This window comes from Pongo pygmaeus, chromosome 14, assembly GCF_028885625.2.
Source record: "Pongo pygmaeus isolate AG05252 chromosome 14, NHGRI_mPonPyg2-v2.0_pri, whole genome shotgun sequence".
NCBI classification, from domain to species: domain Eukaryota; kingdom Metazoa; phylum Chordata; class Mammalia; order Primates; family Hominidae; genus Pongo; species Pongo pygmaeus.
Window position 1 is genome coordinate 114,444,264 of NC_072387.2, and position 72,089 is coordinate 114,516,352.

Below are 72,089 nucleotides of genomic sequence, written 5' to 3' on the forward strand. Positions count from 1 at the left end.
TCATTTTTATATTTGATTTAAAAATGTATATAGTGATCATCAGAACATACCTAAAATCCTGCTACTCATGGGGTTATTAAATAATTAGCATTGTTTAAATAGTTTTTGAAACACCAATTCCTAATGTTTGCTGCAACTCCATTTCCAATGAAAAAGTGAATTTGGTATTTGCTTCAAAAAGATAATCATTGTATCTTGAATTTCATTTTTGCCTATTTCATTTTTATTTCCACTGGCATTCCATACATACATACACACACACACACACACACACACACAAATGTAACCTTTAAAAATTCAACCATGACTTCAGAAGCAAATGGGGACAGAATAAGGTATTCATCCTGACAAATGCAAGATTTCTTAGCTTGCCGTGAGTTTTTTAGTTAAAAAAAGTACAGAATCTCAAGCCAGGTATACAGTCAAAATGATTTTCAGATGTTGACAGTTACATTCTTTTAAATGAATATAAATCTCTGCAAATAAATGTCAGCACTTTATACACAGAGACTGAAATTTGTATCTTCTAGTGAAGGGAGTGATATGAAATAATGATTTACACCTCTAGCTATGAAATTCTTTGATGGAGCAAGTCAGATGCATTCAGTGGAAAATTCAAGAGTCATTCAGATCACTGTTGCCAGGAAAGATTGAGAAAACATATATTTTTAACTTTAAAGAAAAAAACTGTACAACTTTATAATTGTTTACCTGTCCTCTGGAAGTCATGATATGATAGCTGATACAACACCATTCATTAATAAAAGCCACTATACAGGGTTTTCCAACTGCAAAGGGAACTTGTTTATAACATTTTCACCTGCTGCATATAAAGTTCTTATATCAGCAGTGCTATATTAAAATAGGAAAAATGGCAGGTTATTAATTTTGTGGACATGAATTTATTCTTCAGTTGTTTTAATTAGTATTCTGTTTTTCAAGTAATACTCATATGTCTCTAAGTGTCTCCTAGCAATAGTATAACTAATTAAATTGTTTTTTCTTCTCGATTTCAAATTAGTGGCAGGGGGAAATATTCCATTTCATTCTGAGAGAAATCACTCCAAAACTGTAATACTTGCCAGGCATACAGGCACACTGAATTTTCTATGTGACTTTATTAAGCATAACTATGCTATTTTCACAATCTCTGAACACACATACAATTATATATATTTATGAATATAAATTACAAGCACAGACATTGAATGTTAAACTGTAGAAAGTCTGCATTACCATTCCTTAAATTAAATGAGAACGTTTGGTTTTTACAATCTTAAAACAAATACTATTTTTGTCCAGATTTCACTGTATGGGATGTATTAGTTCCTGTGAGCCATACGCACATCTCCCATTGATTTATACAAGAATATTTAATATAAATGGAAAAGAATTTCTCATACAAGCTAGGAAGTATGGGAAATTATCTGTCTTTCCTTCACAGAGGACCTAATATAAAGATTTTTCTTAGCAGCAAAGTGTAAATATATAATCTCCAAAATATAGTGAAATAGAAATACCCCAGAAAGTGACTCAAGAGGTTAAACTGGTAAATTAAGTATTCCGGCACTCTCTACTACATATTTAACAAGACTTCTTGGATGTAAACATTGCCACAAAAGTTTTCTCAAGTCCAAGGTAGTCTAATGGGTCTTGATGAAAATGCATAACATTCTCAGAATGAAAGAGGCATCAGGATGCTTTGGTGGCCTCAGAATTGTGCTGAGTAACTGTGTGGTATAGAAAGATGCCAGAAGGATGGAAAGGAAGGAAAACATAGCAAGACAATACCGCTTCTTTCTTCATAGTGTCTGTTTTTCAGAGGATCAATTTCTCTTTCCAGAGGATGATCAGAAAGACGAGTATACCCTTTCTGGCATTTTCTACTCAAAGTAAGAAACGGGAGGACACTGACTGCATTGATTGCAAACCAGTCCTTATGTCCATAACCACTCTCATTGTCCAAGCATTAAAAGGAACCTTCATCTGCAAGTTCTAAGTAAGAAGTATAACAACTGGACACCAAAGCTATGTCTGCCCCAAGTTTTGCCTTCTCCAGGATGGCCAACACATTCTTCTAACATTGGTTCTGCAAGTGACACCAAGCCCTAAAGCAGTTCTTCTCAACCTGGGGGTGATTTTGGCCCCCCTTCCCCCACTAAGGGACATTTGACAATATCTGGATACATTTTTGGTTGTCTGTACTGAGAATGTGCGCTACTGGTATCAAGTAGGGCAAGGCCACAGATGCTGCTAAACATCCTATAATGCACAGAGCACCCCACGTACAATAAAGAATTACTTGGCCCAAGATGACAATTGTGACATGGCATCATTTGAAAGATATGAGTTAGAAAATATAAGGAGATTGTCAAGGAGGTAACTGGGGAGAGAGAAGGCAAGGGTAGAAAAGAGTGAGAGAGAAAGGGATGGATAGAAGAGCAATCACCTAACTTTCATCAAAGATATGAAATGGCTATATATATAAACTGTCATTCTGTGGAGTTAACAGGCAATATTTGTGAGGTGCCTCACAACTAATCAGAAGTTGAAACACAAAGCTGGGAAATTAATCACTGCTAAGCATAGAATCTGTGTTAAAGAGAACTATGTTCATTTGGAAAATGGATAAGATATGGCAAAATAAAGGACAGCATAGAATAAAAGAGAAAATGATTTAAAATAGCATCTTATACAATTACATTTCATATTGAATTATTAAAACGTTAACTTGTGAGCAAATCATGCCGTGTGTGTGTGTGTGTGTATAAACCTTCATCATATATATGCACACACATATAATCTTACATAAAAGACAGCTAAATCTTGCTGTGAATGGCTCATATTAATGAATGTGCTTATGCTATGAAAAATTGCAAATTGTTAGACACAAAGAAAATTACATTTTAAAAATAATAATTTGGGTCCTAATTTGAGCAGCTCATTTTTAATTATGAATTTTCTTCTTCTCTTCCATGCGACCTCTGCTACCTTCCTTATTAGCGAATCTTGATTTGCTCTCTACCTTTGCTTCCCAAGCTACTCAACTGCAGCCAGCTTCATTTACCACGGCTAACAGGAGATCTTGGGGCCTCAGTGAAAGCACAACTTCAGGGGTGGGCTCAGTGAAGCTCAACTTGGCTATTCTTTGATGTCTCCCTGCCTAGACAGGTCTCCTAACGATCAAGCCAAAGCCCTTCTTCCTCTCTCATATATGTGCTAAAAGATAGAAAAATGTTGAGAAGAAAGAAAAGGCCGAACAGTGGCTTCCAATGATCAACTAGATTCTTACAATGATGACAGAAGTTTGTCTTCATTTTTAACATATAATTTAAGTTATTTTTATGGTATACTACTATATGATATATTAGTAATCTCACTGAACTATTTCTTTTCCCATAAAAGCAGATTTTAATAAAATAAAAAGTCATTTATCATTTAAATTTAAGTGAGTCCAATGTCCTAGAAAATTGCATTACATCCTATTTAGTTGCTAGGGCAAGAATAAGTACTTATTATTTTGATACTTAAATTTAACCTGTGAAGAATTCAGTTTGTAGTGAAGCAGAATCCTCAGAGAGGAAGGATGATGGTATAGTCTATCTTGCCTTGTATATCAGGTTTTATTAAACTTAAGCACAATTTGTTTCTTAATTTAATTTACTTACTTTGGTTATCTAGAGATCAGTAAGATATGTTTTTGATATCTTTATAATAGCCTTCCTGTTGGGACAGTGTAGGTCTGAATAACCTTGGGGAAATAAATATACAAAATGTGTTTTAGGGGATGGAAAATCCAGCATGAGCACTTTTGTAAACTAACTTGTAACTTTCCTACTGTTTAAGCCTTGCCCATTAGGCTTTTATATTTTTAGAGCTTGAAATTGTGTAACATAATTCTTGAAATAAAGGATATCAATTTTAAGTGATAGCTTTGTGAAGAACTGGGTTTACGTAATAATACTATTATTAATCCTGAAATCCTAAACACAAGGTATTTAGTAAATTTTTGACATAAACAATAACTGTTTATGTCTATTTGAATTCCCTCCAAAAGAAACAGAGAACAGAATAAATTGCTGTTATATTGAGAAATCAATATTTAAGAGACTCTTTTTAATTAACCAAAAATTAGATGACTCAGTTTAGATTTCATAGGATTGTTTTCTGCTAACTCATGATATTATAATTGCTCGAGCAGTTGAAGACTTGAAAACTATTGTTCTTGTTTGTGGGTTTTTCAGTATTTTAGTTTTGTTTTTGCGATATCTTCACTGGTTAAAATATATTTTTTAATCTGTCATGCCTACATATGTAATAAACTTTAAATTAAAATAGTCCAAATTTGGTTTTGAGTTGAAAAAATTGGTTGAATAACAGATCCTGGAAATCAGGAATGCCATCCCAGAGTTTTAAAAGCACTGAGTCAGCTCATTGGAAAATTAGCATTACCAGCTTATTAATAATTGCTAATCCTTGCAAGCAACCAAGGTGTCCTTCGATAGGTGAATAAATAAACTGTGGCTGTGATACATCCAAACAATAGAATATTATTCAATGATAAGAAGAAATGAACTATTTAGCCATGAAATGACACAGAGAAACATTAAATGCATATTGCTATGTGAAAGAAACCAGCCCGTGAAGGCGACATCCCATATGATTCCAACTACACTACAGTACTAGTGGGCACATTTTGTTACACATTTATCAAATCTCACAGAATGTACAAAATGCAGAGTGAAATCTGATGGAAACTATGGACATTAGTGAACAATAATATGTGAATATTGGCTCATCAATTATAACAAATGTGCCACACTAAATGTAAGATGTTGACAACAGGAGGTTCTTTGGGGGATGGTGAGGGGATATATGGGCGCTCTCTGCCTTTTCTGCTATTTTTTTTTCTGTTAACCTAAAGCTTCTCAAAAATCATCATTCTCAGTAAACTATCGCAAGAACAAAAAACCAAACACCGCATATTCTCACTCATAGGTGGGAATTGAACAATGAGAACACATGGACACAGGAAGGGGAACATCACACTTCGGGGACTGTTGTGGGGTGGGGGGAGGGGGGAGGGATAGCATTGGGAGATATACCTAATGCTAGATGACGAGTTGGTGGGTGCAGTGCACCAGCATGGCACATGTATACATATGTAACTTACAGCACATTGGGCACATGTACCATAAAACCTAAAGTATAATAATAATAATAATAATAATTACAATAAAAGAAAAAAATATATATATATATATATTAGATGTACATATATATATATAGGTGTTTTTTTTTTCCTGCCTTAGGCCAGGTGTGGTGGCTCATGCCTGTAATCCCAGCACTTTGGGAGGCTGAGGCGGGTGGATCATCTGAGGTCAGGAGTTCAAGACCAGCCTGGACAAGATGGTGAAACCCCATCTCTACTAAAAATACAAAAATTAGCTGGGCATGGTGGCGGATACCTGTAATCCCAGCTACTCAGGAGGCTGAGGCACGAGAATCACTTGAACCCTGGAGGTGGAGGTTGCAGTGAGCCAAGATCGCACCACTGCACTCCAGCCTGAGTGACAGAGCCAGACTCCATCTCAGAAAAAAAAAGAAAAAAAAATCAACCTTAAAGGTTAAAAACATCAAAATATGCTAACATAAAGAGAAGATTTATTAGAAAGAATATTCAACTAACTACTATAGTAACATCTGGCCTGTGGGTAACATAAATTCTGAGACATATTTACTTTTTTGCTATGTGAATGGAATAATACTCTATAATTTTGTTTATAGCAAAATGTATTCTTTAGAAGTGAAATTAAAATGTATTGATGCATTTTCTTGATTCTTCTACCAGCGAAAAAAGCAAGTGTTAATATAAATTATATTTTACTTGTATTCATAGGCTTCTACATTTAAAGCAATGTTTCTAATTCCAGTGATACATTGTTTCTAAAAGTAGTAAATTATTTTTATTCAAGAAAATTAAATTGTCATTTTACTTAAGTGAATAGCATCTTATGGGTAAGAAAGACAAAATGGCAAATTTGGTTAAGATATAAAGTTTGATATAATATAAAACAACACAGTAAAATAATTTAACATAATGCATTAATATTTCTGAATCATTTATATTTGTATGCTTTAGGATTTTCCACTTATTATTTTTATTGATTTCATTTTATTTACCAATTTTTGTAAACAACCATGAGTATAATTTTTACCACAGTAGAATAACAGTTTCCTTCTTGATTTGGCTTTCTATTTGATATCCCTGAATGATTACAAATCAATGTAAACTGAGCAATAACACAGAAAACTATGATGATAATATTTAGTAATATTATAAATAGTATAATACTCTCATTCAAAAATTCATATCAACACATATCTTACTGGAGTGTTAATGCAAACTAATATTTATTACTTTAAATATGATTTCAGGAAGACTATCTGGTACATCTAATATCTTCTAGCCGTTATGTTTTCACAGTATATGTTCATTATAATTTCAAATACAATGTAAGTGATCTTCTATAATTATTTCCTGGATGTCCACAATCCAATTTTGGTGTATTCAGAAAGTAAGTAGAGAATGGATGTGAGGTCAGTGAATGGTTACTTTGACATGATTATCCCGTGTGTGTGTGTGTGTGTGTGTGTGTGTGTGTGTGTGTGTGTTTGTGTGTGTGTGTGTGTGTAGTAACCAATTTTAAATAGGGGAACCTGACTGATGTTAGAACCAAATTGAAATTCATTTTCTCTCTCCCTGTGTCTCTCTGTTTCTCCCCTCCCAGAGAAGTCCCTCTTCTATTTCTTAGTCATGTGATACCAGATATTTCCCTTTACCTTTCTGAGACTCAATTTACTTTTACATAAAATGACCTTAATAATGCTTTATCTATATTACAGATTCAAGTTTGACACTGGATGGATTGCTATAAAAATATTTAATAAATCTCATATATCACATAAAGACAAATAATTACTCCTAATCTTGAATGGTGAATACTTATTGTTACTACTGTCAGAGCCTATTCACCTGTGACTGCACTAGAATATTCAGACAGATAGTAGAGGTATGACAGAGATCTGCTCTAGATGACAAGCAGATGTCTCAGGAAGTCAGGAGTATATAGAGTCAAGAGAACCTTGGAGAAAATAATAGAAGTCTAAGAGGCCAAGAGTTGAGGTCAGGCATAGGGGCAACAGGTGATGGTGACTTTGTAATAAAACAGTGAAGTGGCAAAGCACATGAACCAAAGAAAACATGCAAGCAGCCAACAAGTCTATTAAAAATGCTCAACATCATTAATTATTAGAGAAATGTAAATCAAAACTACAATGAGATAACATCTCACGCTAGTCAGAATGGCTATTATAAAAAAGTCAAAAAATAACAAGCTGGTGAGGTTGCAGAGAAAAGGGAATGCTTAGACACGACTCGTGGGAATGTAAACTAATTCAGCCACTGTGGAACGCAGTTTAGAGATTTCTCAAAGAACTCAAAGCAGAATTACCATTCGACCCAGCAATCACATTATTAGATATATACCCAAAGGAATATAAATTGTTCTACCATAAAGACACATGCACACAGATGTTCATCACAGCAAAATTCACAATAGCAAAGACATGGAATTGGGCTAGATGCCCATTAGTGGTAGACCAATAAAGAGAATATGGTACATTTACACCATGGAATACTATGCAGGCATAAAAAAATCCTAGATAATGTCCTTTTCAGCAACATGGATAGAGATGGAGGCCACTATCCTAAGTGAACTAATATAGTAACAGAAAACCAAAGGCCGCATTTTCTCACTAAACATTGAATACACATGGACACAAAAAAGGAAACAAGAGACACTGGGGCCTACTTGAGGGCCTATTTGATGGAATAATTACCTATAGGGTACTACAAGTATTACCCGGGTGGTGAAGTAGTCTATATAGCAAACTCCTGTGACATGCAATTTACCTATATAACAAACCTGTACATGTACATCTGAACCTAAAATAAAAGTAAAAAAAAAAAAAAAATGGAGTGATGTTTAGGAGAAAGCCTGAGATCCACAGTATCCCTTGAGGAAGGACAGCATATTCTGGTATTCATTAAGAGTGTATACTGGACAGAATAATAAAGCAATGAAAAAAATGTTAATACAAGTATTAACACAGGAATTGCCAATTAAGAAAAATCAAGTGTCTTCTTACTTTAAAATTACTCATTATTTCATGCTTCTAAATGTTCCTGATATAAATTTAAAATGTATAGTACCTTATTAGAGATCTTAAATAAATAATAGCAGTGCTTAAATGTTAGATTGAATTTGTATATAGCAATGGCTGTTTTAAACACATTACAGAGATAACTGTAAAACACCCAGACACACACATACACAAGTGCTGGAGTATCTGTTGTCACAGTTTGTTGCTTTGACAAGGGGAAATCAGGTTTCATTGTTTTTTTAAAATATGGCTGAGTTTTAAAAATACACGCTACTTAAAAACAACCTCAGGAGGTGGCTAGAATCAATTGTGTAAAGGGATGTTTGTATACATGTAAAATTTCTTCATTTCAAGTATAATAACATTGATGGTAACCTCTGTTGTCTGTGTTTAATGGCGATCAGAGATATACCCAAAGGAATGGAATGAGTACTTTAGAAGAACAATTACATTTTATGTACCATCTTTTAAAAAGTGATATTGAATTTTTTAATAGTCATGAGGTCAGAAATCCAAATTATTTATTTAGCTAAAATGATTCAAAACAAAATGTTTGATGTTTCCAGGCATAAAACCTGGCTTCTGATTTCAGTAAAGTATCTGGGAAATAGTAGCCATTTCTTCAATAAAATAACTTCAATGTATGAATACATCTGTGGACAAATGAGAATAAAAAGGATATTTATTTCTTTTTTAAAATAGATTCATCGGGTGCACATGCAGGTTTGTTACATGGATGTATTGAGTATTGATGAAGTTTGGACTTCAAGTGTATCCATCACCTGAATAGGGAACATTGAACCCAATAGGTTATTTTTCACCCCTGTATTCCTTACTATCCTTCCTCCTTTTGGAGACCCAGTATCTCTGATTTCCCTCTGCAGGTCCGTGTGTACTCACTGTTTAGCTCTCACTTGTAAGTGGGAACACACAGTATTCGATTTTCCATTTCTGAGTTATTTCACTTAGGATAACGGACTCCAGCTCCATCCATGTTGCTGTGAGAGACATGATTTCATTCTTTTTTATGGCTATGTAGTATTCCATGTTGTATTCTATTTAGTATAGCACATGTTCTTCATTCAGTCTCTGTTGATGGACACTCTGTTGATGGACACTCTGTTGATGGACATGACTTTGCTATGTGAATAGTGCTGTGATAAACATACAAGTACAGATGTCTTTTTGTTACAAAAAAATTTCTCTCCCTTTGGGTAGATAGACACCCAGTAGTGGGGTTGCTGGGTCAAATGGTATTTCTATTTTTAGTTTCTTGAGAAATCTCCATGCTGTTTTATATAGAGGTTGTACTAATTTACATTCCTACCAACAGAGTATAAGTGTTTCCTTTTTCCACATTCTCACTGACATCTGTTGGATTTATTTATGTATTTATTTTTATTTTTTAGTAACAGCTATTCTGACTGGTATAAGATGGTATCTGGTTGTGGTTTTAATTTGCATTACTAATTTGCATAACTCTGATGATCAGCAGTGTTGAGCATTTTTTCATAAGTACAGTAGCTGCTTATGTGTCTTGTTTTGACAATGTCTGTTCATGTCTTTTCTCTCTTTTTAATGGGGTTATTTATTGTTTTCTTGCTGACTTTTTTTGACATTGTTGAAGATTCTGTTTATTAGACCTTTGTTAGAGGCATAGTTTGTAAATACATTCTCCCCATTTGTAGGTTTTCTGTTTACTCTGTTGAGTATTTATTTTGATGTACATAAGATTTTTAGTTTAATTTAGTCCCATTTGTCTATTTTTGTTTCTGTTGCATTTGGTTTTGGGTCTTAGTCATCAATTATTTGCCTAGCCCAATGTTCAAAACGGTGTTTTTCTAGGTATTCTAGGATTTTTAGTTTCAGGTCTTACATTTAAGTCTCTAATCCACCTTTGGTTAATTTTCATATATGGTGAGTAATAGAGGTTTAGTTACGTACCTAAGCCCTGGAGATTATGAACCTCACATAAATATCAGACTCAAATGCCTAATAAAAATAGTAAACACATTGACTCAGGAGAAACTAGAGGAAAAGAAAATGATTTATACTTCAAAAACCAGATTTCGCCATGTACCAAGAATATATTGTAAAAAACTTTTCATTTAATTAAAACTAAAAAATAAAATTATGTAGAGGAATAATTTTTACTGAATTTTTACCCAACTGTGGTGGAGAAAAGCCTAAATAATTTAAAAGATCATGGATATGTAGCAACACCATAAATTATATATTCCTGTTTCTGGATTGTACATCGGAGAAAATAATTTTGTTCTATGCCTTGTATGTAAGGCATACAAGGTCTGGCAACAAAGCAAAATATTCAGATAAGAAGGCACATAATATATTCTGCCTTTTATGGTAGGTTTTACTAAACTTTAGCAAAACTGGCTTCACTATTTAATCTACTTTCTTTGTTTTTTAATCTGATGCCGATGTCAATTTACAGTAAAAGGGAAAACCTTGGGCAAATTGCCTCTGTTGGGCAGCATATAGGTCTCATTCCATAACTGATTATCTTTGGTTATTTATCTCATCTGGTTAGAGGAAGTTTTTAATAATGTTTAAAGGGGCTACAGATAGATAAGCTGTAAAGACAGAAATTAATCTTATGTTTACACAAGGATATAGGATAATTTTATATTCCATATCATAAAACAGTTTGACAAATTCAAAGTAGTTCCAAGGCATAACTGAAATCATTCAACATAATGAGCAATGTGGAAATGGGACTGGTGCTTGGGCCTATAATAGTATTATTTTGTCTCAGCGTAGGAGGAGATTTAGGAAGACTGTGCTATTTTCAAAGATAGCTACAAGCGCTCACATAGATTTTTTCAATCGGATTTTGCTACTCCTCCTGGGAAAGATAGAGTATGGTTCTCATCTGGCCTGGGCAGATGGCTCCCTAACTGGTAGAACATGGCAGAAGTGATGCTATACATATTCTGGATGCGGGTCTCAAGGAGCCTTATGTGCTTGTGCTTTCTCTATCTTAGAACACTGCCCTGAGACCCACCATGGAAAAAAACTGGGCTAGTCTGCTGGCAGATGAGGGGTCCCATGGAAGAGAAGTGAGGAGTGTCAGGCAATTGCCTATGCACGTGGCCAGATACATGACAAAGGGATGCTGGATCTCAGCTCAGTCATCTTGCAACTACATTGCTATTTTTAAACTGCTACAAATTAGGGTACATTTTTATGCAGCAATGGCTAACTGAAGCACTGAATCCTAACAGATTTACTTAGGTTACATTGATCAAATTGAAAATAACTAATGTAGAATGTTATTGAAAATAATGTATTGATATTTTGGCTTTCTGTAATTTTGCACTTTCTAGAACATGTATAGAATATGCATTATTCCTTACATAGATGCCTCTCTTAAGGGAAAAATGTGTGAGTGTGTGCGTGTGTGTGTGTATGTGTGTGCGTAATTCTAGATTATTACTATATATATATATAATTGTATGCAGGAAATGTAGCTTTTTTGGTTAGTTTTTATATTTTTAAGGCTACAGAAAACAATTATACTTGAAATGCTTTAAGTCTTTGTATTCAGTAAATAATGACCTTTTCTGAAGACAAGGGTTTGTTTATGACCTGCCTGGAACTTTCTGACTAGTGAGCATTTGTGGTGGGTACCGTGAACCGAGGGCTGTCATCAGACACACTTGAGTAGTTCCCATGTCTTTATCTAAGTCCATAATTTAGCCAAAGGCATTTCTGTAGTTCATTAAATTGGCTTTTTGACCAGCTCAGAGTCAATGAGCCAAATGCTAGATAATTGACAGTGCAACCAGAGAAAAATCATTCTTCAGTAAAAAGCTGGTAGAGAGAGAAACCTTGAGTTAAATCCTCCAGTCACGCTTGCGCTCAGTTCATTAGGGTGACCCCAAAAGACGTTATTCACATGGGGCCATAAGTGCATTTTTGACATTTTTAACATTTGGAATCTGCTGTCGTATTGTGCAAAATACCCTATTCTAATTTAGAATACTTTCAAAAACCAGAGGAACAATACGATTGGTTTTCCTTGACTGGTGAACCTTCATGAGCACACACGACATTGTAGATGTCAAAAGCCCGAAGTCAAAAACGCCCAGCCATGCTGATACTCCTGGGTAGCCTGGTGAAAAATATCTTGTTATTTTCTTTTACCTTTTTGCTTGATAATGATTTAGAAATAAATTTACTTTAAAAATAATTAAACTGAACGATTAAGTTAGGTTTCTAAATAAGATATTATTTTAGACATTTTCAGCTTCTGGCCAGTATCTTCAGGAAATTTTGAAAGTGGCTATATTTTGGGGACTTGATTCAATGTAAATATCAAATTTTAATCTTCCATATATATGTTGGTGCAAATCAATTATCTTATGGCTAAGATCGTACCAAAACTTGTCTGTGGCGATCATCATTTAGGATTTGAATACTAGCTATGAAAAAGTTTTTGGCAAAATTGGCATTATTTTCTTTTTTCTTTCCACTTTTTAAAAGATTATACAATGAGTGTGGACCAAGATACTAATTACCAGTTCATATATTAATACTTGAAAGATCTTAGGTGGTTACAGATTTTACTGAGTTTTAAATGTAATTTCAGTTTTATTGTGTTTTTATCTTTTTTTTTTATTTTATTTTATTATTATACTTTAAGTTTTAGGATACACGCGCACAACATGCAGGTTTGTTACATATGTATACATGTGCCATGTTGGTGTGCTGCACCCATTAACTCATCATTTAGCATTAGGTATATCTCCTAATGCTATCCCTCCCCCCTCCCCCCACCTATTGTGTTTTTAAAACTTGTTTTCCACAAGCTTCTATTTTACTGTTGAAAGAAATTAAACTTTAAATCGATGTACTTTGTTTCATACAAGGATGAATTCTGAAAATTTGATGAGGTTTGTAATGTAATGGTCTATTTGAGTATTCTTCTAAGTAGAATATTTCCATCGAAGAAAGTGAGAATATTGACTATGAGTAAAACTAAGATGAGAAATTGTCTAGAGTATTTTCAGTTTTGCATATAACAATTGCAATGCTTTTTTTTTAATTGAGCAATACATCTTATTATTGGAAGAAAAAGAGAAAGGACTTTCTTTTTTTTCCCCCAGAAAAAGAGAACAGAATCATGTAGGAGAGAAAAATTCCTCTTTTAATTAGATGACACCAGTTTAGTTGTTGGGGCCTAGCGAGACTGTAAGCTTGAGGTTTTCTGGGCTATAGAATTATTTTATCTTCTAACTCCACAACTAAATTTCAATTAAAAAGTGAATTGAATTCAATTAAGTTGAATTCAATTTAGTCCAAAACATATGTACTGAATGTACTGACTTCCACAAGAAGCTACGAGAATACACCAAATAATGCACTATTTTTCACAACCCAGTACTCACAGGAAAATGAAAAAAAGTGCCACATAGTTTCAGTAATACATGTTCCTCAAATAACATTTATTTTGCAAATAAGTAGTTAGTACCTATTATTTTATTAAGGCTAAGTTTTAATAAATTTAATATTTAAGAAGAGGCAAAAAGCAAAAAACATGCTGTAGCTTCAAAAATTATCATTAATTTATATTATCATTAAATGCTGGAAAAGAGGTATTAATACTGCTTCACTTATTCCATCAAACATTACTGTAATGACACTTTCTTAACTTTCGTTAAGCCTATGAAGTCTATAAAGTATGGAAAATGATGATAGAATTACTGATATATAAAAGAATAATTTTATGTTCCAAATGATTAGCATCTTTTAAAAAATAATTAAAGTATATTCAATGCTAATTTTGTTTTTTTAAAATGTCACCCAAAATATTCTTTGACAACAGCTGCTTTAACTTTTTTTTTATTGTTGGGACTAACAACAGTCATGTAAAAATAAACAGGTATAGAAAACACATTTTTTTCCTACTTTCAGAAAATAACATATTTAACCATAGAAGCAATACTTTTTCAACTTATTATTGCAGAATGCTATAAAAATGCTATATGTTTTAGAAACTTATATCATTATGATGAAGATATATTCCAATATGGTCCAATCAGTTTTATAAATATACATAGATGTATAAATATATGTGTGCTTGTGCATCTGTGTATTTGTGTATTTAAATTACACTTGCATCTATATCTATATCTCTCTATATAAATCTACAGATTTTAAAATAACCTCACATAGCCAATGTCACTCTGCAGAATTTGGGGAACTTTGGGAAAGCAGAGAAAAAGTTCAAATTGTTCCCATATTCTGATACCCAATTCAAACATCATCCATTCCATCAATCATTTCCTAAAGTCTCAGCGTTATGCCTTCCAGCCTTTGGACATTGCTCTCCATCTTCACCCCTCATAGCATGTGAACAGAGGCAGTCAGCTATGGGGAAAGTATATCTCTCTACTGTGAACTACCCTGAGCATTTCATCTGTATTTTATTAAGGACATTTGTCCTTATTTTCCTTGCACTAAAGTTCAGTGCAGATTTATCTAGCTACCAGTAAATAAGTTTAAAAAACCTTGATATCCAATTATATATACCTCAATACATAGAATGGACTTTTAAACACAGTGTAGTCAATACAATTTTTGTGATATACCTTGTGTACACTACCTTATTTAATCCTGACAAAATTCATATAATGTAGCTTCTATCATTATATTCAGGTTCAGAGAACTAATGCACCAAGAAATTTTATGTCCTGTACCAGGATATGACAGGCTAGGTTTGAACATAGCAAAGTTTAACTTTCTATCACTGTTCTTATTAGAGATGTATTAATGAAGACATTCCCTGCATAATCTATATTATGTAAATACATTGCAAATAATATTTCCTTAAAAATCCTAACCCATCATTTGCATGCTGTGCTAACTTATTGCTTGAATATAGCTTTTCTAACCAATGTGAATTGAAGTTATCTAATCTCAGTCTCAATCTTTTATCTAAAACTTTATCTTAATATCAAAGACATAAAATTATTCTTAAGCTGCAATGGGACTACATTTTACAAGAATTATGATTAATTATCAATAATATAATTCATGATTTTGTAAAAAATGTTCAATCTCCAAATTCAATAAATTATTGATTAAAAACTTAATTATGCATGCCTGTGGGCAAATACTCAGTCTCAAGTCAGTAATTTTGATGACATAAATTAGCAGAAATTTCCAAAATAATATGCTAGAACCCTCAAACTGTCAGTAACATTCAAAACATGTTCCAGTTGTGTTATTATGGGATAGAAGCAAAAGCAGATAGATTACAGTAAGCTACAATTTTGACATTGTACTGGCCTTAGGAAATTGCCAAACTTTCCATACCAGCCAACAAATAGAATCAAATGGAATTGGGAGAAGAATCAAGAACTTCTGGCATGTTGTCTTGTCCAAGGACTCCAGTTCAGTCCTACATTTTGATGAGTACGCTTTTCTACATTACAACACATTTTTTTAAATAGTGTGCTGTTTACTTGTTGGAGATAATCCTTGCTACAGTGGTTAAGATAAAGATTGGATCATCATTATTGCTAAAACAGCTACTAACACTGTTGTTCCTAAGCAGAGGTGGCCACTCAGAGAATGGCATGGGATCATGACAGAAAGCCTACACCTGCACACAAGTTCCTTTCCAAGGAGGTTGTTAGGGAAGAGATTGCATCAGATTGCCACTGTGTCTCAACTTCCAGCAGTTGCTGGGGGAGTTAAGCCCCAGCTGCCCAGAGCAGGGTACAGCTGGAAAATGCATGCTATCATTGGTTTTACTCCCTTCCTACTTCAGCTACTCTTCCTTTCTTCCTGGGAAAACTTTCCAATAAGTAACCTGGACATAAATTCTAGGGCCAGACCCTGAGACAAGGCTCCACCAAGTGACATCGGGAAACCTTAGAGATCATTTAGTCATAAGATTTTTCTGGAATGATAGTAATACTTAAAAAACATTTTATGGGATTTGCATGAATTTGGTTATCGTCAGAAGCAGTTAGTGACATACCTGGAAAGCAATGAGCACAATTTGGAGGGAGTGGTCAGTACAAAGGCTATAATTGATGGGGATGAGCAGAGCTAATGTTCAATGGGCACATGCCATAATGCTTGTAAGAACATACCAGGTTTTTATAGACAATTTGTGTTTTGCTTGGTTACTGCTAAGGCCCTCTTAAATAGAATGACACACCTAATAATGAGTAAGAAAATATTCAAAGCAGAAGATGCCAAGGGAAAGTACTTATGAGGACTCTTGAATACATAGGGCGTTGCTGAGGAGATTGGGCTTATAAGCTGGAAAATGAAAAGGAGTAGCAAAACCAATGAACAAACAATAATGATGAGAAATATTGCCTAACTTGCCTTGCCAGAGTCAAGCCTAACTGTGATATAATAAAAAGATAAAATATAGATGTGATTAATTATCAAACCTATAAAAATAATGCACATCCACTGAAGAAGATATGAGAACCACAAAATGTAGGAAATATTAGCAACAAAGCACAATTTTCATAGTTTTCAACATTCAGAAAGTGATTAATTTTCTTTCTCAATTCTAAGTTAGAAAATCCCTATATAGTATGGTTCAGAAAATCCACATAGGATATAATCAGTTCAGGTAAGAGGGATTGTGTCACCTAAAATATGTCCAATGGATCACAGAGGGGCAGTTCTCAAAACAAAGATAAGGTGTTGTAGAGAAAACATATGTAGCCTTCACAAATCCAGTCATTCTATTATGATTGTTTTTGTTTTTAACATTTCTGCAAAGTTTAAAAAGTTAGCTTTATTGAGGTAAAAATTACATGTAATAATATTCACTAAGTGTTTTTGATGAGTTCTAATGAATACATGTAATTGTTCTACCACCACAGTACACAAAATATAAAACATTTTTTGTCAGTGAATAATATGATTTCTTATAACAGTTTTCATTCAGTACTTTGCCCCATCTCATTCTGTATCAACCTTCATTTTCCTTATAGTTGTGTTTCTTCTAAATTTCTGTATATATGTAATCACACAGAGTATAAGCTTTTTTGTTTGGTAGCATGCAAAAAATGGTATCATTTTTGCATGATACCAAACAAAAAAGCTTATATTGACTTATAATGAATCTCAAGACCATTATACCATTTAGCATAATGGTTTTGACAGTCATTATTCATAATACATTATTGTGTATATTAGTAGTTTTTGTACTTATATTGCTGATTAGTATGTTTGGAAGTGGTTCCCTAACTATAGGTTCATCAACATAGTAAAATCATTTTTCCTATCTATACCTTAAAATTTGTACTGAAATGTTTATTTTAAAGTATTTATTTAAAGTAAAAAATTATCTTTTCTAATTTTAATTTAAAGTAAAAAAGTATCTATTATAAACCACATTATGGCACAATAAGTAAAGTTCTTTTTTTTACCTACCAAATTTCTTTTTTTTTTAATTTTTATTTTTATTTTAAGTCCTGGGGTACATGTGCAGGATGTGCAGGTTTGTTACGTAGGTAAATGTGTGCCATGGTGCTTGCTGCACATATCAATCCATCACCTAGATATTGAGACCAGCATGCATTAGCTATTTTTCCTAATGCTCTTCCTCCCCCAACCCTTTGCCCTTGACAGGCCCCATTGTGTGTTGTTACCCTCCCTACATTCATGTGTTCTCATTGTTCAGCCCCCATTTATAAGTGAGAACATGTGGTGTTTGGTTTTCTGTTCCTATGTTAGTTTGCTTAGGATAATGGCTTCTAGCTCCACTCATGTCCCTGCAAAGAACATGATCTTGTTCCTTTTTATGGCTGCATAGTGTTCCGTGGTGTATATGTACTACATTTTCCTTATCCAGTCTATCATTGATGGGCATTTTGGTTGATTCCATGTCTTTGCTATTGTGAAAAGTGCTGCAATGAACATACACATGCAGGTTTCTTTTGTAATAGAATGATTTATATCCTTTTGGGTATATACTCACAAATGGGATTGCTGGGTCAAATGGTATTTCTGGTTCTAGATCTTTGTGGAATTGCCACATCATCTTCCACAATGGTTGGACTAATTTACACTCCCACCAAAAGTGTAATAGCATTCTTAATTCTCAGCAACCTTGCTAGCATCTGTTGTTTCCTGACTTACTAATAATCATCATTCTGACTGGCATGAGATGGTATCTCATTGTGGTTTTGATTTGCATTTCTCTAATTATCAGTGATGTTGAGGTATTTTTCATATGTATGTTGGCCACATGAATGTCTTCTTTTGACAAAAGTCTGTTCAGGTCCTTTGCACACTTTGTAAAGGGGTTGTTTTTTACTTGCAAATTTGTTTAAGTTCCTTGTAGATTCTTGATATTAGACCTTTCCAGATAGATAGATTGCAAAAATGTTCTCCCACTCTGTAGGTTGCCTGTTCACTCTGATGATAGTTTCTTTTGCTGTGCAGAAGCTCTTTAGTTTAATTAGATCCCATTTGACAATTTTTGCTTTTGTTGCAATTGCTTTTGTTGATTTTGTTATGAAATCTTTGCCCGTGCCTATGTCCTGAATGGTATTGCCTAGGTTTTCTTCTAGGGTTTTTATAGTTTTAGGTTTTACATTTAAGTGTTTAATCCATCTTGAGTTAATTTTTATATAAGGTGTAAGGAAGGAGTTGCTTCAATCTTCTGCATACAGCTAGCTAGTTCTCTCAGCACCATTTACTAAATAGGGAATCCTTTCCCCATTTCTTGTTTTTGTCAGGTTTGTCAAAGACCAGATGGTTATAGATGTGTAGTCTTATTTCTGAGTTTTCTATTCTGTTCCATTGGTCTATGTGTCTGTTTTGTACCAGTACCATACTGTTTTAATTATTTAGCTTTGTAGTATAGTCTGAAGTTCTGTAGTGTGATGCCCCCAGCTTTATTCTTTTGCTTAGGATTGTCTTAGCTCAAGCTCTTTTCTGGTTCCATATGAATTTAAAAATAGTCTCTTCTAATTCTGTGAAGAATGTCAATGGTAGTTAAATGGGAATAGCATTGAATCTGTAAATTACTTTGGGAGGTATAGTCATTTTCATGGTATTGATTCTTCTTATTTGTGAGCATGGAATGTTTTCCATTTGTTTGTGTCCTTTCTGATATCCATGAGCAGTGGTTTGTATTTCTCCTTGAAGAGGTCATTCACTTCCCTTGTTGGCTGTATTCCTATGCATTTTATTCTCTTTGTAGCAATGTGAATGGCAGTTCATTCATGATTTTGCTCTCCTGTTGTTGGTATATAGGAATGTTTGTGACTTTTGCACATTGATTTTGTATCCTGAGACTTTGCTGACGTTGCTTATCAGCTTAAGAAGCTTTTGGGCTGAAACGATCTGGTTTTCTACATATAGGATCATTTCATCTGCAAACAAAGACAATTTGAATTTGTTTCTTCTATTTTCATACCCTTTATTTCTTCCTCTTTTCTGATTGCTCTGGCCAGAACTTCTGATACTGTGGTGAATAGGAGTGCCGAGACAGGGCATCTTTGACTTGTGCCGGTTTTCAAGGGAATGCTTCCAACTTCTGCTCATTCAATATGCTATTGTTTGTGGCTTTGTCATAATTGGCTCTTATTATATTGAGGTATATTCCTTCTATACCTAGTTTATTGAGAGTTTTTAATATGACAGAATGTTGAATTTTATCAAAGGCCTTTTCTGCATCTATTGAGATAATGATGTGGCTTTTGTTTTTAGATCTGTTTATGTGATGAAACATGTTTATTGATTTGTGTATGTTGAACCAATCTTCATCCCAGGGATAAAGCCAACTTGATCATGGTGGATAAGCTTTTTTGTGTGTTGCTGTATTCAGTTTGCCAGTATTTTGTTGAGAATTTTTGTATCAGTGTTCATCAGGGATATTGGCCTGAAGTTTTCTTTTTTTGTTGTATCTCTGTCAGGTTTTGGTGTCAGGATGATACTGGCCTCATAGAATGAGTTACGGAGGAGTCCCTCCTTTTTAATTATTTGTGATAATTTCAGAAGAAAGGGTAGCAGCTCCTGTTTGTATTTCTAGTATGATTCAGCTGTAAATCCATCTGGTTCTGGGCTTTTTTTATTTGGTAGACTATCTATTACTGTCTCAATTTCAAAATTTGTTATTGGTCTATTCAGGGATTCAGCTTCTTCCTTGTTCAGTCTTGGTAGGGTGTATGTATCCATGAATTTATCCATTTTTTCTAGATCTTCTAATTTATTTTTATAGAGGTGTTTATAGTATTCTCTGATGGTTGTTTATATCTCTGGAGGGTTAGCAGTTATATCCTCTTTATCATTTTTTATTGTGTCTATTTGACTCTTCTCTCTTTTCTCCTTTACTAGTCTACCTAGAATTCTTTTTATTATTTTAAGAAAACAGCTCCTGGATTCATTATTTTTTTTGAAGGGTTTTTTTGTGTGTTTGTGTGTGTTTCTATCTCCTTCAGTTCTGCTCTAATCTTGCTTATTTTTTGTCTTCTGCTAGCTTTGGGGTTTGTTTGCTCTTGGTTCTCTAGTTGTTATAGTTGTAATGTTAGGTTGTCAACTTGAGATCTTTCTAGCATTTTGATGTGGGCATTTATTGCTATACATTTCCCTCTTACTACTGCTTTATCAGTGTCTCAGAGATTCTGGTACATTGTCTCTTTGTTCTCATTGGTTTCAAAGAACTTCTTGATTTCTGTGTCAATTTCATTATTTACCTAGGAGTCCTTCAGGAGCAGGTTCTTCAATTTCCATGTTGTTGTGTGGTTTTAGTGAGTTTATTAATCTTGAGTTCTATTGTGCTGTGGTCTGAAAGGCTGTTTGTTATGATTTTGATTCTTCTGCATTTGTTGAGGAGTGATTTACTTCCAATTATGTGATCAATTTTAGAGTAAGTGCCATGTGTCCCTGAGAAAAATGTATATTCTGTTGTTTTGGAGTGGAGACTTCTGTAGATATCTATCACGTCCACTTCATCCAGAGCTGAGTTCAAGTCCTGAATGTCTTTGTTAATTTTCTGTCTCAATGTGCTATCTAATATTGACAATGGGGTGTAAAATCTCCTACTATTATTGTGTAGGAGTCTAATTCTCTTTGTATGTCTCTAAGAACTTGTTTTTATGAATCTGGGTGCTCCTGTATTAGATGCATATATATTTAGGATATTTAGCTCTTCATGTCGAATTTACCCCTTTACTATTTTGTAATATCCTTCTTTTTCAGATCTCTGTTGGTTTAAAGTCTGTTTTTTCAGAAACTAGTATTACAACTCCTGCTTTTATTCTGTTTTCCATTTGCTTGGTAAATTTTCCTCTATTCTTTTATTTTGAGTCTGTGTGTTTTTGCATGTGAGATGGGTTTCCTGAATACAGCACACAGATGGGTCTTGACTTTTTATCCAGCTTGCCATTCTGTGTCTTTATTCTTTTTGAGATGGAGTCTCACTCTTGTCGCCACCTAGGCTGGAGTACAGTGGCGATATCTTGGTGCACTACAACTGCTGCCTCCCGCGTTCCATCATTTCTCCTGCTTCGGCCTCCTGAGTAGCTGAGATTACAGGTGCCTGCCACCATGCCTGGCTAATTGGCTAATTTTTCTATTTTTAGTAGAGATGGGGTTTTACCATGTTGGCCAGGCTGGTCCTGCCAACTCCTGACCTCAGGTGATCTGCTCACCTTGGCCTCCCAAAGTGCTGGGATTACAGGCGTGAGCCATAGCACCCAGCCCCCATTCTGTGTCTTTTAATTGGGGCATTTAGCCCATTTACATTTAAGGTTAATATTGTTATGTGTGAATTTGATTTCATCATCATGATGCTAGCTGGTTATTTTGCAGACTTGTTTATGTGGCTGCTTCATAGTGTCACTGGTCTGTGTACTTCAGGGTATTTGTGTAGTGGCTGGTACATATGTAGTGCTTTCCATATTTAGTGCTTCCATTAGGAGCTCTTGAAAGACAGGCCTGGTGGTGACAAATTCCCTCAGTACTTGCTTGTCTGAAAAATATTTTATTTCTCCTTTGCTTATGAGTTTAGCCAGATATAAAATTCTAGGTTGGAAATTTCTTTTCTTTAAGAATGTTGAATATTGACCCCAATCTCTTCTGGCTTGTTAGGTTTCCACTGAGAGGTCTGCTGTTAGTCTGATGGGCTTCCCTTTACAGGTGACCTGGCCTTTTTCTCTGGCTGCTGTTAACTTTTTTTCCTTCATTTTGACCCTGGAGAATCTGATGATTGTGTGTCTTGGGGTTGATCTTCTTATGGAGTATCTTATTGGGATTCTCTCAATTTCCTGAATTTGAATGTTGGCCTGTCTTGCTAGGTTGGGGAAGTTCTCCTGAATGATATCCTGAAGTGTATTTTCCAACTTGGTTCCATTCTCCGGGTCTTTTTCAGGTACTCCTGTCAGTCGTAGGTTCAGTCTTTTAACATAATCCCCCACAGTTCTCACAGGTTTTGTTCCTTCCCTTTTATTCTTTTTTTCTCCAATCTTTCCTGCCTGCCTGTTTCAGCAAGATAGTCTTCAAGCTCTGATATCTATCCTTTCTTCCACTGAGTTTATTCGGCTATTGATACTTGTGTTTGCATTATGAAGTTCTTGTGTTTTTCAGCTCCATCAGGTCATTTTTATTTCTCTTTAAACTGGTTATTCCGGTTAACAGTTCCTGTAATGTTTTATCATGGTTCTTAGCTTCTTTGCAATGAGTTAGAACATAGTCCTTTAGCTCTGTGAAGTTTGTTATTACCCATCTTCTGAAGCCTACTTCTGTCAATTCATCCATCTCAGCCTCAGCTCTGTTCTGTGCCCTTGCTAGAGACATGTTGTGATCATTTGGAGAAGAGGCATCTTGCTTTTTGAGTTTTCAGCATTTTTGTGTTGATTCTTTCTCATATTCACGGGTTTATCTACCTTTGATCTTTGAGGCTGCTGACCTTTGGATGGGGTTTCTGTGGAGTCTTTTTCGTTGATATTGTTGTTGCTGCTGCTTTCTGTTTTTCTTTTAGCAGTCAGGCCCCTCTTCCATAGGTCTGCTGCAGTTTGCTGGGGGTCCATTCCAGACCCTATTCACCTGGTTCCCTCCGGCCTCTGGAAGTATCACCAGTAGAGGCTGCAGACCAGCAAAAATGGCAGCCTGCTCATTTCCAGGGGCACCAACCTTATGCCGGCGGGAATGCTCCTGTATGAGGTGTCTGGAGAGTCCTCTTGGAAGGTGTCATCCATTCAGGAGGAGCAGGCAAAGGGATCTGCTTAAATAAGCAGTCTGGCTGCCCCTTGGCAGAACGGGTGTGTTGCAGCCTCGTCCTAGCTGCCCTGACTCTCCAGAGGCTGCAGACAGAAAAGACTGACTGCTGATTCACCATACTGCAGCCACCCCTCCTCCCAGGGACTCCTCTGTGATCAGGGATATGAGAGTTCTGTCCATAAACCTCTGCCTGGGGATGCTGACATTCCCACAGAGTCCCCGCCTGATGAAGCGGGGCGATCATCAAGGTCCTGCTTAAAGAAGCAGTTTGGCCTGGAACTGGCCCACCGGGCCGCTGTGCTGCGCTGTGGGGAATTGTTCCCAGTCCAGACCGCTCAGTCAGGCAAACACGGCGGACTGGAGCCGCAGTGACGGTGGCCTTCTCTCCCCGCCCTGGAACTCGGTCTTTTTAGGAAGTCTGCAGCCTGCCGCGGTGGCCAGTGGGGATTCCAGGCAAGTGGGTTTTAGCGTGTGGGGATCCACGGGAGCAAGGCCGCTTGGCTCCCTGGCTTCAGTCCTTTTCCCACGGAAGTGGACGGATCTCCTGCCTCACGGGAGTTCCCAGAGCGCAGGATGCGGATACTCCTGTGTTTCAGTGCCTGCTCCAATGGCTGCCCACCCCAGCAGCCTCTGTGTGTCTTCACAGCTCTGTGCTTGAGACCCAAGGCCCTGGTGGCCTGCGCTCACACGGGGACCTCCTGATCAGCAGGTTGCAAGGATCCGTGGAAAAAGCGCCATTTTTGCGGTGGAGGGGGAAGGGTCTGGACTGGGGTAGCAAAATCCCTCTTCGCCTCTCTTGGCTGGGGGAGAAAGCTCCCTTTGCCCTGTGCATCTCCCGGGTAGGCCCCCCACCCAACCCTGCTTCTCCTCCTCTGCCTCGGTCATGCCAACTGCCTCGCTAGTCCCGATGAGAGAACCTTGGTACCTCAGTTAAAGGAGGAGAATTCACAGGGCGTTTTTGTCCTTCTTGGTGGGAGCCCTAGAGGGGGGCTGTTTGCAGTTCAGCCATCTTGGCTCGCCCTGAAATATTTTTTCATACTCCCTTTCTATCAAAATGGTGATAAGTTTTATGACATCTGCTATGGTTTGAATGTTTGTGACCCTCCAAAATTCCCGTTGAAATTTAATCCCTGTTGTGATGATATGATGAGGTGAAGGCTTTGGGAACATGATTAAGTCATGAAGGCCTCATACTCATGAATATGATAAATGGCTTATAAAGGAGGTTTCAGAGAGCTGCCTGCCCCTTTGTCCCTTCCACCATGTAAGGACAGAGCATTCTTCACCACTGGACGATTCAGCAACGAGGCTCCATCTTGGAAGCAGCCAGCCAGCCCTTACCAAATACCTAATCTGCCCGTGTTTTGATTTTGGACTTCCCAGCCTCCAGAATTATGAGAAACAAGTTTCCATGGTTTATAAATCATCCAATCTAAAGAACTTGGTTATAGCAGCAGGAACTGGCTAAGAGCATCTAAAATATTAGGGTGTCTCGGCAAAGAAAAAAGGGGATACAAACACTATGGTGTTCATTTTATATCTTTTGCCCACAAATTCCAGAATTTTCTACCATTAAACTTACCTTCAGTGAGTAATGATTTTTAAATGTAAATTAAATTGAGCATGGAAAGTACAGAACATGGAAGGACATTTTATCTTTATTATATCTCATTGTTGCATTCCCTGATTTTATCTGTGATGCAGAGTATTTTTTACGATTTGTAGTCCATGAGTAGATGCTTTCTCTGAAAGCTTAACCTTTTCCAAATTGTATGTGATATACCCTGTGCATTAGTTTTCTAGGGCTGCTATAATGAAAATTTATCCTTTCACAAGTTTGGAGACCAAATATCTGTAATCAAGGTGTTGGCAAGGCCACACTCTCTCTGAAGGCTCTGGTAGAGAATCCTTCCTTGCTTCTTCCAGCTTTGGGGGCTCCTAGCAATCTTTGACTTATGGAAGCACAGCTGAAATCCCTGCCTCTGTCCTCACATGGTTTTTCTCACTGTATCTCTGTCCATTTGAATCTCTCTTTCTTTCTCTTATAAAAACATCAGTCAGTTGATTTAGAACCAATGCTAAATCCAGAATGATTTCATCCCAAATCCTAAACTAGTCAGATCTGCTAATAATTTATCCCCAAATAAGGTCATATTCTGAGGATCTGGGTAGACACAGATTTGGGAGAGACACAATTCAACTCATTAGACATAGGAAACAAAAGAAAAAACACATCACCTCAGAGGTGACCTTTATAAGATTTGCTTGTTTCTGTTTTTGTTTATTCTGAGCACCAAAGACTTTAAAGTCACATTCTTTGCATCTAATTTGCATCCCTTACTATGTTTCCAGACAGGATTCATTCATTGTAACTTTCTGACAATGATGGAAGATTTTGTTAAGAATACATGAATCTAAACAGTTGGAGGGGTAGTACACACACACACACACACACACACACACACACACACACACACACACACACACACACACACACACACACACACTGTTTTCTACCAAACCCAAGTGCAAAACTGATGGGTTCTGAATTGTAGTACTGATTTCAAGGTTCTCATCACTAAGATCATGATGGTAATCCTTTATCAAAGTAGCTCAGGGAGGAGTGTCTGTTCTGATTCAGTCCAGATGTTCTTCTGAATTCCAAGCAGTTTTAATTTAATGCATTCTCTTGTAGGATTTTCACTTCTTCCTTTAGGGACATGCATGCTAAAGCAATGCATATGTTTCTAGCACACATCAGTCAGTGGACATTAATAACATTCAGATGTTCCAAGCCCCACAACTCTTATCTGCATAACTAATGGGCTTCAGCACCCTTGTCCACATTCCCCTCCCCCTTTGGGGTGCTCCAGAATTCTCTCTTGTGTGTTTACAAATCAGTGCTGACTGCATTTGTCCTGCCACCACTGGTCTACTCTGAGACCCCACCTAGGCTGCCACCACTGGTCTACTCTGAGATACCACCGAGGCTGGCAGCACTGCCTGGCCATTCCACTGCTTATCACACTGCACTCCACACAACACTGATTGAATGCTGCACTCCATGCAACACTCCACCCCACACGATCAACTTCTCTTCGCAAGGTGTCGTGCAGTGCTACCACCACTGATTGTTCCTGTAGGGATACAGACAATTTCTCAAGCGTTATACAGAGAACTCAAATTAAACTCCATATGGAGTGGTCATCTCAATCTAGTTAAAAAAATCACTTTCAAAATGCTGATTCAAATTCTCTATAAGCCTTCTCTCTCTCTCTGTCTCTTTTTCATATACATATAAGCATTTACATGTATATTTGTGCATGTGTGTGTATTGCTTTCAGAATACAAATAGAGTATAATGTCCTATTTTCTATGTTGCTTAGAGTTAGATTTCTTTAAAAGAAAAAGACAAAATTAAAATCTAAATCTCATCATCCTGATCTGTCTCAATGATTTGGCCAATATCTATAAATTTCCACTCATCAATAAAATCCATAATAATTTCAAACTTAATTAAAATACAGGATAATTTCAATATTAGGTACCAAGGGTTTGAAATATGATAACAATCAATCATAGTCTTTTAACTTTTAATTCAATACAAATAAATAAATGGGCTTGAGGGCCCTATCAGAGATTGTGGATTCTCCCTGCTGTGGAAGCCTTTTACTAATATAGCTAATTCATTTGACCCGTAAATTGATTTTAGGATTGAAAGAGCAGGTGTTCTTTTGAGAGAAGCTTCTCCTCAGTCAAATTTAATGTCAGTTGAGTCAACCTAGTTTTAATTTCATGCTACATTATACATCCCTCAGGATTCGTTGTTCCTTTTTAAAATAAGGTTGTATATGATTGATTATTTAAATTATCAGTAAAGGGAGTACTTCTATTTCTGTGCTGATATACAAATTATTTAAAACTGTTTCATAAACCTTTTTTGTGAATCTTAATTCTTTTTGTCTTTCCAAACACTCACAAAGGATAGTCAAAATGTGTTCTCAGTTGCAGGAAAACTGGTGCCAAGTTATTCAACTATAAAAATATTTTTCTACTTCTGTTGTTTTTCCTGGCTATACTGTTAAGAATTATCCTAGTTCTTAAAGCACATGTCTCATAAAGCAAGTGGACCTAATTAGTCAGTTAAAGGTTAGAATATTTAGAATATTTGGTGGGTGGCCTTGGAAGGCATATTTTAAACAAGTTTTTCAACCCAATTTCCTTTGCTTTTCCTTTTAAAATAAATTTAAACTTAAAATAAAAAATATGACAGCTTTTATTTACTATGGAAAGTTTTATAGTGATTGTTCGTTGTACTTTTTTTCCTTCCAGATGCCCTGAAAAAGGATATATTATTATTTTAATTTATTTTTAAAAATACTCATTTATACAAATATTCCAGAGTCCATAGCTTCATACATGGCTATCTTGTGGTTTCAGGGTAGTTAATCATGAGTAAGATATTTTGCATTAATCCTATAAGGATTTATCAAATGGGTACTATGTGGGGAAAAAATTAGTCTTTTAAATTGTGTTTCTCTATCTTTAGCAAAACCAGAAAATTTAGCACGTTCAGAGAAGGCAGCCCTTGATTAGGTCTTTGGGAATACCAAGGGCATCCATATGGTTATTGAAAGGAGGACATTTAGGGTAGAAGAAAAAGAAAATAAGACATGTGAAGTTGCAGATATGAAAATGTACAGTTCATGTTTGAAAAATAACTAGTGGTGTAGGTAAGCTTATTAGTTTTTAACAATAAAATTTAAAAACTAAACAGAAAGAATAAAAAGTAAAAAATAGAATAAAGCTTATAGAATGAGGATGTAAAGAAATAAAACATTTTTGTGCAGCTGTACAATGTGTGCATGTTTAAAGCTACATGTTATTACAAAAGAGTCAAAATCTAAAAAAAAAGTTTTTAAAGTAAAAATGTTACACTAAACTAAAGTTAATTTATTATTTAAGAAAGAAAATTTAAAAAATAACGTGTAGTCAAAGTATATGGTGTTTATAGCATCTGCAATAGTGTACGATAATGTCGTAGGCCTTCACATTCTCTCACCACTCACTCACTGATTCATCCAGAGCAACTTCCAGGCTCACAAACTCTTTTCATGGTATGTACCTTATACAGATGTATTATTTTTTTATTCCTTTAGACTGTATTTTAACTTTACCTTTTCTATATTTTTATATGTTTGTTACACAAATGCTCATCATTGTCTTATAATTACCTGCAGTATTCAGTACAGTAACATGCTGTACAGGTTTGTAGCCTAGAAGCATTAAGCTATATCAATGCCCTAGGTGTGTAGTAGGCTATCCCGTCTAGGTTTGTGTGAGTCTATTCCACGATGTTCACATAAGAATGAAATTGTCTAAAGATGTATTTCTCAGGACATATCCTTAAGTGACTCATGACTATATATATTATGGTCCTGCCCATAAAATATATTCTTCAAATTTCCTTCTTTGCCTTGATTTTTTTTGTATAAACTTGCCCCACCACTTTCAAAACATTAGATACACATCCATGTTTTTAAACCACCATTTATACACTTATAAGAATAAAATGTATTGTATGGACATTGAAAACTTGCTCTAGACCTCATTTCCCAAAACCTCTAATCCAATCTGTCACACTCAACATTTCCTAATGCAAACTTACTCTCCTGTTCAATGCTCCAGCTTTGCTGTTTTCCTAGAGCACCGAGTGGCACAAGATCCGCTATTGTGAGTGACCTGCTACCTTTTGCCGCTGCCCTGGCTCCAGACACCTGTAAATGATTGCAGTTCCTTTATAAGTGAACTGTTTATTTCTAGTTCCTGTTCCTTAATCCTCTAATCTACTGTATCAAGACTTAAGTTCCAAATATATATGTGTTTATGACATTGTCATATTCAAGTCCTCTGATTGCTGCTCATTCTGTTCAGAATTAGTTCCAAACACTGAAATACATTTCAATGGTCCTGATTTTTCAGAGCCTTCTCTAACACCGAAGAATGAACTCTTAGCCCAAGAAATTTTGTCTTTTAGAATATTTAAATTGTACCCTTGAGTTTCTGTACAGTATGACTTCCTTTATAGATTTGATTAGTAATCAATAAAATATATACCAAGCCATTCCAAGGCACTGGGGATTGAATCTTGTGGTGAGTGGGATGAATACAAAGAGAATGAAGGACAGTTTTAAGAACCATAAAACCCACTCCCTCCCCCACTAAGGTGTGGAGAAGCCTGACCTTCTTTTATATTTGTTATTTAAGTGCTCCCTATTTGTAGGGACTCAAATGCATCTATTGCAAAAAGGGAATAAATACTTAATTACCTGTGCTGAAAATAGGCTTTGACTGAAACTTTACTCACCCCTTAGAACTATTTCTTTTATTAGAGTAACTTGTGCATTTGTCTCCATCCTTAAGTTACAAATTTTCAGAAGACGGGTTTACCCGTTCATTATTTTCCTTGTTTCATCCTCTACACATTTCATATATTAATTGTTTAGTGGTCCTTTAATTGTGTTATTCAGTCCTTTTAATGCATTAGTCAAGAAGGGAAATCTGATGGAACCATTGCATTTTAAGCCAATTTATAGCGTTCTGTAATTGGAAGGAGTTTCACAGTATTCATCCCTGGACAGCAAGAACCACATGAGACTTCATCTAGAGTAATTCTCACTGGGATTTTGACACTGAGTCAAACATTTATTTTTCTCATGGTTCAATTTTATATTTCCATTATAGATTTATATAGTTTTAATTTTAGAACTTTTAGGATATTTTTAGGATTTTTTGGAATTTTAGGACTAGTTTTCATTGTGGGTCAGCAGCATATATCTTAGAACGTGAAGAGCATTTATATAAAAACATTGGTGACATTAGCAGAGTATTCCTTCACTTACAAATAAATCTACTCCATTGCATATTTCACTGTACAGTTTTCAATATTATGTAAAATTTGATACCTGTGACTCATAAGGTTCATATATCATCTTGATAACTTTAATAAATATTGTAATAATCATTTTTTACTGCTCTGCTATAGAACATCTCTGCTTCCAAAGTCCTATTAAATATTGAAGAGAATGGCAACCACAAGGTAGAAATGAGGTTACTAGAATGTAAAATTTAATTTCAAACTTTTAGAGATACCTGTTGCTTACCTTAGCAAAGTGCTATTTCTTAACATGGAAGCAAGCTCCTGGGACTGACAAGTAATTCTTTTAAATTAACATCTTGATGGCTAAAGTAAAAATGAATGAGGCTGGGATTAACTTTTCAGTTGGAGTGCACGCAGATTCTGAAATTACCTGTAAGTGCATTGGCAAAGGATTTTGGAGTTGGCTGTGTTCTGTACATCTGAAGAGAGGGGACTATCTGCTACAAATCCCAAATGCAGTGGGTTTGACCAAAATTACAAATGGGTTATCATTTATTCTCCACCTGTGGTTTAGGGAAATAGAAAGATTTCATCAGTGTCACCAGATAAGCTATGAGTTCAGGTAGGTGATAGGATATCTGGGAACAGAAAATTAATCAGGCCTGTCTTTGTCCCAGCTACAGTTGAAAGTTGGTGATTGCTTGTTGATTTTTAATGTACCTAAGACTCGATCAACATGAACATGTCGCATATTTGTTGTTTTTGTGACTGTGATTGTTATTGACTCTGACCCCAAATATTATATTAAAAATAGCCTTTCTCTTTTCATACTAAATCCAATTCAAAATGAATTGAAATACAAAATCTAATTAAAATACAACTTCCTCTTAAATGATCACGTTGTAGACAGCTTTAAATTACTTTTTAATCTTTTACATATTTTGGGGAATGGATATCGTATTTGCAAAATGTATTTATTTTTCATCCATAGAAGTATAAGAAATTGGAATTTTTCCTTGCAAGAAAACACTAGGCTTTTCTGTGAATATGTGCCATTTGTTTACTTGAAAGTGAGTTACCTGAATCTTAATAAAACAAAATAAAGCACCAAACACTGTGACATTACTTAAAGCTAATGCAATGGCATTTGGAACTATGTTCTTCATTCTGAATGGAAACAAGGTTGATCACAGACAATTTATTAAAATTAGGAAATTGTCAGGAAGACTCCAACAGAGGCATGACATTTACTTTTTAAAGTTGTCCTCAGCTTAACAATAGATATTTGGATAACTTTTTATTCTCTTCTTGGGCTCAGCTGGAAGAAATGTTTGCCACAAAAGAAGCCTGATTTTATGCATATTTGACTTAATTCAGAGGGATTTATGAATACCACAGTAGCCTGTTTGGTTTGGTTGTGAATAATGTGAGGCATATAGCTTTTATTTCTTTCAAGCTGAAATATCTGATGTCTTCTTGGTAACCCTTTTTAGTGAAACAGACAACTTTTTAAAATACTAGAGTCCAAACATCAAACGTTCTTATTTGTTCATTGTTTCACACACTTTCTGAGATATGTGAGAAAATACGACTTTTACAAAAGCAAGAGCTTAAATTATAAAATAAATGTAGCTAAGTCAAAAATATGGTGCCAACTCAGACTTAATATTTTATTTTACAGAATAACTAAAAGGAAACAGATGTGGAAATAACTCTGTTAGAGTAACACACACACACACACGTACAACTGGCATTGCGATATTTGATTACAATTAAAACGTAGTCTGTATGTGGCTTTGAAGCAGAGATTGATGTGGATTAATATAATTTAGGGGGTATTTATTGGCTCAAATCATGAGTATAGAGATTTTGGTAATTATAGCTTTCTTTTTCATTATTTGCACTTAACATCACTTGGTGATGGTGGTGTCATTTTACACGAAAGTACTTTGTTAAGTTTGATTAGAAGCAATAAACTCACTGAAAATTCTTATTGTCATGCATTCTTTGATTTGCAATTTGCATGTGCGAGAGACTAGAGCAAGAACATCTCATTTCTGAAACACATGCATATTAATACACTTGATGAATTTCATCCTCTGACAGATGGTAATGAAGGACAGATCTTATGTAAAGTTTGGCATTAGGGGTGAAGGGTTGTGAGGGATATGGAGACAGTTTAGACATTGTCCCTGACTGGAAGGAGCCTTGATACGTAGGGGTCTAAGGGCATCCTTTATGGGAATAATATTCCCAAAATTTCATTTAACTGTCTCCTACGAATCAACAGCCTCCAAGTAAAGAATGTGAGAATGGGAGGACCCTAGCTTTGAGGTGGCAAAATGTTTCCTAAAAAAATTTCAAGATCTTCAGGGATCCAAGACATAAAAAAGAAAATATTTTCACACTTCATATATTTTTATTATTATCATCCATATAAAAAGGAAAGCTAAGAAATTGATTATGGCATTGATTAATTTATTAAAATCAATGATGTGTGCACCTGGATCATTCCTTTAAAAGATAGTAATCTTATCCTATATTAATACATAAAACTTTTTTGTCATAATTTTAAATTGTTTCAATATCCAGGAACAAAATATTCGACTACTGGTGTTACGTCTCTTCAAAGTTTTTAGCTGCTTAAAATCACTAGTTTTTGTTTTAGTTTGATTTGGTGTGAAAACATTTGTGTTTTTATAAAACAAGCATTTAACACTATAGTTTTAGTTTTTTTGATTCTTTTAGTCCACATTAATGACTGCATTTATGACTGGATTTATGATTAATCTGCTGATGAAAATTTATCACACTTCACTACTTCTAAAGAAGAATTTATCATCTGCCATCATTTTCTTTAACTTAATCTCTATTCCAAACAGTGACATTATCCTGAAATTGTCCTTTTTAACATAAGTAAAACTTCATCTCTCATAAAATAAGAAAAAAACATTTTGATGAAACATTTGCCTATATAGACAAAAATTGTAATCAGGGATTGTGGAAGATTTGGCAAAAATGATATCTGAGTTTTCGCAGTTGTGGCATACATATGAAACCTTCCTTGAAGATCTTTCTTTATGTTATGTAAGCACCAAATCAGTAAACAGATCCACAAGGGTAGGCACTCTTTGTGATTCCTTTCATTATGGGAAATATTCTTCCACAGATTAGTATGTGAGCGTTGATGTCAAGAGATAATTATACTTTATTTTCTGGAGACTCAGACTTAATTTCTGGTAAATGAAGACTATGTCTTTTGCTAGCACCACTGAAGCATGTTGTATTTTAAAATAAGATATAAATTAATTTGCTTTATATGCACAGTGTGAGTGTTTACATATTCCTTTCTCTTACTCACTGAAGCACAGTGTTTCTTGGGATATTTTCTGAAGACTTAATAAAATGTGAAACTTTCATCTACTATTGAAAACTTAATAAAACTGGGATTCATAGTGGAAAAAAATGTCTGAAGTTAATATCTCACCTTCTGTACGTGACATTCAGAGGATGATTATAATTTGTTCTGTGGGTAGTCTAAAATTAATTTTCTGCTTCTTTATTTATTAGATTTTTCTTTCTCACACTGTTTAGATAGATTTTTTTCTGGGCTCTTTTATTAGTGTAGAAAAAATATGGAGCCTAAAAAAATTTGAAATCCTTAGCCAATATTGTTTCTTAGTGCTCATTTAGTACATTTTCAAATAATTTAAAAGAAGGGTTTAAATTACAATACTACCTAAGCACAAATATGGTATTTTTCTTATTTCAGGGTCATTGTCATCACTTTCAAAGAGAGTCTCAGGAATAAAGGAAGATACAGATTCACCTACTTGAAAAAGTAAGTGATTTTTTTTAATTGTTGTGGTTAATTGATCCACTTTCAATTTGAGGGAAAGTGCTAGATCATTGTCAAGATACACACATTCTTCCATTGACATAGCTGGCCTGTATACCTATTTGTCCATCATAGCCTCGAACTGAGTAAATAAAGGCAATACCAATGCTTTTACAAGTCACAGAGTGGGTGATCATTTACTATGGACTCTGAATGCTAGCACAACTCTGAGGATAAGCCCCCCAGTAAACTGACGCTGTGTCTGAGTTTCCATTCAATTAAGTTCAAGACAGTTTTCTCATCTGTTCTGTATAAGTGAAAGTTGCTATTTCTTTAGGGAAAAGTTGGATGCCAATGGCTCAGCATCCTTATCTTTAAAATGGGGATACAAATAATACCTATTCCACAGAATTAATATAAGGAATACATGGATATTGCCTGGTAGATATCAACATGCTGTTTATCATTATCTTTTATTTACTGAGCAAAATCAAATAGATTATTATCAGTGACCTTACATTTCCTTTCATCCTTGCTTTGTTTTTTTTCTTTATTATGACCAAAATGTTATGATGAAAAGTTAAAAAAAATCAGTTTCATTTTTTTGTTTTAAACTGCAATAGTATAATTCAGGAACAAATTTCAGAAAGAAATGAAGACAGGTGTAACTAAAAGGTGCTGATGGCCAGAAACTCTGAGTTGTCAATAATAAAGGAGATTCTTCTCTCTTGCTGCTGGATTTCAGATACTCTTCTATCTCTTAGATAGAAGCTCTGCGTCTCTCAGAAATATGGCTGTCATTGGCCTTCTAGTCAAGGCTTTCAGATTAACTGACTTACTTATTTTTATATTTTGATGGGGACATGGGTGATAAAAGAGTTTGTGTTTTGACTAACTGGAGAATTTGTCAGTTGATGTTGGAAAGAATGTCTGCCTTTTTTTCTGATAACCTAAACAAGATGAGAAAAAAGTTAAAGATAAATTTTCCATAATAATAATAATGGTAATGGTGATATTGTAGTAGATCAGAGGGTATGGGAATTATATTTGTTGATATAATATATTCACATATTTTAATGTCCTAGATATAACTTTTGATAAAATAGATTCTACCTGTGATAGAATCAATTAGAAGGGCATCTAGAAGGGAGGAAACAATAGATATTCTCTTCTTCTAAAGAACAAAACAAAAACATTTACGAACCTGTTCTACAGTGTGTGTTCCAAAGCTTATCTGGTAGTTTTATTTGCTAAACTTAATGAGAGAAAGAGGACTTGTTGTTAAAATATAAAATGTATTTATTAAGAGTCACATTTATTCAGTATTCACTTGATATTCAGCACCGTTCTAGGAGCTGGGGCAGGACAATGAACCAAACAGTCATGTCCATGTTTTCCTGGGGTTATATTCCAGGCAGGAAGAAAGAAAATGAACAATGGGGGAAAAAATTCTTCAGAGGATTGTAAGTCCTAGAAAAAACTAAACCAGGTAAATTGTAAAGAGAATGAAAGTAGATAGGGTGTTGGTGAGATTTGGATCTGACTGGTGAAAGGAGCTACCTATGGGCAGATCAGGAATGAGAATGACAGATAGGGGGCAGCAGAGCTGAGATCCTTAGGCAGGCATGGGCTTGATGTTTTTGAAAAACACAAAGAGCTGGGCACGGTTGGCTCACACCTGTAATCCCAGCACTTTGAGAGGACGAGGTGGGTGGATCACCTGAGGTTGGGAGTTGGAGACCAGCCTGACCAACAAGGAGAAACACCGTCTCTACTAAAAATACAAAAATTAGCTGGGTGTGGTGGCACATGCCTGTAATCCCAGCTACTCAGGACGCTGAGGCAGGAGAATCACTTGAACCTAGGAGGCGGAGGCTGTCGTGAGCCGAGATTGCGCCACCGCACTCCAGTCTGGGTGGCAGAGCAAGACTCCATCTCAAAACGAAACAAAACAAACAAACAAAAGAAAACCGCAAGGGAGGTCAGTGTTGTATGTGTGATGGAGGATAGTAAAGAAGGGGTGATTCGAGGGGCATGAGGCTTGAGCAACGAGCAGAACCAGTATGTGGAGAGACATGTTTAAGCCATGGTTAAAAAAAAAAAAATTGGAGAACTTTAAGCAATGCAATAAAATGATATGATTTGTGGTTTAAAATGAACATGAGTGATTCTTGCATAACTACATTTACACACACTGATAAATAAGAGATCACAGTGATAAAGAGCAGAATCTGTACAAGATGCAATTATTGTAAGACTATGTGACAATTTTGGGTTTATTTTCATTAACTACTTAGTAATAAAAAGAGATCAGTGGAGGTCTTTGGAAAAATAAAATCTAACTGAAAGATACAAATCTAATCCAATAGTATCACTCAAAAGTCTTGTGAATAATCACCAAATGATAGTACCTAGAAATTTAGTTCTACTATTATGATTCAAACTTAATCTACACACACTTTTAAAGTGCTGCCAACAAATTAATAATTGTATATATACTATATATTACTTTACTCTTAACATGATCAGGGATCTGGAATTCTCTATTCAAATCTGCCTTATGAAAGATAAACAATATAATTGTGTTAGCTGTATGCATACAGATATACAATTTAATATTTCCTTTCAATAAAAGCTCACTTTGTTGTATACTATAACTTTCTATAGGGAGACAATAAATGTTGAATTTTGAAGATTAATGCAATGATAACATGACAGTACTTTTAAAAGATCCAAAAATCCAACTTTCCACAAATAAACAAAATTTATTCTTTGCATTTGGTAATAGAATTGATTACCAAATCATTTAATATTTAGCATTCTTATCACTATTTTGAATTTTGATGATGATTATTCAGAAATACTGCTAAAAGAGCACCATATGTAATAATGATAGATTTATCAATGAAATTGAATATTACTTTATCCCTCTGTTGCTCAATATTAGCCAATGATTTGAGCCTGACCTCTGAAGAACTGAATCATTTGATCATGTATATTTTATGTTTACAGTTTATATGCTATGTTACACAGAAACACAGCTTCCCCAGAGATGTTCATCCTCTAATCCCAAGAACCTGTGACTATATTACTTCACAGTGAAAAGGGGTCTTGTGGATTTGATGAAGTCGACAATCTCATGATGGGGACATGATCTTAGATTGCCTTGGGTGGTCCTGATGTTATCACACAGGTCCTTCTAAGAGGGAGAGTGGGTTTGGCATAGTGACTCACACCTATAATCCCAGCTCTTTGGGAAGCCGAGGCAGGTGGATCATTTGAGGTCAGGAGTTTGAGACCAGCCTGGCCAACATGGTGAAACCCCGTCTCTACTAAAAATAAAAAAAATTAGCCAGGTGTGGTGATATGCGCCTGTAATTACAGCTACTCAGGAGGCTGAGGCAAGAGAATTGCTTGAACCTGGGAGGCAGAGGTTGCAGTGAGCCAAGATCATGCCATTGCACTCCAGCCTAGGTGACACAGAGAGACTCTGTCTCAAAACAAAAACAAAAACAAAAACAAAAACAACGGGAGAGTGGAGGTCAGAGGAGACAAAGCAACATGACAAAGGAGGCAGAGATTGGAACGATGAGCCCCTAAGAATAAGAAAAGGAAGGCTGGAAAAGACAAGGAACACATTTTCCCTGGAGCCACCTGAAGGAACTTGCCCTGATGATAACTGGATTTCAGAGCCATAAAGTTCATTTCAGACTTCTGACCTCTAGAACTGAACATAATACATCTGGGTTATTTTAAGCCAATAGGTATATAGTCATTTGTTGTAATGGAAAGTGGAAACTAACAAACATGTTAAATTGTATTAATATGATACAAGAGATAAGATGAAATTCTAAAATACTAAAAATAATAATAATAATACATATTCCTAATTCTCTCCTAAGAAGTTGGAAGAGAAGAATTAGGCATTACTTAGAGATGTAAAATTATCATCTACTACATAAAACAACTTTATAATAGTTTTTGTGAAGTATACTTGAAAGCAAACATATGAGTTTCCTCTAAAAAAGCATTCAATTGAAAATAACCTTTGGGGATATTGAAGACTATTAGTTTTCAAATATTATTTATGTTTATGTCTCCCTCATATTTTTGGGGGAGGAATAAAGTATGTAAAGTATGGAATTTATGAGGACAAAGTCCTCCCATCACCTGCATTCAATCGGTGGTCTCTAACCAGTGTCTTAAGAAGCTCTCACATATGTTCATGGCTGAAAGAATGGGGCTAATGCATCTAGCGTGCTTCTGATCACAGTTATATCGCATCCTATTTCATCCTTTGTGTCATGCACAGGACAGCGTAATTGTAAAATGCCATACCACAGTCTGACATAGTGCAGCTCTGCCTCAGGTAGGAATTGTTTCTGTACGGTGCTATGCCTCAAATCACTGTTTTAAAGCTCTTTAAACCTTAACCAAAACAGTGAGGCTCCTTTTGGCTTGAGGAACATTACTTTTTGTCATTGTAACAACTACAAGTTCAAATGTGAGGAAGCTTTTTTTTTTTTTTTTTTTTTTTATGCACAATGTTCACTTTTTGCTTTGAGCTCCAGCTGTGAGTGGAATTAACTTTCAAAATAAAGAAAATGGCCTCTGCAGCTAGGGAAGAAAATTTCGGGCCCACTTGAATCAGGCTCAGTTGGTGAAAGGAGAAAATATCACGAATATCCTTCCACTACTTTGGTGTCACTGTAGGAGGCCTTTTGTTGAAAGAATCCAAACATTATTCTGCCTTCCCAACTTCTGATTGCATGGATGGGCAGCGGTCCTTATGAAAACCTGTTCTTAAGAAAATGCTGATTTTGGTCACCATTTTTCTAAGAAGGAAGGAGTCTTTCAAGAGAATGCATTCTAATAGCAAGAACAGGATTACATATCTAAGTCATCTGGATTCTTGAATTCAAAGCCTAAATAATGGAATGATGTGTAACGCATTTTCTGGTTACTGGTTTCCTGAGCTTCCAATTCTGGTATGAAACTATTTTTAAAATCATATTTGTATGCCATTTAAGTATTTTGAGTACTCACTGATTAAACTCTGTAATAAAATTTAGTTTTTACTATATTTAAGAATACAACATTATTTGTAATAACTCCAGGTGTATTAAATTATGTCCCTGTGTTACTTTTCAAAACTAAACAATGAACCTATTTGTTCTTATTATAACTTGCAATGAAAAAAAAAACAGAAGCATAATTCAATTTTGCGGTGAATTTATTTTTTTGTTCTTATGTATATTAATTTATGAATTTTTTTGAGTACCTGCTCTGGATCAGGCATTGTTCTAGACATTGGAAATTGATGTGGAACAAAACATATGATACCCTTGTATTCATATAGCATTAATTTTTGTGGGAAATCATAGGCCATAAACTAGGAAACGAATGTTAAGATTATCTCAGATAGTTGTAAACATGACAAGGAACATAAAACAGAAAGTGATGGCAGTGGGGCATTAGAGATTGATCAGAAAAGATTTTCCTGCGAAGACCTAGCTGGTAAGTCATGCAGAGACCTGACAGAAGGGTTTTCCAGGCTAAGAGAACAACTGAATTAGTATGTTCTTGCACTGCTATAAAGAAATATGTGAGACTGGGCAAATTACTAAAAAAAAAATAAGAGAGAGAGAGAGAGAGAGGTTTAATTCACTCACAGTTCCATAGGCTTTACAGGAAGCATGATACTGGCCTCTGCTTGGCTTCTGAGGAGGTCTTAGAAAACTTCAAATCATGGCGGAAGGCAAAGGGGAAAGAGGTCTTCCTTACATGGCCAGAGCAGAAGGAAAGAGAGAGAGAGAGAGTGGAGAGGGGCCACACACTTTTAAACAATCAGATCTCATGACAACTCACTCATTATACAGTACCAAGGGGAGATGGTGCTAAACTGTTCATGGCAGCTCTGCCCCCATGATCCAGTCACCTCCCTCTAGGCTCCACCTCGAATATTTTGGATTACAATTCCACATGAGATTTGGGTGGGGACACAGATCCAAACCATATCAACAACAAACACCAGTCCTCGAGGCTTTCATATATTTGGACATCTTAGTGGAGGGAGAGGTATGTGGAAGGATGGTAGAAAACTTAGGTAGGAGCTAGATCAAGCAGAGATTTTGGAAGTGTGTGTTTCTATTCCCCAGATGACTTTCTATGCTATTATACAGAGCAAGTCTGCCCTCTGCTACATATTTCTTTCTTTCTTTTATCTTTTTTATTTTATTTTACTTTTTTTGAGACAGAGTCTCGCTCTGTCACCTAGGCTGGAGTGCAGTGGCATGATCTCAGCTCACTGAAAGTTCCACCTCCCGGGTTCTCGCCATTCTCCTGCCTCAGCCTCCTGAGTAGCTGGGACTACAGGTGCCCGCCACCATGCCTGGCTAATTTATTTATTTTTTTTTGTAGTTTTTCTTCTACATATTTCTAGTGATCATTTGAGTTGATTAGAATATCATGCAGTTATGGTAATTTGTTTTCTTTGTTTGAAGAGTTTCTTGAGCCTATGACCCTCAATGATTCTTGCCAATACTGACATAGTTTAGATTTTCTCTCCATCATATTATAACATCAAATTAAAAAGAGGGATACATTTGTTTTTCTTGAGGGTTCAAAGAGCCAGTTAAGTCTTAATAAAACTGCAAAAGGTTGCTTTTAAGTAACCTAAGTGCCTTGTTTAAGTATTTTTTTGGAGTATTCTTTTTTTGACTATATTACGACTATGTTGAGAGTTATATAGCAAAGAAAAAGCAGAGATGAAACCTGTTTTTCATATTCACTTCCTCCTTTTTCATCTTGCTGAATTTTCTCTCCTTCACCCACTACTTCCAACATATCATGATGTTAAATTTCTATCCCTTAACATAATTCCCTAGGCTATTAGTTCGTTCATCTCATTCTGAGTTGCATATAATGAATCACTATTTTTCAACATCAGACTGTACTAGACCTCCTTTAATGAAATCATCTATTTCATCTCATCACTTCAGGTAAAAACAATTTTCCATATGTTATACATCCTTCTCATGACTGCTAAGATGCCTTCATGGTTACATACTGCCTAGTTTACATTTAGAAGACAGAATAGCAGCTTACTATAAAATAATTCTTAAAAGCTGTAGAGCTATTCATCAGCCAGTCTTGGCTGCTATTGAATGAATTTCCATGATTAAGACCTGGGCACTGTGCGGGCAGTCATAGAATCTGCTCTTTTCATGGAACTGGATAAATTAATTAGTCATCTTGTGATTAAGTGGCTGTGTTAGGAAGAACAAAGTATTGCTCGCATAGCTTGAGATAAACAAGAACATACTGCTTTTTTCTCCTTTTTTTAAAAAAATAATTCCGAGCAGTAAATATCTTAAAAACAGATAAGGTTACTAATACTGTATATAGTAAGAATCCAATCAGTTAAGCCTAAATCTCAGAAAAGACACCAAATACACAGCATCCAAATAAGAGCTAAATTAAGTCTAGTGAGATGAAAATATATCTGTAATAACTTGATATTGTGTGTGAAATAATACATCTGCAACTGAATTTTTAAATTTACAATTAGTTGTAATATTGTATGGTCATAAACAACGGTATGAGAATGTAGGAGAAAAGATAGTTTGAAGGAACAAACAAGCAAACAAATATAAACACACATACATACAGAATATATGACATAACATCATTGTTGAATAAGCATTTATTTATAACTTACTGTATACATGCTGCTGTACATATTCATATGAAAGACTATTCAAGGGAAATATTTTTCCAAAATAATTTTGATATAACATTGTCCAAGAAATATTAAGATTTTAATGTTTCTGTCACATTACAAGAAGAATGATATTATCATTCCCTCACTTTTAAGAATCTTCAGTGGGCACTGGATCTTTACAATCTATTATGATGCCTTCAGGCTTCATTATTTGTAAAAAGATGGAAACATAACTTCAAGATATAGGAAAGCAATGTTAAGGATGGTTAAATGCCTTATTTCATATTGAAAGTGTTTGCTTTTGTTTTTAGATCTAGTAAAAAAAATCTCAAGGCAATTTACAGGCAATGAATTTGTGGTAGCACAGAAACATGAGAGAGATAAGAAAAACTGTCAAAAATAATCATGAAAAAAATTCAAACCATCAGGAATCCTCAATATATTTGACAGACTTAGTTTGGGCTGACTTTCTAAGGCACAGAAACTCTTTTCAAATCTCTATTTGAGATTTTTGTCTTCTCTGTGAATCTAGTAAATCTCAATCAGGGAGGCCATTTGGATCTTTCTAGTCTACAAATCCAACAGCATTGATGACTTTCACCATGAATAGTGTCAACCTCCCATTTCATTTCAAAGTACACCCTGACATTTGGAGTTCATAGCATTAGTGGGAAAGTATATCATCAATTTGCATTAGAATCAACTCAAAGCATGGGGAGAGTGAACTGATCAAATGGAAACTGCTGTATATGGCTGTCTCCAAATGTATGAAGAGCTGTGATGTGGAAGGAGGGTTAGATAAATTCTCTGCAGTTGTAAGGTTCAGAAATAGGACCAAAGTCAGAAGTCACAGAGAGGCAGATTTAACTCAGTGAAAGGAAGTACTCTCTAGCCCTGAAATTACTCACAGAATGGGTTTGCTGTGAATGGAGAGAATAAGTACACTAGAAGAATTCAACAAGGGTCAGAATGACTGTCTACCAAGGTATCACAATGTAGATCCTGGCAATTTTCAGTAGAAGATTAGCGTGTGTAATTACGTAAGGCAGTTTCTCAGACCTAAGATTCTTTGATTATAATCAGATTGGTTGCACTGTTATTGTTTTTCATAAAATCTAAACATTTTCATGTCAATAGAAAATATCAGATTACATTTTTGTTGTAACAAATTTGGTATTAAAATATACTATAAATACTACTAGTTATAAAATGTTATTAGATATCCAAAACTTTTAAAAAATGACAATATACTGAAGCTCTGTAGGAGTGATTTGAATGAACTAATTTAAAAAGAATAAAATAAAAGTGTCTCTCGCACTACTAAAGTGATTGGGAAAGGCTTCTTGACATTGGTCTTAGCAATGATTTCTTAAACTTGACACTAAAAGCACAGGGAGCAAAATCAAAAATAGACAAATGAGACCACATAAAACCGAAAAGAAAGCTTTTCACAGCAGAAGAAACAATCAGCAGAATGAATGACAAACCATGGAATGGGAAAAAATATCTGTAAGCCACCTATCTGATAAGGGATTAATATCCAAAATATATAGAAATCTCCTACACTCAATAGCCAAAAAACAAATAATCTGATATTTTAAATGGGCAAAGAATTTGAATAGATATTTCTACAAAGAAGACATACAAAGAAGGCACACAAATATAGCCAATAGATATGTGAAGGGTGAACATGACTAATTATCAGGGAAATGTAGATCAAAGCCACAATGATATATCACCTCACACCCTGTGGGTAGCTATTATAAAAAACAAAGATAAATGTTGGCAAGTTTGTGGAGAAAAAGGGAACTCCTGTATGTTGTTGATGATAATGTTTATTAGTAAACCATTATGGGAAACAGTATGGAGGTTCCTTGAAAAATTAGAAGTAACACTACCATATGATTTAGAAACCCTACTTTTGGATATGTATCCAAAAGAATTGAGTAAGAACCTTGAAGATATTTCTGCACTCCCATGTTAATTGCAACATTAATCAACATATAGAAACAACCCAATGTCCATTAACAGATAAATGGATAAGGAACATGGGGTACATATATATATATATATATATATATATATATAGAGAGAGAGAGAGAGAGAGAGAGAGAGAGAGAGAGAGAGAGAGAACATTATTCATTCTTTTAAAAAAGGAAAAAAGGAGATCCTACTATTTTTGACAACATGGGTAAACTTAAAGGAGATTATTCTAAATGAAATAAACCAGCAAAGAAAAAATACTGTATAATTCTACTTATATGAGGTATCTAAAATAGTCAAATTCATGGAAACAGAGAATACAGTGGTAGTTTTCAGGTACTGGAAGGAAGAGAAAATGCATAGTAGTTCAATGCATATAAAATTCATTATGAAAAACAAGTAAGTTCTAAAGAGCTACTGTACAGCCCCCCATTACTTGTACATATGTACATGATTTGTACTTATACAAATATGTACACCATTTGTACCTATATAAATATGTACACCATTTGTATCTATACAAATATGTACACCATTTGTACCCCATGTGTACCTGTAGTTAAAAATACACTATTGTGTACTTTAAAATTACTTAAAAGTGGATCTTGTGTTGAGTATTCTTAACACAAAAACAAATCAAAAATGAACACAAGGTAATTTTTGGAGATGCTGGATGTTTAATACTTTTATTATGGTGATGGTATCATAATTGTGTATATATGTTAAAACTCAAGAAAATGTATACACTAATGGTGTGCATTTTTTTGTATATCAACTTGTCTCAAGCTTAAAGTGTGCAGAACTTTACATATACACAGACACACCAATGAGTAAACTAGGGAAATTTGAATTAAGTTGGTAGATTGTATCAATGTCAGTATCCTACTTATGTTATTATACTATAGTTTTGTTAAGTTCTTATCATTAGGGAAAATTGGGCAAAATGTACAAAGCATCATTCCATTTTTTTCTTACAACTTTATATGAATCTAAATTTGTATAAACAAAATTTTCAAAATTGCTGGCAGAATTAATTCAGTGTGTAGTGGAAAGATCAAGATTAGCTTTTGTAGTTGCACATCAGTGATCAAATTTTGGCTAGCTTGACAGTGAGAAAGTTGTCACTAACAGATACTTGAGCTAAGTTTGGTTTTTGATCTTAAGACAGTGGTTTGAAACATTCTTAAGTGACATTTTCCTCCTTGTTAGATCTTGTTATTGCTCACAGCGTACGAAAGTCCCATTTAAGCAGCATTCAGTGAGGCAAATACTTATAAGCAAATTCCATGAAGCTAAAATTTATGGGATTAGTTATCTTATGTCTTTTTTGAATCTACCTTTAAGCCAGCACTGTTTAATCAGGACATTTTAATAGGCATTCACAATGGTTCAATCCTGCAGGTCACTCTTGGCTCAAACATATTAGAAGAGATGGAATAAAGTATTGCATTGTATGCTTTTCAACTACTTGTTTCATTTTAAGGAAATTTTTAATAAACTATTTAATACAATTTCTAACAAGCAAAATAGCAGATTTCCCTCTTGAAATACTTGAATTTCGTAAGGTATGTCTTATACTGTCTGTAGCATTGACTTATTTTCTACCATTAACTATACAGATACTATCTGCATTTATTGTAGAAAGACATTTTGTTTTTGGGTAAATGTAGACAACATTAATTATATTAATTTCTAATAAATCATCTAATTTATGAAAGTGTTTCATTCTTGTAAGAAAAGAATAAGACTAAGGAAATGTGACTATCCATTTTACCTTAAACATTGTGAATACATGTACCTGGCTTGTTTATTTGAGGAAAACCCAAAATATATTGTAAAGATATTTTAAACGTTTAATTTTCATTGTGTAGATGTTTATGGGGTACATGGGATATTTTGGTACAGGCATGCAATGTGAAATAAACATATCATGGAGAAAGGGGTACACATCCCCTCAGGCATTTATCCTCTGAGTTACAAGCAATCCAATTATACTCTTTAAGTTATTTTAAAATGTACAGTTAAGTACAGAATACACATTCCTTTCCTCAGCACCTGGATCATTCTCAAGGATAGACCAGATGTTAGGTCACAAGACAAGTCATAAAACATTCTAAAAACCTGAGATAATATCAAGCATCTTCTCTGGTCACAATGGAATAAAACTAGAAATTAATAACTAGAGGAATTTTTGAAACTACAAATACATAAAAATTAAGCAATGTGGTCTTGAATGACCGGTGGGTCAATGAGGCAACATATAAAAAAACACTGCATGTTTTACTAGGTTGAAATTGGTATGTTCAACACACAATTTGAAGTGCTTGCAATCTTGCAAAAATAAAAAGGCACAGGTAAAAGTAGGTGTTTTTTTTTTTTTCTGAAATATGACAGTTCAGACTGTAAATATGATTTTGTTGGGGATGTTGTGGCAGGGAATGTACCTCAGATCTGAGTAACATTTTAATTTTTGGGTATATGCTTGGTGAAGAGCACTACTTACAAAGGTTTCTTTTATGTTGATGCCAAATCAATTTTATAGAAGGCTTTTTATCTCTCAGCCTGCCAAGGGAAAGTATGTAGTTTAAAACTAAACTATCTGTTAAGGAAATGAAAAAGTCACCCAGAGGGCTTCATGGTCTTTGAAAATTCATGCTTAAGAAATTGCAGATGTCCTGTCTGATTTTTAAAAAATCATTTACAATACATATAAACAGAAGGATAAAATTTCTCCTAAACATACCCTCCCAGGCTCATTTGGATTTTCGGTTTGTAATCAAATGGCATTGGTAAGAATCCAAGACAGTATGCAGACTTTTACCTTGAAGAAATTTAGTTTTATCTCTCTCACCACGGGAATGAAAGAGAAATTATTTCATATTTAAGGACAACACAAATTAAGTCATTTGTTTTTTCTTCCAGTGAGTCACCATCTATTTATTATTATAGAAAACATAAATGTTTCTTAGTGAAAATGTGATGTGCTGTGGAGTGCAGTTTTGCCTCACTGTTGTCATTATTGTTATTTACTTTAGTTAAGAATCGACTTATTACACATCAAAGTAGCCAAAAATTACGTTCCATCTCTATGTTGAACCTTTGTCAATTATTGGTGTAGTACGTCTGAGAAACTAAGTACTGAAGAGGGAATGACTTATCTCAGTCAAATGTGCAGAAGTAGAGGGCACATGTTCCGTTTTTCAGTTATGCTACTGTACTGTGCTGAGTAACATGTAAAGATATATAAGATAAGTAAGTCTGGTGTATTATCTTATATTTTGCAATGTCTTCCAGTTATTTAAAAATAATACATATCTTAGCTATCGAATTAGTGTGCTTGGGCCGCTGAAACAAAATACAAAAACTGAGTAGCTTAAACAACAGAACTTTATTTTCTTATCGTTCAGGAGGCTAGACATCCAAGATCAAGGTGCTAGCAGGGTTAGTTCCTCCTGAGGACAGTAAGGGAAGGATTTATTCCAGGCCTTTCTCCTTGGCTAGTAGATAGCTCTCCTTTCCCTGTATCCTCACATAGTCTTCCCTCTGGGTGTATCTGTGTCTAAATTTTCCCTTCTTATAAGGATACCAGTCACATGAGATTAGGGCCACCATAATGACCTCATTGTAATTTAATTACCTTGTTAAATATGCTATCTTCCAATGCAGTCACCTTTTGAGGTACTGAGAATTAGGACTTTGACATATGGACTTTAGGCATGGTTTGGTGGGTGGTTTGATACAGTTCAGTTGATAATAACTATCCATGGGGCCACAGGCCCTGCTTATGTTCAAGAATTTGACCTTCTACAGCCTTACCACTCTGAATGCACCTGATCTCATCGGATTTAACATTGTACAAGTATTTGTTGGGTATTGTGTGTTTGTAATAGTTAGGAAGATAACTCATAAAAGAAAATAGAGGAAGAAGTAATGGCCTAGAATACATGTAATCTAAGGTCTCATCTATATACAATCCATTTTAATATAAATTCATAATGAAATTCCAATTAATTTGCAATCTCTTTAATATTGAGTTTGCTCATCAGTGCCTCTTAATGTTTTTGCATACCATTCCCAGTATCTCACACCTTTAGCTCAGATCCCCAGTCTCCACTTGTCTTTACTGTTACAGATCTTGAACGCAAAACTTGACTGTTACAAAATTAAAAACAAAAAGCATCTTTCTGGGTTAATTATTCTTGACTCCAAACGGTTTTTGTTGCATGTGTACCAATGCTATATTATCGTGGAAATAGGATTGTAGTGCACAAAGCTACTGTATTTCTACTAAAGTCTATTTTATATGTGGCTTATTAATGTAGTTTATGCATGACATCTCCAAATAGATTCAAACATGCTAAAGGGCAGTTCATGTTCCTTTCATTTATGTTGTTACCCAAGGCAGCATCTGGGATTGTGCGCTACAAATAAGGGGTCCTTGGCAAATGTTTCCTCACCAACTTTACATTGCTGCGAATAATCATTCTATTGTGCTGTAGAGTTTATAGGCTGAATTCCCTCCTCTATAGTAATGTGTGTGAACCTTGTTTTACCATAGCTAAATTGATCCAGGAACCATGTTTTTCATGATGTGTGCCTCAAGCTAGCTGCTATTATGGGAAGTCAAATTATTGGTCAGAGATGTTACTTGGACTGTGCATATCTTACACAAACACTCTATGTATTATGGATAAGACTACATTTTCTCTCATACAGCATAATTACAAGTCGTTTCACATATTTTGCATGGGTTATCCTTTAAGCAGCCATACGAAATATACCGTAGCTTTCAATGCATTGTATGTATAATCTCTTGGTATTGACATTTATTTTCTTCTGTAAAAATAAATGAAAGGAATGCATTGCTAAAAGCTAAAGAAATTATATTTTAAGTGCCAAACTCTCCCTGACATGTAACTCACCTGCTCATAGTGAGCTGGGCACTTTGAAAAGTACACCAACATATGCAGCATCTCAGAGTAAGAGTTAATCTATTTTCAAACTCTGGTGGCATTTCCTGTCTTCAAAGTATGGAAAAAAGTCACAGATATGTTGTGATGTAGTCTACTCTCACTGAGTTAATCTCAAATTAAAAGATCATTGATTATTAATGACCCCTGCAAAATTTTAGGTGTCCATATGGAAATACAAGTTTTAGGACAAATGTAAATATGACAAAAGGTATTTTTGTTTCTCAATTTCCCAAATGTTGGTTTATTTAAGGAACTGGTCAGATATTGTTTAACATTTTATTATGGAAAATTTCAAACATATACCAAGTACCCAATAGTAATGGAGCCCTATTGCCTGCTTCAATAATTACCAACGTTTTCACTCATGCAATTTCAAATCAGATTATTTATGTAGATTGTGTGGCTGATTTAATTAGTCAATTATATCAGTTATGTTAAATAATTATTAAACTTGATTTAACACACCACTAATATTTTCTGATATTAGGAAGAAATCAAGGTAGGTGTTTAATGAGCCACCCTATCTTTTTAAATTAACAAACCTTATTTTTTTAGAGCAGTATTTGGTTCTTAGCAAAACTGAACAGAAAGCACTTAGAGTTTCCATATACCCCTTGTCACCACACACACACAACCCCTCATTGTCAAAATACCACACTAGAGTGGCCTATTTGTTCCTTTGCTCCAACTGATAAAAAAGACATCGACACATTATTATGACCCAAAGTTCATAGTTTACATCATGGTTCACTCTTAGTGTTATAGATTCTATGTGTTTGGACAAATGTATAATGTATACACCATTGTTGTATCATACAGAACAGTTTCATTGCCCTAAAAATCCTCCGTGTACCACCTAATTATCCCTCCTTCCCCCAGCACTTGGCAACCACTAACCTTTAGTCTGTCTTTAGGGTTTTGCCTTTTTAGGATGTCATTGAGTTGGACTCATACAGTATGAAGCCTTTTCAGATTGGCTTCATTCACTTAGTGCTATCCATTTCACTTCCCTTCATATCTTTTCGTGGCTTGGTAGTTCATTTTCTTTTAGCACTGACAAGATGTATGATGTATGTATCTTTCTTTCCATTGTCTGGAGTTACCACAGTTTATTAGTACCTTCCGCTATAAAGGACATCTTAGTTGTTTCCAGGTTTTCACCTTTTTTGTTGTTTGTTTGTTTCATCAGATTAGCATGCCATTATAATAATAATTATTATTATTATTTTCAGACAGGGTTTCACTCCCATCACCCAGGCTGGAGTGCAGTGGCACAATCTTAGCTCACTGTAACCTCCGCCTCCCAGGTTCAAGGCATTCTCCCCCCTCAGCCTCCCCAGTAGCTGGGACTACAGGTGTGTGCCATCACACCAGGCAAATTTCTCTATTTTTAGTGGAGACATGGTTTCACCGTGTTGATCAGGCTCGTCTTGAACTCCTGACCTCAGGTGACCCACCTGCCTCGGCCTCCCAAAGTGCTGGGACTGCAGGTGTGCGCCACCACACCAGGCTAATTTTTGTATTTTTAGCGGAGACGGGTTTCACCGTGTTGACCAGGCTCGTCTTGAACTCCTGACCTCAGGTGATCCACCTGCCTCAGCCTCCCAAAGTGCTGGGATTACAGGTGTGTGCCACCATGCCCAGCCTAGCATGCTGTTATGTTCACTACTTTGGTTGTAACATTTACTGATTTTACTGGAATTGAATGCAATGTGCAAATTATATTTTTTAGGAAAAAATCAGATTCTATAAATCAGGAGAAATCTTACTGGAAAAAGCAAATCAAAGGAATTATTTGAGGTCATACTAAGTCTTGTTATTATTATTTGGTTTACAAGTGATAAAGAGAATAGATTTTTTTTTGGCAATAAGAAAATAATATGAACCAACCCACACTCCATGTGCCTGGATAGTTACATAATTTATCAATTCGCTTGTTCACATGCTGAGACATTAAGGATTGAATGCTTCTGGGTGCCAAGCTGCCCCTAAGCACTAGAGTGACAGTGAGCCATACAGAGAAGATCTGACTCAAAATACTTCTTGCAATCAGACACTGGCAGTAGAGTGTGTAAAATGAGCTGTTACTGACAGTAGAAAGTGTAGAAAATGTTAAGAGAGCACCCAACCTAGTCTGGAGTTAAGGATGTCTCCCTCAAAAGAGCAAATGACATGGAGACTGAGACTCCTGAGACAGACACAATTAACATACATTTGCTTCCAGAGGAAGCCAGGAAGCCCAAACAGGAAGAGCAAAGGGAACAAGAGGAGGAACAGGGCTGCAAATAAAGTGTGGGCAGGGGACACTCTTTAAAAAACTGGGATTTATCCAGAGCCCAATGCAGCGGTACTCCAGCACTTTAAAGTTTAGTAGGACACAATCCTATCAACATTCACTCTGGTTTCAGGAGGAAAATGGACTAAAGGCAGTAAGGCTGCGGGCAGGGAAATGAGTTAGGAGACATTTCAATTATATAAATGAGGTAGGATAGCCAATTATAGTAGGGCAGTATTAACTGCATAGAGAGAAGAGAACGAAGGCATAGAGATGATACAACCCTTTCCTGTCATTATTTTACTAAAATGGAATAAAACCCAGTAAAGATAATTAACTTCCCCAAAATCAAATTACAGATTCCAGAGTTTTCTATAGTCCAGCTCTTTTGATTTCACAGTGCTACCCATTAAGAAAAGTCTAGAAGCTTTAAAAAAAAAAAAAAAAAAGCCAAAAACTACCCTTGGAGCTTAAGAGTGCATATGACAGAAATATACCTCAGCTTCTCAATCAACCTGTGCTGATTTTATGTCTTATGCTTTATTCCCAGTACTCTTTGACTCAGCTTCTTCTATCTGCTGCCATCTTGCTTTGAGTCTCTTCATTGCTAACTGGACTTTGAGAAAGTGCACTGCATGTGGAAGATACACTGAAGTCCCCAGAATATCTGATTATTTAAATTTATTCTATCTAATTAAAACTTGGCACATTCAAATGTCTTGTACCAGCACTTTGGGAGGCCGAGGCAGGTGGATCACCTGAGGTCAGGAGTTTGAGACAAACCTGACCAACATGGCGAAACCCCATCTCTACTAAAAATACAAAAATTAGCCGGGCATGGTGGTGCATGCCTGTAATCCCAGCTACTCAGGAGGCTGAGGCAGAAGAATTGCTTGAACCTGGGGGGCAGGGTTTGCAGTGAGCTGAGATCGCACCATTGCACTCCAGCCTGGGCGACAGAGCGAGACTCTGTCTCAAAATAAATAAATAAAAATAAATAAGTAAATAAAGATTTTTTGGTGTGTGTATTGTCCTCCTAGCCCCTAATCTTGGTTTGCTTAAATGTTTGCCAAAATACTTACTATATACAAAAATAGAATTAAAGGGTTAATTTAGTTGTTTTCAGAGGATTCTTTATGTTCAAAGACCTCATATTAAATGACAACTGTAAGAAATCACTATTTATATTTCCTTCCCTAAATAACTTTTCATAAAATCAGCACAGTCATTTGGGTTGATTTGGAGAAGTTGCAATTAAATAACAAGACAATCCAACAACCCATCCATTTAGGGAAAAAAAAATAAGCCAAACTGGTAAATAGGTTTCATATAAACTGCCATAATCAATAATAGCCACAGCTGTCATGAAACTGAATTTTAAAACTTTACTTAGGATCCAGAGCTTAGGTGAGAAAATAAGATCCTAAGGTTTAATTTAGTTTTATCTCAAGCATTTATTTGAAGGAAGAATTCATGTTTTTTTTCAAGTTACTCCTATTCGTTACTCCTTCGAAATAGGTTTATTTACATAGAAACCTAGTCAGACGATTTAGTTGAATTTGAATTAAAATGTGGCATGTCTCCGAAGTCTTATCATATTTACAGCCCTGGCAAACCCTAAATATTGCTGGAAGCTACATATTGGTGACCTCTGTAGGGATTTGAGGAATTTTAGTGTTTAAAAGGTATTTTTGGGTTATGAGAGCTTCCTAAAGGAAATATTTTGTGGCTTTACAAACTTGAAGGTGATCATTCTTTCAGTATGCCAAGTTCACCAGTTTTCTGTGGGCATTAATTCTCAATAAATGAAATAAAAGGAGCACAACAGGAAACACTTTCTACCTAAAATTGTTTACTCTAGATCAGCACAATCAGAAATTACCACCACCAAGTTAAAAATTAGCATTTAGTGTGCTGCTTAGTTTTTCAAAGCCACACACGCAGATTTAACAACAGGACTCCCATTAACAGCAATCCTTGCCAAACAGCAAACTCCCCAAGGACTTCATTCAACATATATCCTGAAGTGTACATTGTGTTTTTTGAACAATCACATGTTATTAAAATGTCTTCTGAAAGACATTTTAAAAAGACCAGGAGTCTTGATTATTTTTTCAACTGTATTTGTATATTTTATAAATGTTCACTTCTCTCCCCTTCAGTAAGTTCATGGATGTGTCTGATTTAAATTTCCCTATGCTCTCATGTTTGGATCATATGCTCTTGGAAGAGCCTGACTTCTTATTTCAATATTCCTATATACTTATCTCCTCCCCTCACTAGACACTGAAATTCTTAAGAGTCCATACTGTGTCTTATTCCTGAACCTAGCAGAGTGGCCCCGCCATGGGAGGCAGCAAGCAGCTATTGGTTATTGAATGTGGTGACCAAACCTGATTGGATGACGAAGGAAAATACCGTGCTGGCCACATCCCTAAATGTGTGTTATGGACATAATTTGGCAGCACAGTACTAAAAGTATAGAATTCAAGTTGTTTCCAGGACATTCCAATAGTATTGCTGGAGCAGAGAATACACCTGTTCTCCATGCTGGAGTAAACCCTTCAGGGCCAGCTTCAACAGAACTAAATGTAGGAAAAACATTTGCTCTGACACCTTCACGTGTTTCCATGCCTCTTTTGTAAGATCATTGTAAATAGATGTAGACATGTCAAGGGACAACTTCTGTGCCTTTTAACTAAATGATTTGGAACGTAAATTTCCAAATCATAGATCTGCAAAGAGAAAAACATGTTTTATGTTCTCCTTACCTAGATCTTCTCTTTTCCAGTTGTACAGAAAATTCGAAGGCCGTTCCTCTCAGGACATTGCCTTCTTTCAATCACAGGCCAGTCAGATTCATTGTGTGGTGTCTTTATAAATTTCCCACACTCCTATCTGTGACTCTAGAATTACATCTATTGTGATTCACTCCCTATTCATTTGTATCAGCTTCCTGTACTTGCTGTAGCAAATTATCCCAAACTCGATGGTTAAAACAACACACATTTTTTGTTTTGCTATTCCAGAGCCAAGAAATCCAAAATCAGTCACACTGGGCTTAAGTTAAGCTACTTGTAAGGCTGGTTCCTTCTGGAGTCTCTCCAGGAGAATCTGGTTTTTTCATTTTTTCCAGCTTCTAAGGCCTCCTGTACTCTTTGGCCCCTGACCCATCTTCCCATCACTCCAATCTCATGATTCTGTCTTCACATCACCCACTTCCTTCTTTGACCTGCTTGCCTCTCTCTCATAGGGACCCTTGTGCTTACAGTTAGGCCCACCTGAAGGTGACCCAGGATAATCTACCCATCTCAAAGTCTTTAGCTTAATCACATTTACAAAGTTCCTTTTGCTTTATCAGGTAACATTCACAGGTTGCAGGGATTAGGAAGGGGCTATCTTTGACTGGATATTATTCAGCCTGCTACGCCATTTCTTCAAAAACAAAACAGAATGAAACATTCCCCACTAAAAATAAGCAAACACTATCAGTTCCACCAGGAAATTCCTGTAACAGCAGCTATTATATTGGGAACACAACCTGCCCCTTAACTATTTATCCATACTGTAATACCTAAATGAACACTAAGATAGAGTTCAGTAAATGATTACAGTGTCAGGATTATAGTGCAATCTGCAAACAAATGATCCAATTCAAGTATGTACATAGTGAAAGTTCTGATCCTGATCCCAGGCATAATCCGTCTGGCTGCCTCAGGCTTACTTCTCTTCTCTTAGTTCTATATGGAGTCTACCCATACGCTAAGCAAGAGTTATTTTCCTGCATGTCCAATGTTATGTTGGAGAGAAAAAAAAAAAAAAAACTTTCTCTGATTTACAAATACTTGTATGGTTTCTGCAACTTAGAGAAATCCTATGAAACCATAAATTTTAATTAATTTCTTTTAATTTCTTCTAAGTATGGCGAATAATTCGATTGAGAGGAATTTACCTAAAACTGATTTCGTGCTAGACACTGCCCAGGGCTTTTTATAGCCACCCTTCTAGATTCACTTCCATTGGATGTTTTTATCCCAAGAAGCTTCTTTTATTTTTTTCTGATTCTCTTGAAATTACAAACCTCTCAATAGCAATCTTGAGATTGCTAGTACTTTTTATTGTAATTTTGCAGATTATTTCTGGTCGATGTAAGGATTCTCATTTTATTTAATATACAGGAAAAGCATTTTGTCTACAGCAGATTTATCCACCCAACCATCAACTCATTCAGTAATAACAGGTATCACTTATTGAGGGTTTTCACTGTGACATGTAGTGAGCTTATGCACTGCGTTCATATTACCTGATTTAATAGACTTCCATCAAGAAAGAATTTTGTGAACAGTATGATGATAGGTCTTTTAATAGGTATAGAGACTACTGGTTTACAGTCTAGTATAAGAACTGTATTATAAAACAAAATTAAATAACACTGTATATCTTTTGTGGATGCATAAAACGAGGGGCCGGATTATGTATGAGAAACTAGGTGGGGTGTGATGGTTCAGCCTGTCATCTCAGCACTTGGGGAGGCCAAGGCGGGTGGATTACTTGAGGTAAGGAGTTCGAGACCAGCCTGGCCAACATGGTAAAACCCTATCTTTACTAAAAATACAAAACTTAGCCAGGCGTGGTGGTGCATGCCTGTAATTCCAGCTACTCAGGAGGCTGAGGCAGGAGAGTTGCTTGAACCCCAGAGGCGGAAGTTGCAGTGAGCTGAGATGAAGCCACTACACTCTAGCCTCAATGGCAGAGCGAGACTCCATCTCAAAAAAAAAAAAAAAAAAAGGAAAAGAGAAGAAAATAGAAGTGATGTTTATGGATAGGGTGGTATCTGAGAAGGAAGAAAGAGACATTGGAAAATCAGGGAAGGTTCAAAACGCCATGCACATAAATGTGAACAGGATTGATCATCTTATCTGTCTATTTCTTGAATATGCTGGTACCTGATAGTTGAGAGCCAGCAAATACGGTAAATATGTTTAATTAGGTGTAGACATGATAAGCAACTACTTCTGAGCATCTTAACATGATTAATCTGAAGACAGATTCCCATTTCTCAAAAATTGAACAAGAGGAATAAAGTTGGTGCTCTCATTACCTACATCATTTGAGTTCAAGCATCTACAAAGATCCTGTCTCTCTGTTAAGGACCTTTTTTATTTTAAAACATTTCTACATTTTTTTTCTGCTGGTTATTTTGCTTTGAATATCAATGGCAATTTGTAAGCACTTCTCTTATACTTTTTGCTTGGTTAGAGCTCTCGCTATATATTTTTCCTTATTTATCATGAAAAAGTTTCTAACTTCCTTGAGGCTACCACTGTATCATCATTATATTTTTCACTGTTGGAACCTAGTACATGGCATTATTTACATTAGAAAAAATAGATTGAAAATAGTTATTGGCAGAAATCAAAGAACAAGGAGGCTATGTAGTGAGAAATTTTAAGGGCAAGGTGGGCTTACAAGGGAAAAAAAAAACTCATGTCTTGGCAAAATACACTTTGATTTTGTACTTTCTCTTCTCTGTGAAAGCGCAAGCTACATATTCCTGTCCATGTTTTTGCCTGGGGGAAAGCCTAGGAGTCTTGATCTCATATGCTTAGGAGGCCACAGAACAACCAACCTGCTGTCTACTAAGACAAAAACAAAGTGTGCTCTGTAGTAGGAGTTCTCAATATGTAGGCACCATGTTCCCTGGGCCCTGACTCTCTGACTGTAGAGATTGAGCATTGAGAAACAGAGATACCTCTACTCCCTTATATTTCCCCTCCAGCGTAAATGAAACACCAGCTAGTTGTTGCAATGAATACAGACAGTATTTGAGGAGATCAAGACTCTTAGGCTTTCCCCCAGGCAAAAACATGGACAGGAATATGTAGCTTGCACTTTCACAGAGAAGAGAAAGTACAAAATCAAAGTGTGTTTTGCCAAGACAGGTTTTATATTTGCACAATATTTCCACTGAATCAGACCTATTTAGTGTTTTGGTCAGCACTTTTAAAGATGGATCTGCTCCTGGTGATGAAACATTTCTTCTCCTTTTCACGAGACTGCTGGTTGTGCAGGATATGAAAGCACTTTGAAAACTGTCGCATGCCATGAAGATGTTGCATTCTACATCTCAACGTGTCGTGGCTCCTAGGCTTCCTTCCTTCTGTGTTCGCTCCCAGCTGGGCTTTCCTGCCCTTGTCCTCTTTGCTCTTCCCTCAGCCCCACCCAGCCTATACACAGCAACCAGAATGGTCATTTTCCAACCTGAAGCCTAGGCCACCCCTTCCCAGCTTGCCTTTTCTCTTAGCCAAACTCTACAAGGTCCATGTGATCTGGTCCAGCTCTTCTCTCTGACTCCAACCCCATCACACCTGTCTTTGCTCACTCCGCTCCAGACCTTTTCCTCTTGCAGCCCCTCCTCAAGTGCACTAAACATCCCCTGCTCATGGGCCCCCAGCCTTGGTGCTTTGCTCTTTCTCAGGTCTACACTCAGATGGCAGCATGTCACAAAGTTCCCTGTCCGAGCGATTACCATTTTGCCACTATCCCACCCATAAGGACTTTCTCACTCATGTTTCCTTCCTTTATTTTCTATATTGCACTTATCATGGATTGATTCATTGAACACGGTCTGTCTCTCCCCACTCCATTTCAAGTGAATCTCATTTGTCAAATTTGTTCCATAAAAGTTGAATGCTGTGTGAATAAATAATTCATGTGTGTTTTTCTACTTACATGCATTTGATGTCTACCTTTCTGGAACAAGCATTCTTAACTACTTATTGTTATTCACAGTTACCAAACCTATAAATAATGAGGATTTGACTCTCAAGATATTGTTGGAAAATTTCTGCCTTATGAGAAGTTGCCAAGGTAAAGTGGTTAAGGGTTTCTTTGGCAGTTCCAAATGGTTTGTCAGCTAAGCCCAATTCAGTTATCATTTGTGTAACTCGGGACAAGTTACTTCACCTTCCCATATCTCAGTTTCTTCTTCTACTGAACAAGAACTGTGACTAAAAAAAAATACTACCTCAGAAAATGTCTATGAAGAAGAAATGACATCACATCTAGCCACTCATGGAACAAGACCTGGCCAGTTGCAAGCACTCTATAAATATTCGTTGTTACTATGAATTTAATATTTTTAAAGGGTACACATTTAGGCTCCTAATGAATATTAGTATTCTGTAGCTGACAAATAATTGATTTTTTGAAAATTCATGATATTTAAGTTGTTAAAAGTTTAACAAGACATTGTATCCCACATTATACACATTTTTCATTCTCTGAGTCAATGACACATAGGCTTTATTGAAGTTTATATAGAGATCAGTATAAAAGTTCTTCTTTAAAAGTGTTGAAATCCTACACTCTTTAGATAAAAAAAGACAAAAATATTTGATGTGGAATCTACCTAATGACTTCTATCTGCTAGTTTCATTTTTCACTAAAAGCATCCATGGGGAACCAGGTATGTTGATATTAGGCTTTATGAAATGGAAATGCCAATTATAATCTAACAAAATCACACATTGCTTCAAATTCAGCTGGGCCACAGCTGGAATTGAATCTGTAAGCTATAATTAAGGCAAATGTGTGTGTGTGTGTGTGTGTGTATATGTGCGTGTGTATCTAAAATATTGGATAGAGAGATACTTATTAAAAACTGTGTTGTTTCTCTTTTTATAAAAAAAGAAAAATATAGACGAAAAATATCCTTCCCAATGGAAATCCAAATTATATCAATTTCATTAAAGAATCTAAGCTGCTTTTGTAAGACAAAATGGGAATTATATGCATAGCAATGTTGATACAAACAAGATACATTTTAATTTTTAAGAAATCACTAATTCTTATTCTCTGTGTAACTACTGTTATTATTTGGTGAGATGTATGTTTTGCAGCTAAAATATCCTGGAGATTTTAATAACAATTTAAAAATCAATCAACAGACAATTATTTATCTAGTGCACATTTCCAAATATTATTTAATTTAAGGAGAACTCATACGTCTTCTTTGTAAGCAGATTAAGTGAATGAGAGGCATTTGAATAATTTTATCTGCTACATACTACAGTATAATATGTTTATTGAATTTGTTCAAGACAGAAAATGAAGATTTGAAAATTATTTTCCTTTAATACTCACTGCTTCTATACTTTTGTATTTAAATATTGATTTAGAGAATAAACGTAATTATAGAAATTTAGTATATTTGCTTATTTCTCTAGCACACTTTTTTAACCTAGAAATCTGCAATTTGAAGAAGCTCAGATAGTTTTATAAATAAATGCATCATATTTATGAGTATAATCTTTTTGTTATATTTTTTAACTTTTATTTTAGTTTTGTGGGTACATGTGAAGGTTTGTAACAGAGGCAAACTCATGTCACAAGGATTAGTTGTACAGATTATTTTATCACCCAGGAGTTGAGCTGAGTACCCAATAGTTATCTTTTCTCTTCCTCTCTCTCCTCCCACCCTCCACCATCAAGTAGACCCCAGCATCTGTTGTCTCCTTCTTTGTATTCATAAGTTGTCATCATTTAACTCCCTCTTATAAGTGAGAACATGTGGTATTTGGTTTTCTGTTCCTGTGTGAGTTTGTTGAGGATAATAGGCTTCTCTCCCTCTGTACTGGTTCCCAGTTGGGCTCTCCTGCACTCGCTTTCTTTGTTCTCATCATTTAGCTTCCACTTATAACTGAGAATATGCAGTATTGGGTTCATATTTGGATAGTATTTCAGTGTAATCAGACCTATTTAGTGTCTTGTCTAGCCCTTTTAAAGATGGAACTGCCCCTGATGATGAGACTCCAGCCCCATCAATGTTTCTGCAAAGGACATGATCTTATTTTTTTTGTGGCTGCGTAGTATTCCATGGTGTGTATGTACCACAGTTTCTTTATGCAATCTGTCATTAATGGACATTTAGGTTGATTCCACGTCTTTGCTATTGTGAACAGTGCAGCGATGAACATTCATGTGCATGTGTCTTTATGATAGAATTATTTATATTCCTCTGCCTATATACCCAGTAATAGGATTGATGGGTTGAATCGTAGTTTACATTTAAGTCTTTGAGGAATCTCCGTACTGCTTTCCACAGTGGTTGAACTTATTTACACTCTGACCAACAGTGTATAAGTGTTACCTTTTTACTGAAACCTTGCCAGCATCTGTTATTTTTTGACTTTTTGATAATAGCCACTCTGACTGGTGTGAGATGGTATCTTATTGTGGTTTTGATTTGCATTTGTCTAATGATCATTGATATTGATCTTTTTTAATATGCTTGTTAGCCATAAGAATGTTTTATTTTGAAAAGTGTCTGTTGATGTCCTTTGCCCTCTTTTTAATGAGGTTGCTTTTCCTCTTGTAAATTTGTTTAAGTTCTTTGTAGATGCTGGATATTAGACCTTTGTCAGACGCATAGTTTGCAAAAATGTTCTCCCACTCAGTAGGTTGTCTGTTTATTCTGTTGACAGTTTCTTTTGCTGGGCAGAAGCTCCTAAGTTTAATTAGATCCCGCTTGTCAATTTTTGCTTTTGTTGCAATTGCTTTTCGTGTCTTTGTCATGAAATCTTTGCCTGTTCCTGTGTCCAGGATAGTATTGCCTAGGTTGTCTTGTAGAGTTTTTATAGTTTTGGGTTTTACATTTAAGACTTTAATCCATCTTGCTTTGATTTTTGTAAAAGTTCAAAAGAAGGGGTCCAGCTTAAGTCTTCTGCATATGGCTAGCCAGTAATCCCAGCATCATTTATTGACTAGGGAGTCTTTTCCCCATTACTTGTTTTTGTCAGCTTTGTCAAAGATCAGGTGGTCATAGTTATGCAGCCTTATTTCTGGGCTCTCTATTCTGTTCCACTGGCCTATGGGCCTGGTTTGTACTAGCACCAAGTTGTTTTGGTTACTTGTAGCCATAGTTTGAAGACAGATGACATGACATCTCCAGCTTTGTTCTTTTTGCTTAGGATTACCTTGACAATTCAGGATCTTGTTTGGTTCCACATGAATTTTAAAATAGTTTTTTTTTGTTTTCTGGTTCTATGAGGAATATAATTGGTAGTTTGATAGGAATAGCATTGAATCTGTAAATTGCTTTGGCCAGTATGGCCATTTTAATGATATTCATTCTTCCTGTCCATGAGCTTGGGATGTTTTTCCATTGGTTTGTGTCTTCTCTGATTTCTTTGAGCAGTATTTTGTATCTCTCATTGTTGAGATCTTTTACCTCCCTGCTTACCCGTACTCCTAGGTATTTTATTGTTTTTGTGGCAATTGTAAATGAGATTGTCTTTCTGATTTCACTCTCAGCTTGGCTTTTGTTGGTGTATAGGAATGCTAGTGATTTTTGTACATTGATTTTGTTTCCTGAAACTTTGCTGATGTTGTTTATCACCTGAAAGAGCTTTTGGGCTGAGACTATGGGATTTTCTAGATACAGAATCATGTTGTCTGCAGGAGTGCAATCTCAATGTTGTAAGTAGAAAGATATATGTAATAAGTAGTGCCCGCTTTTCTAACACTCTGCTTCCAAGTAGTGTTTAAAAGTATTCAATATCGTAAAACAGAATTTTTTGAACAAAAGTTACTGGAAAATGAAACTAACAAGGAACCTTGGACAATACATCACTAAAGCCCAATTTTGTTCAGGCACTGGATTCTGAGGTTACTTCTACAGTGCAGCTTTATGGTTGGTTAAGACTGAACATATTGAGAAAATATTTTGTTCAAATTAGTTTCTGAATCTAATTTTATAAATGCATTTGCTTCAGTTTGAATTTTTTCTCTCTAATTTTAGTGACCTAGTCATTTATTTGTGCTGATAATACTCGTGAAACTGGCCCACTAAATAGCTGATTAGAGAGCCTTCTTGAATATTATCACCAACCATCTGTACACTTTGCAACTCAGGCAGCTTTGCCTGTTTGTGACTTCAGGATAGTACTAGCCAACCCAGAACTCCTGCAAAAAAACAAAGGTACCTTTTTGGGATGAATTTAGACCTTTGGTCATAAGACTTGGAGACCATAGTAACAGGTAGAGTTCAGCCTAGAAGTGCGAAAGCCTTGTGTTGTATACAAGCTGTACCTTTATATACAATTGCCTAGTATAATTTACAGCTTATACTTTAGTAGATGTAATCAGATTCCAGGTATTGGAGACTTGACCTTATTATAAAACTATTTTTTTTTTTTTGAGATGGAGTCTCACTCTGTCGCCCAAGCTGGAGGGAAGTGGCGCGATCTCGGCTCACTGCAAGCTCCGCCTCCCATGTTCAAGCAATTCTCTGCCTCAGCCTCCCGAGTAGCTGGGATTACAGGTGCCCACCACCACACCCAGCTAATTGTTTTTTGTATTTTTGGTAGAGAGAGGGTTTCACCGTCTTGGCCAGGCTGGTCTTGAACTCCTGACCTTGTGATCCACCTGCCTTGGCCTCCCATAAAACTATTTAAATCAGCTGACATAACCACTTAAGAATCACCCATTTATTGAAAGAATATTATTGTACTTGCTTAAAATGGGTGTTTTTTAAACTACTCATTTTATAGAATTTCCTAGAGAAAATATCATCTTTTGTAGTTTTTTCTTACATTAAACTTAAATTACTTTTATTCATTGTGAATTTAAGTGAAATTGTAAATGAAGACTGTATAAATCACAATATTGTACTGTATGTGGTCTTCTCATTAACACCAGCTTACCATGAAATGAAAGATTGAAAATAAATTTCAATATTGGACCTAATGGTTAGTTGACTGGGCTTCACTTATAGACAACTTAGCTTAAAATCCTGGCTTTGTGTTGGCTACAGCTAGTGGATCTCTCTAAGCCTCAATTTCTTCATTTGTAAAAAGATGATAATAAGATTGCCTAGTGCTCAAGTTTTTAATGCAGAACAATTGAGATGGTTTATGCAACATGCATAGGCTGGTATTTGACTTGTGATGCCTACTCAGTAATTTGAGGTGATATGATTAAGACTCGAGCAATATTAGATAATATTTTTAAATAGTGGCAATCATTTGCATGCTGAAAGAAGATGTACAGCTTATATAATGTTACACATTGCTTTTCTTTTCTTTTTTTTTTTTTTTTTTTTGAAGGAAAATAAGAGGAGACTATGAGAAGCAAGGCCATTTCTCATGGGATGGGAAATGACTGTGTGAAACCCTCTGCCCTCCTCTCTGGGAGGTCTCAGCAGTACTAATGGCTGCAACCAGTGACAGAGCCACTCATTTGGCCTTTACATCTTCTCTTCTTATATAAGGTTTAGTCTTATATAACAAGACTAAACCTCCTTGTTATATAATGATTTGCTCTTCACATGAATTTATCCATAAGCTAGTAAGAGGAATTTCTAATCTATCCTAAATCACTGTGAATATTATCTACTTATTTTCCTCTTGTAATTCATGAAAGAAGATGCTTAACTGATATAAGGTCTCTCAGTAATAGGAATGCTGGATTTAAGTTTACCACTTTCTTCAAGCAGTTAATCCATACTTAGCCAACTTTTACCATTAAGGAAGGACAAAGGCACAGGTAACAGGAGTAGGGGTTCAATATACCTTCAATATTCTCTCTTAAAAAAGAAAAAAATTACAGAAAGAAAAGCCTTGTATTATAGGCCTCAGAATTAATAAGTAGCATGCATGTGTATGCCAAAGAGCATGATGATCTCATTAAGAATAATTTTTTCCATACTTATTTCACTATAGGCATCAATCTCTTTCTTTTCTGCTAGTACTTTTACAAATATGTTTTCTTAGAATGTAGTTTTTATTGCTCAAGTGCTGCTTCTGTTTCACATTTTTGTAAAAGAGCTGTGACTGGAAGTATATTTTAATTAACCCATTTTTACATCCAAATATTTTAGATAGAGAATAGCATGTTAAATAAATGCTGATATAAAATCTTCTTGGTGTAATACAGAAATAATGTGAAAAATGCCATTGTATATAAAACCAATTTTCTTTATCCTTGCAGTTTCTAATATAGACTCCCATGTATTATGAGATTCTTCTGGGCTTCTTTCTTTTAAGGGCATCAAACTGGAAGGAAAAGACAAAGTAATGTAAAATTTAAGAACTTCATCCATAGCAGTGTGATTCTGTATTTAAAGGCATTTTACCAATTTAAAGTAAGTATTTAAGGGAATGTACAATTTTTACATAGATATTTTATAATTAAAAATTTGCATTTTTCAGTATTAATAGTCATGCTTTTACTTGCATACATTTTTAATTTCAAAAAGTATTCCTAAGTGTGACTTAATTTTATCTCATAATAACTATGCAAGATGCCTGACACGTCTTATTATTTCTAATATACAGCAGCTTTCTAATATTGACTCTTCACATTTTTATGATGTTTTAATTTCTGTTTGTGCCATCATCTTGATTCCTCAAACCATGCTTTGCTTTTTCTAACTGCCTCTCTTGGATGAGGGCTTTCAAAGAAACTCTGTTACATTTGGCTATTACACACTGCTGTAAATTGATAGGTGTGGCTATGCTATTCACAGTCATGGTTCCCAGGGACAGGGACCCAGAGCCAGGTGAGTGCCCTGCTTCTGTTCCAACCTACCTACTTGGGGAGACAGAACCAGGTTCCAGTGCATACAAGATGGGCGAGCTGGGCTATGTCACTCAGCCTCCCTGGGTATTCATTTCTCTTCTTTTTTTTTTTCTGAATATCCAACAGCAAGCAATGTGTATCCATCACTTATTTGAAAAATGTTGAAGTTAGAGAAAAAGAATCATCTCATAAATGCCACTAGTTTAAAACGCTGTGATTCCATAAAAGAGACAAAGCCCCACAGTTAATGCACATCCAGACTGAGGCCAGAGCCCAGGTCTCTACATTTCCACTTATGTTCTCTGTACAACCTCTTCCTTGGCATTTGACACAGCACCAATTAAATGATGACATATAAAAAGGGAGCACAGTAGTGGATTCCAACAGTGTTGAAAACAGTCACCTCGTCCAAAACTCTTGTGGCACCACCCAGAGCTCAGAGTAAGTGATACCAACCCCATGAAAGCCACTGAAGGTGACAGAAATGGGACAAAGATTGGAATTTATTCTACTCTTTGACCATTCCTAATGGGAGGTCACCATACAGTAAAAGTGATGAGTAGTGTTCACAGCCATAGCCGAGCTGGGCTGATCCTCTGCTTATTTCTGCTTTGGTCATGTCTATTAGCGTCTCCTGTCTCAGCAGTTACCAACCATCTGTTGTTACTGAGCTCTGGCCTCAGAAAACAATCTCTTAAATACTCACCTATACACTGTTAAAAACTCTCACCACACACGGACACACACACATGCTCACACACAGGCTCACACTCACACACACATGGCCACACACAGGCTAACATACTCACACAGGCTTCCACACAGGCTCACAGACACATATTTCACACACACAGGCTCCAATTTATACACACACACATGCTCACACACACCACATACAAGCTCACACACACACATGCTCACACACAGGCCGACAATTATACACACACGCTCAGACACACACAACACACAAGCTCACATACCCACACACATGCTCTCTCATACACATGCTCACACACATATGCTCATACACACACACGGGCTCACACACATCCTCACAGACACACACACATGCTCACAGACACATGCACACACAGGCTCACACACACAGGCTTACACACACACATGCTCACACACAGGATCACACAGGCTTGCACATGAGGTTACACTTGCATACTCACACACATGCTCACGGCCACATAGACCCATACTTACACACACACACACACACATGCTCACAGACTCACACAAAGGCTCACACTTACAGTCTCACACATGCTCACACACACAGGTTCATACAAGCTTGCACATGGGCTTACACCTACACACTGACACACATGCTCACAGACACACACAGGCTCACACTCATATGCTCACACACAGGCTCACACACATACCCACACACAGGCTCACAGTCACACACATATACAGAGTCATTGAGCACAGTGCTTTAGGGCAGTTGTCCCCAACATTTTTGGCACCAGGGACCAGTTTCGTGGAAGACAGTTTTTCCATCAGTGAGAGGAGTGGGAAGGGATGATTTCAAGATGAAACTGTTCCACCTCATATCATCGGGCATTCCATTCTCATAAGGAGCCCACAACCTATCTTCCTCCCCTGCACAGTTCACAGTAGGATTCCTGCTCCTATGAGAAGCTAATGCCCGCTGATCTGGCAGGAGGCAGAGCTCAGGCAGTCATGTTCGCTTGCCACTGCTCACCTCCTGCTGTGTGCCCCAGTTTCTAACAGGCCATAGACTGGTACTCGTCCACAGCCCAGGGGTTGGGGACCACTGCTTTAGGTGACACATATGACAATGTCTCTTCTTTGTAAACTAAAAGGAGGCCTCCTATGTGTTTTGATGCCCTGATCAAACTTAGTATTAAAAATTGCAAAAGCATCTGGGCGCGGTGGATCACGCCTGTAATCCTAGCACTTTGGGAGGCCGAGGCGGGCAGATCACCTGAGGTCAGGAGTTTGAGACCAGCCTGACCAACATGGTGAAACCCCATCTCTACTAAAAATACAAAAATTAGCTGGGCATGGTGGTCGGTACCTGTAATCCCAACTACTCGGGAGGCTGAGGCAGGAGAATCACTTGCACCTGGGGGCGGAGGTTGCAGTGAGCCGAGATCGCACCATTGCACTCCAGCCTGGGTGACAGAGCGAGACTCCATCTCAAAAAAAAAAAAAAAAAAAAAAAAAAGAAATAGATTCTATTTTATACGTAAATGCCTCTGTGTTCTGAAAGACTGACAAATATTTTGTTTGCTTGACTTTTAATGGCTTAGGTAGGACTTAAATATTTGATGAACTCCATCAGTTTATAGCATATTTGTCAAATACAAACTCTGCACCTTGTTTAGGATTAAGGAAGAAATGTTTTGTTTGTTTATATCGGCAAGTTTTTGAATAGACTGCACATTGTCACTCTCCTTGTATTTAAATTGCTTATCTCAGGTTGCCAAATTCAGCATCTGAACTTCTGATTTGAGATCTCTCGTTCTCTTATTCTTTTGTGTTTTAAAAATAATGCTGTCACCTAATTCCTAGCCATATCTTTCCAGGGGATGTTGGAGTAAGCAAAAATGAATAATTTTTCCTATCTTTTAGATTTTTTTCCTAAATGTGTGAAAAAGCTTTTCTCTATCAAATAGTTTTTTTAAAAAGAAGAAAGAAACCAGTTGGCAGAAAATATATTGACAATTGCTTGCTAAAATATTTCAGGGTAAAAAAAAACATGAGATCTATCTAATTTTTATAAGTCACTGTTAGCTTTTTGTGAGTTATACACCTTTTGGGGTGTGCAATCTAACTAAAAATTCTCCTGAGGCAGAGGAGGCATTTCCAATTCCCTCTTTTTCATTATATCATAATACCTTTGCCTCCAGGTGTTAAAATTGTAATCATAGCCTACACAAAAATTGTCATTTACAAATGTATTATAAACTCAAGCAAACATTCAACATATAAATTGATGAATATCCACGCTCCACCTAGATGTAGAAAATGACATGATGGGCATTAAGGGTGCATTGATTGAGAAAAATTAGGACTCTGTTAGGACAGAAGAAAACTTAGATGGTTGTTGTTGGATAGACCTTGAATAGCATTCACTAGTACACCTGGTTGTCTTCCTTGATGAAAGCTTTTATGGTTTTGATGGGCAGAGCCATGATTCTTTTTCTTTCTGTCACTTCCCAGGGCTCCACATAGTGCCAGGCTGTGGAGGAAAAGGCCCTGAGTGAGCAAAGCTGACGGGCAGAGTGATCTTCCAGGCAGCAGTCTAGTCCCTGAAGTGAGAGGAGAATTCATGTAAAATTTGTCAAACGTGGAAGTTAAGGAAGTCAAAACAGCATAGCTGCATTACTGAATGATTGGATTGGGGCAGACAGGGAGAAATGAAATGAGCCCACTCTTTGTCTTTTGATTGAGAGGGAGTGGTACCATCCTTGAGGAAGGAGATGGAGGCGAGGAAGCCAGTTGTGGAGAAGGGTGTAGAGAGAATGAGTTCAGCTGCAGTGAGCTGAGCTGAGACATCATTACAGCAGGTTGTTTTGATGGAGGTAATAAGACCAGACCCAGGCTGGGTAGGGGAGGGAGGGCATTCCTCAGGCACAAAGCTGACATCATCCACGATATCTACAGAAACTAGGCTTGAGAGCATGCGTACGAAGGAGGAGAAAGGTACACTGAGGCCAGATTGACAAGAGAAGAGACAGTAACAATTAAAGATTTTTAAAAAGTATACTATATCTACTGTGGGCAATAATGAAAGGTTTTTAAGCACTACACTTTTAATGGGGAAATTCTGGTAAATTCGCCAGGCAACTGTGTGCAAAATCACATGATATGTTAAGAAAATAGTTATTTTTCCCCTACTATGTTTCAGACATTGCAGGAAGCACATGAATTAATAGTGAATAAGACAACAGAAGAAAGAATCTAGAGATAGGTGTGAGAGTTGGAAGTCTAGTGGGATATTTCAGGTTTAAAGATAAAAGACTTGATTTGAAGTTGCACTAGTAAAAAAGAGAAAGAGAGTGTTTTCATTTGTTTTGTCTTTTTGGTTTTGGTGTTTTGTTTTAGAAAGTAAACAGAATGTGACATATTGTTGAAAATAGGAAGTTGGAATGGGAAGTTTGTAAGTGATGGACATAGACTATGAAAGACTGGCTCTTGTGAAAATTATGGAAGCATGGACAGAAGCGCAGCAGGAGGGAGGGGCCTTTTGCCATGGGGAGTAAGTAAGAGAAATCTTTTTACTTTATTTTCTGTAACAACTCTAGAGATACTTTCACAAAGCTTTGCCTACATTTTCCCAGTTATTTTATTGTATGTCCTTGAGATTTTATCCATCACAATTCATCTAGAGCATGAAATTTTGAGATCTCTTGTGAGTTTTTCTTCCTTTCTTACTTCAGTGAGATTATTACAGTTGGACAGAAGAGGTGGAATATAGGTGGGTAGTTGTGTGATTAGGTGTATGCATCTGAGTGTATATTCTCTATGTTACTGTGAAAAACAGAGTCTACTTTTAAGGTGAACATTTACGAGAAACTAGTTAAATTTTATTTGCAGTTAAAAGTAAGTTTATATTGGATAATGCTATTGCATTTCCCACAAAAATTAAAAGCATCAAAATGATACATCAACATCAATTTAAAGCAGGCCACGTGCCTAACTATACAAGCCTGTTAAACTCTCAAACCTGCGCCAACGTGTTATGTAGAGTTCCCTGGGCTTTTGATTTCTCGTCTTTGAAATGAGGAGGTTGGGACACATAATTTCTTAAATACCTTTTCATTTTTATTGATGTGTCTGATTATGTATAAAAAAGTACTTACAGGGAAAATAATCAGTTTGATCTCCCTTGTAAAACAGGAATATGTTTTATAGAATCTTTCCCCATCTGAGAGAAAAGCAAACCATTTCCCATCAAGTCAATGTATAGGAGTGTGTGTGTGTGTGTGTGTGTGTGTGTGTGTGTTGTGTTGCATGTTTTGGGGTAGGTAGGGATGACCTTTTATAGTTAATATAATAATGAATTGATTCTGTTTTAATTTGAAATATCTACAGTGTCTAAATTACCAAATCCTTAATTATCCAGTTACCAGCAATTACTTCCAAGTCCAATGGATTTAGATACATTTGAAATAAACCACCCGCTACCTCAAATCTTGGAAAAAAGCTCATTGCCCAGCTCAAAAATTACAAAACTTCCCAAATGTTTATATATGCAAGGCCATGTCTGTCTCGAAGTTTATCTTCAGCTGTTTTCTTCTGTTGCACCTTCCCTAGCACAGAACTCAAGTTTACAGCTCAAAGACAGAAGGACAGGTAAATCTTTTAAAATTTATTTAAAAATGGAATACCTTCTCTATTATCAATTGGTTGCATACAGTATCCTATGCAAGTTCTCAAAAGCTGATCAGCTAATCTCTACAGAGATACTATTTCTGGCCACTTGACTGTAAGTTCAAGTTTCCTCCAAGATTGCCTCCTCCTTTTTCCCCACCTCTCCCTTTGGCATTCCCTCAGTCCTGTTTACAACTGCTAACTCTGTCGTCTCCCTTAAGCCCTTAGGTTTAGAATCACCCTTTTCAAATTCTAAGTGGCAGGAAATTCATTTTCCTAAACAAAGATGGCTTCTTCCTAACTATAATGTGGGTAGGACTATTAAAATCATGTATGATGCACAAATCTGTGTGAGTGCATGCCTCTCTATGTGTACCCCAATTTATATTCACTCTTTAGGAAATGTTCCAATCTTTAAACAGGCCCCCCATAACTCTGGCTCTCATGATACCTCATGATGAGCAGTTTTGTTGAATTCGCTGTCATGCCCCATGGCCCCACCACCATGTAGATGAAAGAGAGCACTGACTCTGGCAAAGCCAGCCTGTACCAGGACATGCTTCCCCATATTTGCAGCTTGGGTTCTGTGTTTCACCTGGCAGGAGGGAGACCTTGTGGACAGCTGTGCTGCAGCTGACCCACTGGCAGCAGCCTCCTGGGGGAAAAGTGCTGGACCCTTTGCAGGGTTGCCTTGTGCCTTCTTCTTGATGTTTCTGGGAATATGTGAAACTTCAAAGAATAAGCAACAATCACTTGTGTCCCTGTGATTCCTGATAGGGCATGTATGCAATATTGTGGCAGCTTTTCAAGAGCAGCCTTGTCAATTGTGTGTGGGTGCATGGAGCAGGCATGTGCAGACCACTTATCACATGATGTTTGCACTAATTAATGAACAAATTGTCAAACTTAAAAGAGGGGTGGGCAGCAAGCTCAACTGGTGCTTTAAAAACACTACACGGTACTTGAGAGTATGTTTTGAAAACTAAACTAAACATTATATTTTCTAATTAACTATTCTCAACAGATCTCTCCTGACCATGCCATTCATTGTCCTTGCTGTCTTCCTGATTTTCCTTTTTGGGTCTAAGTAATTTAAAGAGATTGACATTGTGATTATAAAAAAGAGGTACAACATGAGATCTCCAATTACTACAGACCACTGTGAGCTGGCGCAGTTAATCTTAACACCATACCTTAAATTAATTTAATTAAGTCATTACTTATGCTATGTAGTCATAACTCATAGACTCTAGAAATAACAGCAAAATTAGGTTGTATACTTAATAAATTTCACTGTAGGTAGCATCACAAGCTGACAAGATCTGACCTAAAGAGAAGGATTCAAGATATCCAGTTGTTTTATAAATCCCAGGAGGTTTACATAACCCAGATCATAAGAAAATCTAAGCGAAGTTCTATGTTGAGGTCTGATTAGAAAAAGACATAAGCTCTGGATTTAAAAGTAAGTTGAGTATATATGGATTTTTATCTTGGGTCTAATTATTAGGTTATTGCAAAAGTAATTATGTTTTTTGGCATTATTTTCAAACGGCAAAAACCGCAATTACTTTTGCAACAGCCTAATATTTAATAGCCTTGCTTCTTTCTTGGAAACTGTTCTTGTTACTTTGAGTCTCTACCAGTCCCATCTTTTCTTGTTCACGATAATGTCTGTTTGGACAGAGGTATCAAAGTACCTTAATCTAAGACACCAAATAGGAGAAAAACCTATACTTTTCTCCTATATAAATCCAGCATTATTCTCTTCTATTACATTTTTCACTTAGACTGTAAATTAAAAAAAAAACATACACACACACATTCTTGGTAATTGTGATGAAAATGGTATGTGCTGAAATATTTATGGAAACATCTGCGGTAGGTGAAGAGTCCCACAGCAGAGGAGCTATTTATGCTTGTCTTAGTGACACAGGCTGGTTCTTCAGGTGACTCAGAACCTGTGTTCAAATTTGGTATTTGACAATTATCTCGGACACATGCAGAGAATCTCTCTTCTTCCTCAAAAGCAG